The sequence below is a fragment of the Lethenteron reissneri genome, chromosome 44 (genome assembly GCF_015708825.2).
Source record: "Lethenteron reissneri isolate LAM-NWPU_2019-01 chromosome 44, ASM1570882v1, whole genome shotgun sequence".
Classification (NCBI taxonomy): domain Eukaryota; kingdom Metazoa; phylum Chordata; class Hyperoartia; order Petromyzontiformes; family Petromyzontidae; genus Lethenteron; species Lethenteron reissneri.
The window spans coordinates 13564232-13625179 of record NC_083822.1 but is presented as its reverse complement, the minus strand read 5'-3'; the positions used below and the strand labels follow the sequence as shown (position 1 = coordinate 13625179).

Sequence of the window (60948 nt, the reverse complement as noted above, 5' to 3'; positions counted from 1 at the left end):
ACATCAGTAAGTATTATTAATGTATTGTAACCTTGAGGTCACGTGGCCAGGACCCCCTTCCCACCGCTCGTCTAACCCCTCCCCCCCATCACCCCCCCCCCCCCCCTTGGATCCCATGCTACCATGACGTCACTTCCTAGTTACAATATATCTTCGGCCTCTCCGTGCCGTGCAGAAAGACCCATTGCCCGAAACGTCGACTACTAAACAGTTCCCTTCGCGATGCCGCGGTTATAAATATTTGTATTATTATCGCTTTAAAAAAAATAAATGCCGGTGACGCCACTTCCGATTGGGATACTGATGTGACGCCACTTCCGGCCGTGGCGCCGCTTCCGGTGTGCGCCCCGTGTGGGAAGGCCGCGGGCGGGAGACGCGGGGAGTCGCCTCGAACTCCTCTCATCCCTCCTCCTCGCCGCTCTCCTCCTCCTCGCCGCTCCCCTCCTCCTCGCACTTTGCGCTTCCTTCGCCTCGGAACCAGCGGTGCCCGTCGCGGGCAGCCTCACGGTGCGTGCCTGGGGAGCGGTGGCTCAGTGGTGAGCGCGCTACGCTACGAACCCGGCGTACCCGAGTTCGATTCCCGCTCGCGGTGACCGCCAGTGACGAGTAACTCAACCGGTCCTGGGCCTCGCCGAGCTCGACTCGGCCTCAGATGAGTACCTGGTGCGGCTGTGTTAACATCATCGGCACGGGGGAGACAAAGGCGGCCGGACGTGGTGCTGGCCACCTCCCGCCACTCGTGTGCCGTGTTGACCTTCACAAGTGCTCGCTAACAGCGCCGGCCCCAACAGTTTGTGAAGGCCCGACGGGGGGGATGTTTGACTTGGCCTCACCCCGCATCTCCCGCGGCACGCACACGAGGTTGACGCTGTGGTCTAAGGCGACGCCTCCTCCCGTCGCGTTCTCCCCGCCCCCCCTCTCGAGGGGCCGGGGACCAGAGAGATCGGGAGATGAGGGATCAGGGACATAGACCAAGGATCAGAAGACGAGTCCAGGAGATGGGACCAGAGATCAAGGGGCAGGAGATGGGAACCAGGGACACGAGCACAGAGATCATGGGCCACGAGACGTGACCCCACGCTAACGATGCTGACGAGACGCAATTCTCTTTGCTTCTGATAACTGAGATTTGTGAGAAACACTGCGGCCTTGTTTCTGTAAATGATTCGTAAGAGGGGGGGGGGAGGTGTTTGAAGTCTGTGCCTCCCTTGGCCGGGTTATTTTTAAACTCGTAATTCACTCGGACTGCGCCGAATTCATTCTCACCGCGCCGTGTTGTGGCGCTGTTCCGTGCATCTCAGCTGCGCGTCAATCTTGTCACATCGATCGACACGCAGCCTCCCTCTAACGAGACCGGCAGGCTCCTCCTCGTGTTACAACGTAAATACACCGCTGGGACAGTCGGGCTCAATCGCACATTCGTTGTGATTACATTTTCACAAGAAAAATGCACGACTCTGCAGTGCTGGACTTTTCAGTCGACTCATCTTTCTCCATCCCTCGTGTCTACAGCTGCTCTCAAATGGAGTATTTAAAACTTTTTCAGAATCGCAAAAAAGTCCTTTTTAATCGTGCTTAAACATCGCCGCGAGGGAGACGAAGGCGGCCTGGCGTGGTGTTGGCCCCCACCCCTCTCGTGTGCCGCGGTGCCGGCCTTCCGAGGTGCAACTCCTCACGGCTCTTGCCCCAACAGTCTGTGACAGGCGACCCATGTTTGTCTCGGGTGTTCTGCGTGCAGGGCAGTGCCATGGCGGGCTTTGGGGACGGCTCTCTGGGCCCAGCGGGAGCGGGCCGCGGGCCCCCCGGCAACAGGGGGGACCGCGGCATCGGCCACGCCATCGACTTCGTGCTCTCCAACGCGCGGCTCGTACTGGGCGTGGGCGGCGCCGCCATGCTGGGCATCGCCACTCTCGCCGTGAAGCGGGTCCGCACGCACACACGTGCACGTGCACACACGTGGACGTGCACACACGCACACACGTGGACGTGCACACACGCACACACGTGGACGTGCACACACGTGGACCGTGCACACACGTGGACGTGCACACACGTGGACGTGCACACACGCACACACGTGGACGTGCACACACGTGCACACACGTGGACGTGCACACACGCACACACGTGGACGTGCACACACGTGCACACACGTGGACGTGCACACACGTGGACGCGCACACACGTGGACGTGCACGCACAAAACAAAGACAAAAGATCACCGCCCCCCGTATAGCCTGAACAGACTGCTGTGGCAAGTGTGCCGTTAGCGAGTAGCAGCGCCGATGGAAGCCAGCACAGCGGCACACGAGGGGAAGGGTGGCCAGCTCCACTCCCGACTGGCCTTTGTCTCTCTCCCCAGTGTCGATGTTTACACGGCGCACCAGGTACCCATTTGAGGCCGAGTCGACTAGAGAAGGCCCAGGACCGGTTCAGGTAATCGTCACTGATGTTAGCTGTGAGCAGGAATCGAACTGGTGTCGCCGATTTCCCAGCGCAGCGCTAAATTGAGTTTTCAATTTAGATTTTAAAATGCATTGCTCCAGTGGCTTCCTAATATAGGAAGGAAGAGCATTCCAGACGACCACAGAGGCGCATCTGAAAGCACGCGATGCAGTGACCGTCTTTGTTAGATGGCCAGCCAAAAGCCGCTGCGAGGATGTCTGGAGTTTGCGTGACGGTTTACGCTTCTTGATGAGATCAATCGGGATAAAATAAGTGAGAAAGAAAACACGGCACTAACCTCGGCACGACTGGGCATGTGCGCAGGCGTACGACCGCGCCGTCAGCGCGCCTGTCAGCCCCACGCGCAAGCCCGAGGACGTGGGCATCGCTGGGCTGAGCAGCTGGGAGGAGCCGAGCTGGGTGGGGGCGTCACCACGCCTGCTGTCGCACGACATGCGCTCCACCGTGAGCCGCTCGCTGCAGAATCTGCCCCAGGGCCTGGCGGGTGACGCGGCCGTCCTCGACGACGAACAGCTCAAAAGTACGACACTCGGGCCGGGGGGGGGGGGTAGGTGACTGGCGTTCACGACTCGCCTCTCACTGTGATTTGTAATTCGGTTCTGGCCCCCGACTTATTGACATCTTAAATACAGCCAGTCCTCGAGACGTGCCGCATTAAGTGAAAAATCCGTTGGTTTAGCGAGATATGATGTACTCCGCACGCACAGTGCGATAGCGGGACAAATAACTTGAGTGTACGCCGCCACATTACTCTATCAATTCGCGTACTGTGTCCCTGTATCGCTCAGCTGCACAGCTTAAGAAGTAGTTGTCAAACATTCAGAAACCATACACTCAGAAACCGTGTTATAACGGTGAGTGTTCCGTGTTGTGTGAGAAATGTTCCCTTATGGAAGAACCGCGTTCTAGCGAAAGCACTGTGTGAACACCGTGCGTTAAGCGAGGGCTTGCCTTAATCTTCCCTGATTGCCCGTGTCCTCATGATGCACATCCCACGGGTGTCCAGCGTCTTCAGATGCGGTCACGTCGTTTGGGAGCTTCCTACACCCCAAATGGCGCTGCAATCCCCCCCCCTCCCATTGCCGCGCTCGCTCTGTCCGCCATCCTCGTGCTCACCGGCCCCGCGCTTGTGCCGCGTCCCCTCAGGCTCCTCGGCCAACAGCCTGGCCCCGGGCGCCGGGCTTCACGTGGGACGAGCCGTGCCGGCTCCGGACCCGCGCCGCGCCCCGCTGCAGCGGCATCTACTTTCCTTCTACCGGCGCCGCGTGCTGGTGGCGCCGTCCCAGGTGGCGGCGGCCAAGCACGTGGCGCTGGAGATCTGCTCGGAGCTGCGCGAGTTCCTGCGCGCGCGGCACTCGGAGCTGCCGCTGGACGACATGAGCCTGTGCGGGGGGCTGTGCGAGGACCTGGCGGTGGTGGCTCCCGACCGCGTCGCGCTCGCCCTGCCGCTGCTGCTGGAGGAGCGGCTGTGGACGGCGGTGCCGGGAGAGGAGACCATCATGGCGGCGCCGGGGTGCTGGCTGCTGCGGCGCGACAACGCCGAGTACTTCCCGCGCGGCTTGAGCGTCTGGGACCGCTGGCTCGTGGGCGCGTACCTCTCCCCGGTCGCCATCGCGGAGGCGCTGCGCCGCATCGTCGCCGACAGCGTCAACTGGCCGGCCATCGGCGCCGCGCTCGGGTACCGCGTGCGCCCGTGCGCGCCGGCCGACGGGCTGGCGCTGGAGGTGACGTACCGGGAAGGGGACGGGGAGGACGACGGCGAGGGCGACGGGGCACGGGACGGCGCGGGGGAGCGCCGCCTGCGCGTGGACGTGCTCCTGCGCGTCACCTTGGCGAGCTGCACGCTGGTGGCGCGGCCCGGGGACGCCGGCGGCGCCGGGGGGCGGCACGCGGAGACGCTCTGGCGCCAGAGCTTCCGCGCCGTCGAGACGGAGCGGCTGCGCGAGCTGGACGCCCGGGACTCGGGCTCCCGCCTGCTCTGCCTCAAGCTGCTCAAGGCCGTGTGCCGCACGCACCCGGGGCTGGAGCGGCTGCGCTCCGAGCACCTGCGCTCGTTGATCCTGCACGCGTGCGACGCCGGCGCCGTCGACTGGGCCGAGGACGCGCTGGCCGAGCGCTTTCTGGAGTTGCTGCGAGAGCTCGTGGAGCGGCTGGAGCGCGGCTCCCTCCCCGCCGCCTTCTGCCCCGCGCTCAACCTGCTGGCGCCGCTCTCGGAGGACGAGGTGGACGAGCTCGGCTACACGCTCTACAGCGCCATCTCCCAGCCCGAGAAGCTGCTGCAAGGCTGAGGCCGATCGACGCGCCTGGTGACTCGGCCAAGACGCGCGGTTGCGGCCGGAGGGGCCCCCGTACCCCCCTCCCCAACCGGTCACTCGGGCCGTGAGGCTCTCTTTGTTTTATTTTACCAGGTGATGCCCAGTGATCTATGTAGCTCTTTTTCAGAAGTGACCTGGCCACAAATGACAGCTGAACAAAGTGGCTTATCAACATGTGTACATTTATATCAGCCAAGTACTCTTAAATGCATGTTGATTCTAAACGTGGAGGGAAAAGCCGGAGGACCCGGAGTAAAATCCACCCGACCACGGGGAGAGCGACACGCAAACTCCAAATATACAGCAGGCGTCAGGGACGGGATCAAACCCACAACCTGCTGCATACCAGGCGCGAGGGAGTTATCATCTTGCCACCGGGGCACCCCTAGAAAGCTTTTGTACGGAACATGTGGATCGCAGCCCGTGCAGAGGTCACCTCACTCGCTCACGTTGACACGAGTCTGAATGGAATCCTCAATCATGCTTGTGATTGGCAAGGGATCTTGCCTGGGTGCAGCGAGTCGCCCGTCTAACTAGTCTGCACCCTTATTCCTCAATTCGGGCGTCCCGGTGACTTCCAGTTCACGCACAAACTGCATCTTCTGGCGGAGAAATGTACTTTCTGCTGCGAATGCAGAAGTTTGGCAGCAACCTGTAGCTTCTCACCAGGGGTGATCCACGCTCTGTACAGACCCACTCAGTGTTGCTGAACATAAGGAAAGGTCATCTGTGTTGCTGAAATGCTTTAAAAAATGTTTGCTACTCTTGCCAGTGCAATTGTTACAGATTGCTGAGAAATAGTTGGCAGTGCACAACACGCCTAATCATTAAATATTCAAGTGAGCAATCTTCTGAACCAGCTGCAGTGCTATGTGGGCGAGGGAAATGCTATTAAAGCTGGGAAATAATGGAAATGCTCTCTCCAGCCTAATCCGGTGGCTATGGGTTAGGTGCTTATGCATTCATCCTCTGTCATTCTGTCTACAAATTGCACAAAATATTCAGACATTGATAAATACAATCCACAGATTTATTCATTTACAATTTAATGTTATAAATTCAGAATATTACAATCTTCAACGGAACCCAAATGTGACTGTGGAACACAGGACACGGCATTGCGTGTGCAGTGCTCATGTACGGCTTGGTTTGTAATCACCAAACATCCGGACAGCCCAACCACCGTTGATTCTACAGCCCATCCTAGAATTCTCAGCTGGTTGCCTTATCCTCTACAATTTCATCTATTGACCGTTTACACTGAATTCGAAGTCCCCCCAGTCTGGACATTTTAAGAGAGGCAGCTTTTGCTGTTCTCTGAATCTTGAAGACCCAATTTTGTCAAGGTATCCATTGTGGTAAATATTGTCCATACGTGTTCTTTAGCACGTGCTCTCATCCAACGTGGTTGTTTTCGTCGGTCATGTGCTTCATTATAAAAGCGATTTGAAAGCAATATTTCTCAAACACTACGAGTGAACAAGCGATTACATTTTCCTGGGGGCACAGCGAGACATTATGAATGGCTGTGTGGAGCCACAGTTACCGTCGTAGACCTCTTGTACCCCGTTCCCACTGTGGCACTTCTTAGCCGAGCCAGAGCAGGACCCTCACTGTTTCCCATACAGAGCCAGAACTATCTCGCGATACGCTGGCCTCGTGTGATATCTCGTCGTGGCTCGGGGCCAAGCAGGGCCTGGTATGGGGTTAATGACGCGTTGATTGTGCGTGAAATCGGTTAATACAACGGCGAAACAGCATCACCCCGTTTAAATGGACGTGCATCTAAACTCTTTCAGTGCGTGCGACGTTTAACGGCACGACATGTCACGGCTTCACGCCATCTCCGGTCATCCTCGCAGCGGCGACTTTTGGCCGGCCATCGAACAAAGACAAGTCACCGCATCGCAAAGCTGCCAGATGAGCTTTTGCGGCTGTCTGGAACGCTCTTCCGATAATAGGAAGCCACTGGAGCTATGCACTTTTAAGTGATCTAGATTGAAAACTCATTTCTTTAGAACTGCTGTTCGTGTTAAGTTTATTGTCCCTCCCCTCACTTCTGATTAGCATGGTTGGCTACGTACGGTGCGAGCTAAGTTCACCATACAGTACATACTGTGGAAAAGTGACCAAGTGCCTCCCGTGCCCCTCGGATGTACTGTTGAAAAGAGATCTAATTAGTTAAGGAGCTTATGCATATCCGAGGTGCAATTGTAAATACCCCACTCACACAAGTGAAGCTTTCGTGACTGCAGGAATCCATACTCTTTGGTTCTTTCGGTAAAGTCACGTAGGTCGAAAAAATAATTTCATCGCAACGCAAGCAATCGTCATCAGGCGGAAGAAAGAGAATATTATTCAGTTCAATGCTTGCCCTGCCTACGTTCAAATGCCGCTGAAAGCTATAGCAGATGTCTCCCGTATCCGCAAGGGAGACACGGGTAGCCTTGGTGTAGAGCGGCCATTCCCAGTAGGGACTTGCAGGTGTTGTGGAGATTGTAATTGTCCGCTGCGCACCCTGAATTACGTTGCATTACTACAGTGACGTCCTTTACCTCTTGCTAGCGGCTTTGAGGAATCCTCCGTGCCAAGAGGTTTTCAACCACTCGTGGAGCTCTCCGAAAACACGTTCGGCTGTTGACTTTGGCGCATAACGGCTGACCGCGTGCGATGGTCGTCACAGGGTCTTCAGCAGTGACGGGCAACGTAGACGAGCCGGTGGGCCACGTGAGCGTCCCTCCTTCACCTCGGTGGGCTTCAAGCTTGACATTGTGCTCGTGCACTAATCATGACCCCATGCATCACCACAGACACTGAGACCAGGCCACCACCACACATCACCCGAGACACACTGAGACCAGACTACTACTACACATCACCATAGAGATACACTGAGACCAGGTAACCACCACCACACATCACCATAGAGACACTTGAGAACAGGCCACCACCAGGGGGTCCACAGCCCGCGGGCAGGATGTTACCCATCACTGGTCGGTCTAAAGACGACCCCCCCCCCCCCCCATAGCCTAAACAGACTGTTGGGGCAAGTGCTGTTAACGAGTAGCACCTATGAAGGCCGGCACGGCACACGAGGGGGTGGGTGGGCAGCATCGCGATCGGTCGCCTTTGTCTCCCGTGTGGCGATGTTTACACTGCACCAGGTACTCATTTTAGGCTGAGTCGACCTAGGGGAGGCTCAGGACCGGTTCAGATAATCGTCACTGGTGTTGGCCGTGAGCGGAAATCAAATTCGGGTCGCTGGGTTCGTAGTATGGCGTGGTAACCGTCTTCAGAGTCCCATATATGACGCATGAGCAGTCGGCAGCAGGAACCGGAGTGATGAAACCAAGCTGATGGATCCAGTGGCGAGGTTGACACCAACCGCAGCGCCGTGATTCATGTCGTGCGCAACCCAACGTCATGTTGTGACGCATGGTACATTCTACGGAGATGTCACGCGTTGCACTCAAGATGCTTTCGCTGATCGACAAAAACACCAATAACTAAGCATTTTATGAAAGCGTATATATATTTGCGATTGGAACATAAGCTTGGTTGGAAATGTGTAAAATCTTGACTTTTTTGCAGGTACAGATGGCTTCCATATTACAATTAAGCACTGCGATTATCATTCAATAATTTATCAATCAACAGCACTGCTGTGAGATGCATATTAGCGCAGCAGAGGCATAATTTGCCTGTGTTGAGACATTGTGCGGTAGATGCATTGGCCACAATCTGTGAGGATGAATTCACTTGCCACAAGATTACAAAAAAACCACGACGTCTTCCCATGCCATCCACCAAAAGCGGATGAAAACCCGAGCCTGGAATTTTGGCAGAGTTTTGCATGGTTAAAAATTACGTGGATGAAATGAGTGGGTAGTTACAATGCACCTCATGTCAACGTGTGCACAATGTCTTGCATGCAGAAGTGGTTTTGCCTCCCAAGCGGACTGCCACGTTCGCCTCTCGGGCCAGACCAAGATGAGAACCTCCAGGAGCCCTGCCTGTTATTGTGGCAACTTCCCATGAATTCATACCTATATTTTTACAGTGCAGTAATGTATCTATCTGTTCAGCTTGGTCACCTGCATACAGAGCATTATTAAATAACACGTCTCATTGTGAAACATACCAATTGTCCCTCTTAAGTGTTAATAAATCATGATACTGGTGCTCTCACATAATTTAATGTTCTAAACTTTACGTGTTGATGTGTGTGTCTGCCTCGGCCAATGAAGGTGCGTACAGCAAACGCCTGATGACCCACGCTAGCCTCATCCTCCAAACTCTTAACAATATGTTTATCGCAGCGTCTTCAGAAACAGAGTGAAGCGCGATGAGCTTGGTAGTTTCACCGTTTCCATCCGCTTCATATGCCAACGCCCAACAGCAAGTCTATCGGTTTAACACGTCGGCTTTCGCGACCAGTATCCATAATACAGGCTTTCTTGATGGGTTCGATAGCGGTTACCCCCTCGAGCGCCGTGCCGGCTTCCTACCTCTCGAGACAAAGCCATTCTGCGGGAGTGATGGAGGGGCTCCGTGACTCTCCGTCATCGTGCCCTCGTGTGAAACGTCATCCGTCGTGGAACCGGCAAGCAGCAGCGCTTCGAATCTCTGGACGAGCGCAGGAGACGCCGCGATGCTTCTCTGTGCACGGTTCGACAGGCACGCGGATGGGTTGCTCCTGGGGTGGTTCGAGTTCACCAAATGCCAATTGTCGCGAGACCCCGAGACGATGTCCCACTGTCGTGGTGTGCGGCCCCGGCACAAACTCGCTCGGCAAAACCCCAGGATAGCAGCGATCATTCAGCTGCTTACGTGCCACTTTCGTTGCCAGCCGGAGTAAAGCGGATTGGGTGTTTAAAACAAATCAACGCGCGTGTTCTGGTTGTCAATCTGACCGAGATCGAACTCGTGTGACGCAGGACACGTGACTGCGGCAAACCCGGCGACCAGAGTTCGATTCCCGCTCACGACCAATAACTGGCGAATATTTGAACCTCTCGTGGGCCCTCCCCTAGGTCGATTCGGCCTCATGAGTACCTGGTGCGGTGCGTAAACACCGTCACACGGGAAATAAAGGCGACCGGGCGTGGTGCTGGGGCCGCTCGTGTGCCATGCCGGCCTTCGTAGGTGCCGCTCGCTAACAGAACTTAAGCCCCAACAGTCTGTGAAGTCTGTGAAGGCAACGCGGGGGATCTTTGCTGGGGGTCGGAGTTGAGGCGTGGACATGTTGCGCCCTTGGTCTCCAAATCCCTCGCTGGCTTCACTGGCCACGTGTTCATGCATTCTTTGTCACGTGGGAGATTTGCATTGAACCGGCGGAGGCCTTTGGATGACAACCTTCCCCGCCACTGCCAGGCGGTGCTGGCTGTGCACGTGGCCTGTCATCCAGCACTGGAGGCAAGGGGCTTGGTGGATTGCGCAAATGGGCGTCAGGGAAGTGCAATACCCCCGGCTTGCCAGGAGAGGGCAGTACAGACACATGTGGAGCTCAGCTGTTCCGTCTCCTCCCCGAGCAAGTACCACGTGTCCCCATCTGTGCACGCGTGGGTCTTGTCCGGGTTACTCCCACGGGCACCACTCGGTGATTGGCAGGTAACACCTTTATACATAGAGGACCGCAGAGCTCGTGGCTGCTGCCTTCCAGTTCGTCTGGTTCCCTGCACCTCGGCGAGTTCTCCCGAACTTCGTTGAACTTCTTTCGCACCGTACCTAGCCAACCGCGTTAATCCACAAAAGTGAGTGGATACTGCTCGCGTTACAAGTTGGGCTTAGTACCGTAACCTGTGGGCTGCTTACATTGACTCTACTCTGCCTTCCTGCCCAGTCAGCCAATGCAGCTTTGAAATGTAACTGTTTTGTGATACTGCGTTGCCATTGGTGCACACACACACACGTTACATTGGTGCACACACACACGTTACATTGGTGCACACACACACGTTACATTGGTGCACACACACACGTTACATTGGTGCACACACACGCTACAAAACGCCGAGACACTTGGCACGAGCACTGCCGTTGGGAGGAAACTACAGATAATCGGTGGCATTTCATGCAACGGCTCTGCCACTCTAAAGAACGGCCTTTTTGTTCTGAAGACGCGCCATTGCCTGAAACGTTGCCTATTAAGTAACGGGTTAATGATGAATGTGATGAATTTGTGGTATTACAGCAATTCCCCGGTTTACGTGAGGGGAGGGCGGGATGCGTTCCTGAAAGGTGCGCCGACGAATATCGAAACGATGTCAATGGAAGCGATGTTACACGGTCGTAGTGAGTGGTGGTGGTGGGTGCGATGGCTGAGAGGCGACGGATAACAAGAAGGAACGGACAGTGCCGTCAGCGAGGTCCGCGTGGGTTCAGGCGACGATAATCATCGTCGGGTAGCGGTGTTGATAATAAGGTGACGACTATTTTGTGAAACGAGGAAAAATGGGGAGACGTGAATCGGGGTGTTCCTGTACAACTAAGACGGGGGCATATTGAGGACATGTTGTAAAGTGTATGTACGGTGAACGTATTCTTTGCGTCTTTCGGTAATGTCACGTAGATAGCTTAAAAGAAAATAACAAATAACTACGACGTTTCGATCACAACACAAGCGATCGTCATCTTCCCTCTTTCCTCCTGATGACGATCGTTTGTGTTGTGATCGAAACGTCGTAGTTTTTTGTTATTTTTTTGAACCTATCTACGTGACTTTACCGAAAGACCCAAATAATATGAATGCCTGCAGTCACGAAAGCTTTAAGTCAAGATTCATGGTGACCGCCGTTCGCGCCGCACGTTGCCAGCCGCGCCAATCGTGGGAGGCGGCGTCCTCTGGAGCGGCGTGGAGTCGTTCCGTGGCTGGGGGAGGAGGACGCCTCCTCCTCCTCGTGGCTCTGCTGCTGCTGCTGCCGCCGGCTGCTGGGCTCTCGAACGCGCGTCGTCCTCTCACTCGCCCCGACAATGCCGCTTCTTTGTGGCCTCTCGTTGATTGCCTGGCTGCTGGATTCGTCTCTGCGGATTCCTTTGCAGCAAATATATCCGTGGATGATCGTCAGTCACGAGTTTGTGTCGCTCTCCCCACACGAATCCCCGTGCCCGTGCCGCAGCCATTTGTAAGACGAGTCCACGTGGTGCTCTGCGAGGCGCTGCTCAACGACTTGGCGAATGTCAAGAGAAATGCTGCTGCAAGGGTTCGCGTTGTCTTCGCCACGGAGACTCTCCTGAATAAATAAAGGACGATACATAAACGAGTTGTTTACGGACTTGTGTGAATCCACTGCTGGATGAAGGCCTCCTGTTTCCGGATCCTTTATGGGGGGGGGGGGGGTGAAGCCCACAGTTGGCCACGATGTTCACTTGGCCCTCATCTTGGCCAGGAATCACATTTAGAAGGTAATCGATAAGTCAAGATCTAAGGTAAGTGATGTTCATCGTGCAGTGCGTTAACCACGGCGCCACCGCTCCTCTCTCAAGGACGATTCGAGCTGTCCTGCCCGCACTTGCCAATCGCTCGGATTTGTCCACAGAGAATGTTCTGAGTGAGAATTAGAGGCCATGTTGCATAATTGATAATAAATTAAATTGGCCTTTGTCATTCGTGTCACCAAATTATTATTTGAATATTGTCTAACAAACGCTTTTGAGTGCAGTGTGAGAAATTCAACCTTGCTACTCCTTGCCTTCCTATAGAATGTATCTATTGAAGTGGCATACGGAGGAATAGTATCTGCTGTCTTTGTCGTTCTGGTTATTACGAACTCTGCGAACCGAGTTTCGATTCCCACTCACGATCAATAACAGTTGCGAATGTATTTGAACCGGTCCTGGGCCTCCCCTCGATTGATTCGGCTTCAAATTAGTACCTGGTGTGTTGTGGAAACATCGCCACGAGGGAGACAAAGACGGCCGGGCTTGTTTCTGGCCACCCACCTTCTCGTGCGCCGTGCCGGCCTTCATAGGTGCTTCTTACTAACATTCAATTGCCCCATCAGTCTGTTACAGGCTCTGGCGGGGGTCGCGTTGTCTCTGAGTAACAGGAAGGAGCTGCGGAGATGAAGGCACGAGGCTGGTGGTGCGGGCGAGCTTGGCTCTCCCTGCGTGGCTGCGGCGTGCCTCTTGCTCTCGTGAAACTGCTCGTGGAAACTTTAGTGAAGTGCCAACGTTAAAGAGCGGCTTCCTGTTTCCACGGTTTTTTGCTGAAAGTGTCGGCAAATTTTGGAGCCCAAGAGGTGGCCGATGCCTCGTGGAGAAACGAGTGTAATGATGCCCCTTTTGCAATCAGGAACACTGAACAATCGTTTAGGAACTGCGAAAAGAAGGCATGTATTTCTAAATATCTTTTATTATATGTATGTGTTTCATTAGATTATTCACAAGTTATTTTAATAGTTTACATGAGAACCACCTAGAGACGAAACTAGGTGGTTCTAAACACTTTGGGCAGCAGCTACGTTTAATCATTTTTATCCAAATTGCGTGCGAAATCTTAAGAGAGACGTAGACAATCTGTAGGGCGTCTATACGTGGATTCTGAATCACCTTTAGAGGCAATGGGCTGCATTCCCATCGTGTAAGAGAGGAGCGAGACTTGAGAATAGTTGTGGATGAGTGATCTTGAGTTCACCTGGTCTCACGAGCTGTGCCCACCTGCAATACTCGCAGAGCTAAAACAAATATATCACGAGATAAGGCCCACTGAGCTATGGAGTTCTTTTTCAGAAGCGACCTGGCCACATGATAGCTCAAGGAAGTGGCTCACCATATAGAAATGTATAGCAGCCAAATACTCTAACGGATGTTGATTCTAAACGTGGAGGGAAAAACAGGAGGATCCCGAGAAAAATCCATGCAGCCACGGAGAGAGAGACGCAAACTCTAAAATATACAACAGGCGTTGTATATTTAACAGTTTTGTAACTGAACATTTATTTGCTGAGCTGGGAGAATCTCCCATTTTCCGTGGGTAGAGACTGGCTTGAGAAGTGCGGTGCATTTGTGTCGTGCATACATTTGTGCGGTTTACACTTCGTGTGTGTGCATGAATACACACGTAGGGTATACGCTACATGGCTACTGCGCGCGTGTGTGTGTGGTGGGGAGGTAGTGGCGATTATCTGAACCGGTCCTGGGCCTCCACTAGGTCTACTCAGCCTGAAATGAATACTTGGTGCGGTGTGTAAACATCGCCACTCGGGATACAGAAAAGGCGGCCGGGCGTGATGCTGGTTATCCCCCCCCGTGTGCCGTGCCGGCCTCCATAGGCGCCACTCGCGAACAGCACTTGCCGTAAAAGTTTGCTAAGGCTACACGGGGGACCTTTGTCTTTGGGGGGCAGATATAGCGTTGGTGGTAGGTGACGGCCATGTGTCTTTGTTACGGTATGGGGGGCGTATGGGAGGGCGCAAGAATTGAATGTTCGAGGCTCCCCTGGGAATGTCCCATTCGTCAAGTCGTTGTGGAGCGGCGACGTGGCGGGTCTGTAACGACGCTGTAAAGTTGTCACCCCGAGTTGTATTCCTGTAACGACGCTGTGAAGTTGTCACCCCGAGTTGTATTCCTGGCTGCTAATGAGAAACCCCGTCGGCAATTGCATCGTATAACCTGACCTAGCCTCGCGTGGGCCCGTACAGTGATCGCTGGCTTCGTCACGTGTCTTGGAGGAATCCGATGAGCTATGAAGCTCTTTTTCACAGCTGCCCCCCTCGTGCGTTGCGCCGGACTTGGCGCGATGCTCCCGGTCGAAACGAGGGCTGTGTCTGGTGCCTTAGTCTCGTTGGTTGTCCTTCCCCCGCATCTCCGATTAGCACGGTTGGCCACGTACGGTGCGAAAGACGTTTTACATACATACACACGTACGTCTGTGTGAATGTGCATGACATGTGGACACGTAAGGAAATTATTTTCAATGAATGAGGAACTGAAAAAGTCAAGAAGTTCCGTTTTTAAATGACTCGTCTGAGAGTTTAAATTCCTCATTCACCACCCGACTTCCCCTTTGACTTCTCTACAGTGGAGGCCCCTTCCACCAACACTGACTTGAGCGAGTAATTGCAGGGCTGAACCTTTGCCGACGACCTTTCTTAGATGGGGAAATAACATTCCCTTTATAAAGTGCATGGTGGACAAATGATCTGATCTCCCACGTCACGTGGCAATGATCCCCGCAATACAACCTCGCTGGCCCTTTCTCCTCTTACAGTTGCAGAAGGGAGACCACTGGTTTTAAATCGAGATTGAAAACTAATTTCTTTAAAACGGCTTTTTGTGTTTAGTTTGTTGTCCTTCTTCCGCACCTCCGATTGGCACGGTTGACTACGTCCGATGCCAAAGGAGTTCAACATACATACATGCTTACCCCGTGTTCAGTGTTGTGTTTGGACAGCCTAACCGAAAGCAATCTTTGTGTGGGATACAATGTAGATAACTATATTGTTGATTCTTCAATACACCTGAGTATCTGAACAAATGTCTATCGGTGTCTTGGCGTGCAAGGCGACACGCAGACCTCTCTGCAGACAAGCCCCGGGCTTGAATTAATTGGCGCATTTATAACATTTTCCAACATCTGTTTGTTATCGCGTGGGAAACAACGAAGTCTTATCATTGGAATGTTCTTTATTGGGGTGGATGAGTGGGTTATTGGGAAGACCATTTAAGGAAATGACTGTAAACTAAGCTGTTTTTATTTTACCAGGTAAGACACACTGAGTCGTTTAGCTTTTTTGTCGGAAGCTACCTGGTCACAAATTGTAGCCCAACGAAGTGGCTCATCATGACGTGGACATTTATATAAGTCAAATAATCTAAACGCGTGTTTCTAAATGTGGAGAAAAATCCACGTGACCACGGGGAGAACGTGTAAACTTCAAAAATACAGCAGGCTTCACGGTCGGGATCGAACCCACGACCTCCTGTACACCAGGCGAGGGAGTTAACATCTCCCTAACCACCATGGTGTCAGGGTCTGGGATCGAACCCACGACCTCCTGTACACCAGGCGAGGGAGTTGACATCTCCCTAACCACCATGGTGTCAGGGTCTGGGATCGAACCCACGACCCCCTGTACACCAGGCGAGGGAGTTGACATCTCGAAGCGACCACGACGACGATGAAGCAAATGTAAATCAGGGCAACAGTGGTCACGTGACAGGAGAAACATTAAATAATGAACAAACATGAGGCGATATGAAAGCAAATGCCTTTCCTGTGATATAAGTTGGCTTGGACAAATTACTTTGTGAAAAAAAAATCGATCGTCCTTTCAAAGTCGTGAAGAATACACCTCGGTGCTGAGAAACAATGGGACGAGCGGACACGGCCAGTGACACGGGTACAGTACTCGCGACAACAACCCAGGGTGGGCTACGCGGCTTCTTTATTTAACGAAGAGACATTTCCGCGACGCCAAGGCGACCGTAGCCGCGATCCGCCTGGAAACCCCCCGTGACGATTGGGCGTGAGTCGACCCAACACCCTCCCCGAGCGAGTGAGCGCCTTGACAGGCTGACAGCGGTGCAACAACAGCCGTCGCCGTTCACCGCTAAGTGGCGGAGACGTCACCACGGCGCTTGTGCCAGGCCAGGTGCACTTTGAGGCCGTCACGTGAAGTGTCGAAGGCCCGCTGGCAGGAGGTCACGGGACAGATCCTGCAGGTGTCATGGGTTGACTGGCAGATGCACCCAACTGTGTTCCCCTGCTGTGCTTTAGCCGCCCAGCGCTACGCTCGTTGTTGTGAGCGTCGTTCCTTTGCCCTCCGTTGTTGCTGTAGGGCGACTGCTTCCAACTGCCCAGTAGTAGCGTCCTTCACGAGCCTCCTCCACTGAGGCCGATCTTGACACCGCTGGTACCAGTCGTCAGCAAGTCCACTCAGCTCCACATCCTTCTGTACCACATCACTCCATCTCTTCTCCAGCCCGTGCCTCCTGTACCACATCACTCCATCTCTCCTCCAGCCCGTGCCGTGCCCGTCTCGCCCCCTCACCTCGATCCGGCCAACCCGAAGATGCGCTGTCATGCGGTGGCCGAGCATGACAGTGGAGCCCAGGCCACGTCGCACACAATATTAACCTACTCAGGAATCTGAAACTCATTCACAAAGTTACCCGCATCCGACCAGGGATCGTTTAACATTGCACAAGAACGTTTAGCGAGCAGGAAATGTTGGTGGATGTTTTTTTATTTTTGTAAAAATAGCTTTTCAAGGCATGCAAGGGTTAAATATATCTTCTTAACGTTGGAGGTAAAAGTTCAGCATGTTGGTTTCCTGGAATCGTGGGAGGAAAATCCGCAGTGAATCGCAAATAACCCCACCGACCATATCGCCAGCCGTTGGATTAGAATACAAATCAGCACACGGCCGTGTTCTTGGGTTTTCCTGCAGTGATGCAACACGTGAGCCACTTCACCTTTTAACCACGAGCACCAATAACTCAAGCCGCAGAAAAATGCGGGGCGTTTTTGGATTGTCGCAAATCGCCTCTGATAAAAACCAGCGTTTTAGAATAAAAGCGATATATGTATTTGTTAGAGCCTGACAGTCAGGCTCAAGGTATTCGCTGAGGTGTCCTTGAGGCTGCCGCTAACTCCATCGCTTGGTGTGCAGGAGGCCGTGGGTTCGATCCCGACCCTGGCGCCTGTATATTTGGAGTTTGCGTGTCTCTCTCCTCGTGGTCGCGTGGGATTTTCTCCTGGTCCTCCACATTTAGAATCACGCTTTTAGAGTATTTGACCGCTATAAATTTCCACGTGCTAAGCCACTTCGTTGCGCTATCATTGTGTGGCCAGGTCACTTCGAAAAAAGCTGCATAGCTCAGTGGGACCTTACCTGGTAAAATAAAATAAAAGTTTAAATACCAAATGTTGTAGAGCGCATGGCTTGCATCACTCACCTCTAAGGGCTATTTCAGAACAATGCGAAGATTCTAGTTGTTCAGACGCGACCTCGCCATCACGAATGATAATAGCTCAACAAAGTGGCTTATCGTGTGGAAATCAATAGCAGCCAAATATTCCAAATAATCGAAGTGCATGTTTCTAAATGTGGGGGAAGAACACTTCCCCGCGTGGCACTCTCACAGCACGGGCAGATTGATTCATCTCATTGGCCCAGTATCGCTTACTGATGATGATGCTGTGGGAAGTGAACTCCGTCTGGAAGGCTGGGTCTGGTTGCCAAAATCCAAAACGCGCTCTTGGGAATTCATCTTCAAGACATTTTTCATGGAAACCAGGCAACGAGGGATCCCAGGCAGATGGAGCTGTGCAACCGAGCGCACCAGCTCGGCTTGAAACGCCACACTGGAGCACACTGGAGTACACTGGAGCACACTGGAGCATTTATCTTACTAAATGCTGCAACGCCCGCGGCCCGCGGCATTCCCAGAAACGCGCGGCGGCTGCAGTGAAGAGGCGGCGCTCTGTGATAGAGGCCGAGCGCCACGACCGGGGGCCGCTTGCTGAATGCGGGCGGGCGGCCTGACAAATGACCCGAGCCCTGCAGGAATGCGTCGTGAAGAGGTGGGGGCTGAAGAGGGGGGGGGGGCTAGGGGGACTCCCTCCCTCCCTCGCTACGTGGGGAATGTTCGCGCGATGTCCATTACAGCTTCGAGCGGCGTAGAGGCACAACCAGTGCATGCAGCTGAGCTTTGATCCCAGGATCACACTCCTCCTGTCAGAGATCAAGTCCCTTTCGTATGTTCCTAAAGATCTATTGCGTATGTACGCGATCTCGGGCTTACGACGGTCCGCATTTACGACGATCCTAATTAACGCCGTTTAGATAATGCGACGGTGGATCGATTTACGATGCATCTTGCGACACGACTTCAAAAAGTTTGAACAGAGTGAGTCTGGTTTCCGACGGGATTTGGCGTGGAGATTTTGTTATTCTCCAGCGTTTTTGTAGATTGTTTTTCAACCTATTAAATCCTCTTAAATATGACCGATAAAAGGAAAAACATCGGAAAGTGATATTTCTACTGTCTATTTCCGACGATCTGATTTAGAATGATCCAATCTACAGCGACGGAATGTCCAGGACCGCGTTGTGTCGTGAAAGCGGACACTGCCTGCAATGTCAATGTTTGTGTGTTGAACTTCTTTCGCACCGTACGTAGCCAGCCGCGCTAATCGATTGCAAGCAACAGCATAAACTCGACACAAAAGAATCACAATTGAAGTAAACTTAACACATTCATTCGTCAATAACACTGTGCCCTTAAAGGGCAACGTATATAGTAGTCGACGTTACGGGCAATGGGCCTTCTGAATGCCACAGGCTTTGAAGAAGGGCCATTGCCCAAAACGTCGGCTATGAGAATAAAACCCGATCTATGTCTCCCCCCTTCTACGTCGTTTCGCAAAAGTGTCCTCACTTGATTATAAACGCCTCAACACTCACTCACTCCCGTCCGCTGAACCCCCCCACTCACTCCCGTCGCCTGAACCCCCCCCCCCACTCACTCCCGTCGCCTGAACCCCCCCACACTGACGACGCCTGAACCCCCCCCCACTCACTCGCGTCGCCTGAACCCCTACACACTCACGTTGCCTGAACAGGGGTGTTTCTGTATAAAATCCCGGGGTATTTTCCTTCCCCCGCGCCTCCGACTGGCGCGGGTGGCTACGTACGGTGCGAAAGAAGTCCAACACACGCGCGTGCGCTTTGCCTTTTAAGGCCACGCTGCTGCTGCTGCTGCCGCCGAATGCGCCGAGTTTGCTGCCAGCACAGCAGCAGCAGCAGCCACCCAACAGCGCGCCACGTGCACAGACGCCACAGTTCGCGTGCTGGGGGGCCGCAGTCAACGCGAGCGCTGATGGGGGGGGGGCGCTGATGGGGGGGCGCTGATGGGGGGGGGGAGCGCTGATGGGGGGGGGGCGCTGATGGGGGGGCGCTGATGGGGGGGGGGAGCGCTGATGGGGGGGGGCGCTGATGGGGGGGCGCTGATGGGGGGGGGAGCGCTGATGGGGGGGGGCGCTGATGGGGGGGGGGGCGCTGATGGGGGGGGGGGCGCTGATGGGGGGGGGCGCTGATGGGGGGGGGCGCTGATGGGGGGGGGGGGCGCTGATGGGGGGGGGAGCGCTGATGGGGGGGGGGCGCTGATGGGGGGGGGCGCTGATGGGGGGGGGGGGCGCTGATGGGGGGGGGGGCGGGCGATGGCTTCCCAGCACTGAGGACGTGGATCGAGACTGCCGGGGAGATGCGAGGCGACGCAGAGCGGATGGCCGACGCTGTCTGCTGCACTATAATCACACTAAACACACACACAGATAGACAAAGGTCTACCCCCGTGTAACGTGGGCAGACGTTTGGGGCAAGTGATGTTTAGCGAGTCGCACCTATGAAGGCGGGAGCGGCACACGATGGGGTGGGTGACCAACGCCACGCCCGGCGATGTTTACACACGGCACCAGGTACTCCTCAGTTGAGGCTGAGTCGACCTAGGGGAGGCCCAGGACCGGCTCAGATAATCGTCAACTCGTGTTGACCGTGAGCGGGGATCGAACCCGGCGTGAGCTGGGTTCGCAGCGCAGCGCGCTAACCGCTGCACCACCGCTCCCCACACGCACCACCCACAGCGGCGTGCCGAGTCTGCTGCCCGTGCGGTCTTTAAATGTTGCGTCATCAGCACAATCGACAATTATGTCGCCTGGCTTGAAGACAGCAACACGCGGACTCCACACACACAAAAACTGACGTGTCTTTATTGTCCAAACCTCCAGTGGGATTCTGTTCACCACGCGTGCACAGACGCGGCACTCCGCGGGTGAAGGTGGGTGGGGTGGTGGCACAGGAGAAAGTGCCCCGGGCCCCTAATCATGGGGGGGGGGGGGGGGGGGGCTGATCCACGTGGATTGAGAGTGAATTGATGCGAGGAATCTGCTTCGAAACCATCAGTCGAAACTTTGTCCATGCTAAAATACGAAAACCTGACGCTTGTTAGATATCTACATCGTAGACTACATTTTTTAATATTTCATGCATCGAGATGTAACATAACCTCTCTTGAAAACTAGAGTGAAAGATACGTTTATGTACTTTTGTAGTTTATTAAAAACGGATGACAGTTCATGTTCAGAGATTCTAGAGTAATTTACACAATATATATAATCAATACATCCTATTACACATTTTCATTGTTTTAAAGGTATGTCTACAGGTGTCACGCCGTATGGTGGCTGTAAGGAAATAGTGCAAATGTTTAATGGGGGGAAATGTGTTGCTATTTGTTTATAATTTGAATTATTACAGTAGATATAGATTTAGTCAGGCTGTCTTTTTTATATTATTTACCACTTACAAGATTTACACTCACAAAATAAATACACGTTCCTGAAAGTTGCAGCAACAAATATAAGCGCGACCTAAATCAAAGCCAGCGTCGTGCTGGGCTCGACACACGGGGCACGGTGGGTGGTGGGGTCTACGGACGGAATTCTCCAATTCACAAAAGTGAATCCTGATTATCATTATTGTACCAAGGCCTTGTCATTGTTGTAGCAAGGCCTTGGCCCCCAAGCTTGCGTAGGGGGATCTTTGTCTTGGCTGCGCGTGAAACATGTCTCGTCTGTCCGATCTGCTGCTTGTTGCTGGAGTCGGCAGTGGACCAAGTGGAATGCGCCCGGACGTGCTGCTGCTGCATGCGGCCAGCTGCTGCAGCAGCTACATGCGGCGAGCTGCTGCATGCGGCGAGCTGCTGCTGCTGCTACATGCGGCGAGCTGCTGCAGCTGCTGATGCTGCAGCTGCTGCAGCTACTGCTGCTGCTGCAGCTGCTACTGCTGCTACATGCGGCGAGCTGACAGAGCGCACACTCAGAGCCAAGCACCCTGCGGTGCCTGACTCACAATCTGTCTTGAGGCTGCACCAGCAGGAGGAATCCGATGAGCTATGAAGCTCTTTTCCAGTAGGAGCGGCGGGTAAGAAAGCCACAACAGCAACAAACAATACAACACCGAGAGGAGTGCAAAGTATATGAAAGCAAAACAAGTCAGTAAATGTATTTGTTTTGTACGAGTCCACAAATGCAAACGTCCATCAGTGCAGCTCGTCGGGCTTGTGGCTGCACTGCCGTTGGGAGGGAGGAGCAAGACCAGGCAGCACGTGGGGGCCCAGGGAGGCTGCAGAGTCGTCCCTCGTGGAACTCAACCGACACGTGTTTCATTTTACCCGGTAAGGCCCACTGAGCTGTACAGCTCTTTTTCACAAGACACCTGGCTACCACAAATGATGATAGCTCAACGAAGTGGCAGATAGCATCTTGTGGGAATTTAGATCAGCCAAACACTCTGAACGCGTGACATTGTTTCTAAATGTGGACATGAAAACCGGAGGACCTGGGGAAAAATCCACGCGACTACGGAGAGAGAGATGCGCCAACTCCAAATATACAACAGGCGTCAGGGTCGGGATCGAAACCACGACCGACCTCAAATAAACCAGCCGAGGGAATTAACATCACGCCACCTTGGCACCATTTGCGAAAAAGATCTCATAGCTCAGTGGGGGTTGCCTGGTAAAATAAAATCGCGGTTGAGTGTCCCCCACTGCGTCTGTCTGCTGCCGCACAGAAGACCGCCGACGTCACATTTCGGTTACGAGAGCATCCGTGAAATAACACTTTCATCCGCAGCTTAAAATGCTGACAGCAGTTTTTGATATCCATAGCTGCTATTACTCAGTACAATCATCGTTTTACATGACTCTTCAAAACAGTGTTCGAGGCATGCAGAGGAGTTGAAAATAATACAGCGATTGGCAAAGATTCTGCATTCTTGTTATATGGTTCATATTTAATATGGTTTAAATAGAGTGGGTGGGTGGAATGAGTTGGGGTCAGAGTTGACCTGTAACAAAACACCCCCTTTAAGGCCAAGGGAGACTGGCGATAATAAATTCGACGTACAGTACAACTCAACAGTGGCCACGGGATTCCAGAATCCAACTCACACCCTCGGGGGAGCTCCACACGAACTCCACGACGAGTCGGACTGCTGCCACGGATCTCAACCCGTGGGCCGCACGGGAAGGTCACTCGACGTGCCCCCTTCACCCACTGGACGTGCCCCCTTCACCCACTCGGCGGCATCGGCCGCTTGGGACATGCGCCAGGCGGAGCCCTGCGTACCACTGGCTCACCACTCGGCAACCTGGACGTGAACGTATGAAGGTTACTGATCATAACCACCTGAAATGAGTGGAGTTATCAAGCATGTATGGTGGAGTTATCAAGTAGGTATGATGGAGTTATCAAGTATGTATGGTGGAGTTATCAAGTATGTATGGTGCAGTTATCAAGTATGTATGGTGGAGTTATCAAGTATGTATGGTGCAGTTATCAAGTATCTATGGTGGAGTTATCAAGTATGTATGGTGGAGTTATGAAGTAGGTATGGTGGAGTTGTCAAGTAGGTATGGTGGAGTTATCAAGTATCTATGGTGCAGTTATCAAGTATGTATGGTGGAGTTATCAAGTAGGTATGGTGCAGTTATCAAGTATGTATGGTGGAGTTATCAAGTAGGTATGGTGCAGTTATCAAGTAGGTATGGTGGGGTTATCAAGTATGTATGGTGGAGTTATCAAGTAGGTATGGTGCAGTTATCAAGTATGTATGGTGGAGTTATCAAGTAGGTATGGTGGAGTTATCAAGTATGTATGGTGGAGTTATCAAGTATCTATGGTGGAGTTATCAAGTATGTATGGTGGAGTTATCAAGTATGTATGGTGGAGTTATCAAGTATGTATGGTGCAGTTATCAAGTATCTATGGTGGAGTTATCAAGTATGTATGGTGGAGTTATGAAGTAGGTATGGTGGAGTTATCAAGTATGTATGGTGGAGTTATCAAGTATCTATGGTGGAGTTATCAAGTATGTATGGTGGAGTTATCAAGTATGTATGGTGGAGTTATCAAGTATGTATGGTGGAGTTATCAAGTATCTATGGTGGAGTTATCAAGTATGTATGGTGCAGTTATCAAGTATGTATGGTGCAGTTATCAAGTATCTATGGTGGAGTTATCAAGTATGTATGGTGCAGTTATCAAGTATGTATGGTGGAGTTATCAAGTATGTATGGTGGAGTTATCAAGTATCTATGGTGGAGTTATCAAGTATGTATGGTGGAGTTATTTCGCGCCGTACGTAGCCGACCATCATAATCGGAGGTGTGAAAAAAAATCGTAACTTGTAACGTTTTTCATCTTAGATGGGTGCCGATATCTGCTCTGGCCCATGGATTAAATGTGCATCACTGCAACCTGGGGTGGCTCAAGGTACAAGCAAGCTCTCTATCAGCACATGGGGCCATACATTCATGAGCACACGTGGATGCAAATTAACACAAAATACGAATTACATCACAAATCTCCATCTTGTCCACAGCTCGTGTCTGATCTCACGACACGTGTCTGCATCTCTGTTTTGTCTCTTTCTTTCTTCGCCCATCTCAATACTCATCTCTCTGCCCATATCCCCTTTGTCATCTCACGAGGAGTTTATAACTCAACATTTTCGGAGCTCAGTCCCGGAGAGTTCCGGATAAAATGAAGCCGGGCGCGAGCAACAGCAGCAGCAGCTGCTGCGTGCATGCTGCCAGCACACCACCACACGGTGCATGCTGCCAGCACACCACCACACGGTGCATGCTGCCAGCACACCACCACACGGTGCGTGCTGCCAGCACACCACCACACGGTGTCTGCTGCTGCTGCGTGCGTGCTGCCAGCACACCACCACACGGTGCATGCTGCCAGCACGCCACCACACGGTGCATGCTGCCAGCACGCCACCACACGGTGCATGCTGCCAGCACGCCACCACACGGTGCATGCTGCCAGCACGCCACCACACGGTGTCTGCTGCCAGCACGCCACCACACGGTGCGTGCTGCCAGCACGCCACCACACGGTGCGTGCTGCCAGCACGCCACCACACGGTGCGTGCTGCCAGCACGCCACCACACGGTGCATGCTGCCAGCACGCCACCACACGGTGCGTGCTGCCAGCACGCCACCACACGGTGCGTGCTGCCAGCACGCCACCACACGGTGCGTGCTGCCAGCACGCCACCACACGGTGCGTGCTGCCAGCACGCCACCACACGGTGCGTGCTGCCAGCACGCCACCACACGGTGCATGCTGCCAGCACACCACCACACGGTGTCTGCTGCTGCTGCGTGCGTGCTGCCAGCACGCCACCACACGGCGGCTGCTGCCGAGGCTGCTGTGACGTGCGGCTTGTTTTGATCGACACTCGAGACTAGAAAACACTCCGCCCTCTCACATTGACACACTCACACACATTGATATACTTACACAGATTGACACACTCACACAGATTAATATACTTACACACATTGACACACTCACACACATTGATATACTTACACAGATTGACACACTCACACAGATTAATATACTTACACACATTGACACACTCACACTCATTGATATACTTACACAGATTGACACACTCACACACATTGATATACTTACACACACATTCACACACTGACACATTTATACATACATACTGATACAGTTACACACACTTATACGCACACCCCTACACACACACCGCTACACACACACACTGACACACACACCCCTACACACACACCCCTACACACACACCCATTCACACACACACTGACACACACAGCCCTACTCACACACCCCTACACACACACACACTGACACACACACTGACACACACACCCCTACACACACTGCCACACACACACCCCTGCACACACACAGCCCTACACACACACAGCCCTACACACACACACCCCTACACACACACACTGACACACACACTGACACACACACAGCCCTACACACACACACACACAGCCCTACACACACACACTGACACACATACTGACACACACGCGCTGACACACACACTGACACACACGCGCTGACACACACACTGACACACACACTGACACACACACTGACACACACGCGCTGACACACACACTGACACACACACCCCTGCACACACACAGCCCTACACACACACACCCCTACACACACACACTGACACACACACTGACACACACACAGCCCTACACACACACAGCCCTACACACACACACTGACACACATACTGACACACACGCGCTGACACACACACTGACACACACACACCCCTGCACACACACAGCCCTACACACACACACTGACACACATACTGACACACACACTGACACACACACTGACACACACGCGCTGACACACACACTGACACACACACTGACACACGCGCTGACACACACACTGACACACACACTGACACACGCGCTGACACACACACTGACACACACACTGACACACACGCGCTGACACACACACTGACACACACGCGCGTCCCCTCGGGCTCACTTCCGCGTGCCTCTCCACTGCGCCACGCGAGACGAGGAGGAGGAGGAGGAAGAAGCTCCTGGCGGTCTACAGCGGGGTGGACTCCATCAGGGTGGACTACACAGACTCACAGACTCCATCAGGGTGGACTCCATCAGGGTGGACTCCAGCACGGCAGCAGTCTCGCCGTGAGGCTCTAGCGGTGTCGACTTGAGCTGCGACTGCGCAAGCTGCAGCCCACACGAGGCGCGTGCACAGCAGCAGCGTCAGCAGCAGCAGGAGCAGCAGCAGGAGCAGCAGCAGCAGTAGAAGCAGCAGCAGCAGTAGAGGCAGTAGAAGCAGCAGCAGTAGAAGCAGCAGCAGCAGCAGTAGAAGCAGCAGCAGCAGTAGAAGCAGCAGCAGCAGCAGTAGAAGCAGCAGCAGCAGTAGAAGCAGCAGCAGCAGCAGTAGAAGCAGCAGCAGCAGCAGTAGAAGCAGCAGCAGCGTCAGCAGCAGCAGTCATCATCATCGTCACCACCATCACCGCAGCAGCCTGTGTACACGCACAGCCCTGCAGGCAGCAGCAGCAGCAGCACAGGATGTCGGCTTCACGTAGCCGAGCTGTCACCGACTGCAGCCTACAGGCAGCTGCACCCTGGCATGGCGCACTGGGCTCGCATTGCTGACGACTCGGACTGTGTGTAGAGCAGCGTGTTCCACCGTCGCCTCGCAGTGTGGTCTGTAGCTCGCACAGCAGCCGACAAGCCCCCCCCCCCCCACACACAGCTGGGCTGCTCCAGCTGAGTGGAGCCAGCCGCGAGTCGTCGTCCACAGCCGCCTCGTCCTCCTCCTCGTCCTCCTCGTCCATTGCTGCTGCTGCTGCTGAACTTCCCTTGGTCAAGTGAGTCGCGCCCGAGGCGTCACACACACAGTCTCACACACACAGTCTCACACACTCACACACACAGTCTCACACACACACTCACACACAGTCTCACACACACACAGTCTCACACACACACTCACACACAGACTCCCACACACACAGTCTCACACACACTCACACACTCACACACACAGTCTCACACACACACTCACACACACACAGTCTCACACACACTCACACACTCGCACACAGACTCACACACACACACTCACACACAGACTCCCACACACACACACAGTCTCACACACACTCACACACTCACTCACACACTCACACGCTCACACACAGACTCACAGTCTCACACACACTCACACACACTCACACACAGACTCACACACAGTGACTCACACTCACACACAGACTCACAGTCTCACAGACTCACACACACACACTCACACACTCACCCACACAGTCTCACAGTCTCACAGACTCACACACACTCACTCACACTCACTCACACACAGACTCACAGACTCACAGTCTTACACACAGACTCACAGTCTCCCACACACTCAGACACACTCACACACAGACTCACAGTCTCACAGACTCACAGACACACAGACTCACACACACAGACACACACCGACTCACAGTCTCACACACACCGACTCACAGCCTCACACACACTCACACACAGACTCACAGTCTCACACACACTCACACATCTCACAGTCTCACAGACTCACAGACACACAGACTCACACACACAGACACACACCGACTCACAGTCTCACACACACTCACACACACTCACACACAGACTCACAGTCTCACACACTCACACACAGCTCACAGTCTCACACACACACACATTCTCACACACAGACTCACACACTCACACACAGACTCACACACAGACTCACAGTCTCACACAGACTCACACACACATTCACACACTCACACACACAGTCTCACACACACTCACACACACTCACACACACAGACTCACACACACTCACTCACACACAGACTCACAGACTCACACACAGACACACACTCACACACAGTATCACACACTCACACACACTCACACACAGACTCACAGCCTCACACACAGTCTCACAGTGTCACACACACACAGTGTCACACACTCACACACAGACTCACACACAGACACACACTCACACACAGACTCACAGTCTCACACACAGACTCACAGTGTCAAACACAGACTCACACACACACACACACTTAGATAGTCACACACAGTCTCACACACAGTCTCACACAGACTCACACACAGACTCACACACAGACTCGCACACAGAGACACACACAAACACACACAAACACACACACAGACACACACACAGACACACACACAGTCTCACACACAGAGACACACAAACACACACACAGACACACACATAGACACACACACAGACTCACACACAGTCTCACACACAGACTCACACACAGTTTCACACACAGAGACACACAGAGACACGCACAGAGACACACACAGACACACACACAGAGACACACACAACACAGTCGCAAACACACACCCATCATGCACAGGCTCACACGCGCAGTCACGCACACAGCACGGGGTTGTTTTGAAGTGTGCGGGTTAAGAGGAGATGATGATGATGATAATGATGATGATGAAGTCGGCGAGCTTCGTTCCTATATGGAAACTTCGTCGAGTGAATAACCGATCACATTAGTACGATGAGGATGCGTTGACAGCCTTTGTAACTCACCGTTTGACACGATAAACACTTCATAACTCACCATTCAATTTATATTGAAAATAATATTTTATTTTATACTGTACACTATTCAAATAAACCGACATTAAGAAACAAAGTTAACAAACGTTATTTTATTCTTACTTATAGTCTGGCAGATCGATACATTGATCGTTTATAAATGTCAGCGCATTTATTATTTAGCTTTCTGTGCAAAACAATGTTCTACAAAATACAAACGAATGTATATCGAATGTTCGTACGTGGAGCTACCGCTGTGACCCTGCCCCCTGCGTCAAGTGGCCGCCAGCCCCTCGTGCTGCTCCCCCTGCTGCTGCCCCCTCCTGCTGCCCCTCCTGCTGCCTCCCCTGCTGCCCCCCCTGCTGCTGTTTGTCTGCCGCTCCCCACATCAGGGTGGTGGTGGCCACGCTGGTTGGTGTGGGGGGGGGGGTCTACGGATGACTCGCGCCGCTTTACAAATGTAAACAATCACCGCCATCGGTCGACGTGCAACCCCGGGGGTCTCATATCGTTTGGAGCTGTCTGGGACTGTGCTCCGGAAAACATCCTCGAGAAATGAACTTCCGATGTGTGTGGCCGTGCCCGCCGTTGCCTGCGTGGGGAGGAGCGGTGGGGCAGCGGTCAGCGCTACGGAACCCGGTGACCAGATTTCGATTTCCGCTCACGGTCACCAACACCGGTGACGATTATCTGAACCGGTCATGGGGCCTCCCCTAGGTAGACTCAGCCTCAAACGAGTACCTGGCGCGGTGTGTAGTAAACATCGCCATTGGGGAGACAAAGGCGGCCGGGCGTGATGCTGGCCACCCACCCCTCGTGTGCCACCGTGCCGGCCTTCGTAGGGGCTACTCGCTAACAGCACTTGCCCCAACAGCCTGCCAAGGCTATACCGGGGTGGGTAATCTTTGTCTTTGTCCGCGCGCCTCCAGGGCCAGCAGCTCGCGGCCCGGCTGGGCGGATGACGTCGGCGAGCCACCGACCCCGGCCAGCGGGGAGGAGGAGGAGGCGGCCCGGCGCGGCCACAGCGAGCGGCCCCGTGAGTCGCCTGTGACGTCACCTGTGACGTCGCCTGTGACGTCGGCGATGCCGTCCGCGTGCAGCGACGCGCCCGCGGTCGCCAGCGCCGAGAAGCCGCACCACTACACGTGCGTTACCGCCACGCCACGCGTCTGTGTGTGTGTCTGTGTGTGTGTGTCTGTGTGTGTATGTGTATGTCTGTGTGTGTGTGTCTGTGTGTGTATGTGTGTCTGTGTGTGTCTGTGTGTCTGTCTGTATGTGTGTGTGTCTGTGTGTGTCTGTGTGTCTGTGTGTCTGTGTGTGTGTATGTCTGTGTGTGTCTGTGTGTATCTGTGTGTGTGTCTGTGTGTGTGTCTGTGTGTGTCTGTGTGTGTGTTTGTCTGTGTGTGTCTGTGTGTGTGTCTGTTTGTGTCTGTGTGCGTCTGTGTGTGTGTCTGTGTGTGTGTGTCTGTGTGTGTGTGTCTGTGTGTGTCTGTGTGTCTGTGTGTGTCTGTGTGTGTGTCTGTGTGTGTCTGTGTGTGTGTCTGTGTGTGTGTGTCTGTGTGTGTCTGTGTGTCTGTGTGTCTGTGTGTGTGTATGTCTGTGTGTGTCTGTGTGTATCTGTGTGTGTGTCTGTGTGTGTGTCTGTGTGTGTCTGTGTGTGTGTTTGTCTGTGTGTCTGTGTGTGTGTCTGTTTGTGTCTGTGTGCGTCTGTGTGTGTGTCTGTGTGTGTGTGTCTGTGTGTGTGTGTCTGTGTGTGTCTGTGTGTCTGTGTGTGTCTGTGTGTGTGTCTGTGTGTGTCTGTGTGTGTGTCTGTGTGTGTGTGTCTGTGTGTGTCTGTGTGCGTCTGTGTGTGTGTGTGTATGTCTGTGTGTGTGTCTGAGTGTGTGTGTGTCTGGGTGTGTCTGGGTGCTGCTCACCACGCTGTGTGTGTCTGTGTGTGTGTCTGTGTGTGTCTGTGTGTGTCTGTGTGCTGCTCACCACGCTGTGTGTGTCTGTGTGTGTGTCTGTGTGTGTGTCTGTGTGTGTCTGTGTGCTGCTCACCACGCTGTGTGTGTGCGCTTCTTGCCATGTTTCTGTCTTGACTGAGCCGCATACCCCCAGGCATGCTGTACTAATTTGGAGTTATTTACAAGTCAATGAGGTCGTAAACCAGTCTCCCACGCTCTGTTGCACAAGACAAGCTGCTATTTTATGTTTAAACCGAAATCTGAATTATTTTTAGACCTTTGCGATCTTTGTTGAACTCGTTTCGCACCGTACGTGGCCAACCGCGCTAATCGGAGGTGCGGAAATCCCGTAATGCGCCACGTATCGACGCCGCTTCTGCAATACGGACGACGTTTTCAGCGCGCTATTGGATTTGTCCGTCTGTCTGTAACGGCGGGCTCACGGTAAAGTTGTGCCGCTCGCCAGAGCGAGCAGACAGTTGCCCAATGAAACCTGGAGATGAGAGCCACGCAAAACGAGAAATCTTTCCAAACATGCAAACCAATTCTTACCCCGACAGCGACTGCGGTCGATTTAATGTGCTGCCCAGGACAAAACTTGTCAGGATCTATGCGCGTGGCGAGAACATTTTTATTTTTCGCAATTTTAATCCGTAAAAGGTGTCATGCTTCAATGTGCGATGTCGCGCCGCTGCGGCAGCAGCTGCCGCGTGCTCCGTGTGCGGCGCGTGGCCCCAGGCACAGTGGGGCCCCTACAGCTCTCGCACTCTCGTTTATCCCTCTTAATGGGGTAAGGGGGGGTACGGATTAAATCTCATCACGCACGATGCAGCACGCGTGTAAATCAGGCTCCACAAGGGCGCCGCGTCGCTGTGCTGTGCCCGCGTGGAATGCGGTTGAGGGCCTATCACACCAGCCGCCCGTCTTCATCTTAACTTTCTCGACGTAATCGACCCACTCGGGGTGGCAGTGCGGGTCCCAGGTGGGGTCCCACACGGGGTTGTTTTACTGCCTTGCCCTAAGCTTGCACTTAGTGTTTAAACATCGGCAGAACTTTATGCGCTTTCGCTCACACACTTGATTCGTGTTTATTTATTTGAAGCGACTTGCTCAACTTTCCTCCACGTTGGACTCTGTTGGAGTTGTAACTTTCTGACTACACACGATGAAGAGCTTCATAGCTCATCGGATTCTTCCTCCTGCTGCTGCTGCAGTCTAAATACCGATTGTGACTGTGACCGGGCCGTGCTCCTGCCACCCTCTCTCACCTCCACCCTGGTTGCTCGTTGGAGCCACCTCCAGTCTAGTTCCAGCTCCACCTCCAGCTCGAGCTCCAGCCCGGCTCATTAGCTCCGCACCGGTACTCCGCTCGACCAGGCCGCTGAGAGCGCCGTTTCAAGCTTCCTCGTGCTTCGTGTGTTTGTGGAAGCGCTCTGCGGAGCCCACGGTGGCGGTGTGGTTCCTTCCCTCGACTTCCGAACAACGCGGCTCACCCACTGCACGTGAATTTCGTGAAATGAAATATCAGTGGAAACTTACAGATATTAAGATTGGCAGTTTTTTTTTACATATTCACAAAAGGAAACGACAAAGCACACTCCGTCACAGTCATTTATTAGTACAGCTATGTTCACTCAAAACATGTAAATATTTACTGTAGTGTGGTAAATGGACGTTCATGATGGTGTCTTGCGACTGACTGTGCAATCTCTGAAGGGTTATTTAGACAACATGCCGGTCGACTTGGTCTCTGTTGGGCTCTCGTCTACTTAGTGTACTTAGACGGGACCATTCTGTGCTGGCACCACGTGACGCCTGTGCCTCTATTTCCCCAATCCAACTGCGAGGAAGTGTCTTGCGATGTTGCCCTGACAGCCGCTCCACTTCTCGTCAGTGTGAATCACAGTGCTTCGTCTCTCTGGACACGTGCTGTGGCTGCTATCAAGAGGGCAGGGCGGCAAATTCACCGTGGTAGCATCCTCTGTGCTCTCCTGTCGTCTCTCCCCGCTTTCGCCTTCCCGCGTCTGCAGCAAACCCCTCGCGGCCTTCGCCAGAAGCCTTCGCTGCATGGCCCTGCTGCTGTCTAAGCAAAAACTAACAGAAATGCAAAGGTGAAGCCAAGTAAAAAACAGCAATCATTGGCAGGCTCCGTGTGATCTTGTGAGCCTGCGGACTGGTTCCATTGATCCTGTGTGCCAGTGATCCTGTGGGCCTGTGAGTTGTGTGCAGGGTCGAATTAGGTTTGATGGAGGCCCAGGGCTGTTCGCAGTTTTGCTGTATATTCAGTTCCTTCCCTTCACCGTTTCACCGCCACCCGTAGCACGGTCGGCTACGTGCGGTGCGAACCAAGTTCCACCTACGCGCACACGCACGCACGCAGGTAACGCGGCTCTGCGTGCTGCGTGTAGGTACCTGCGCGACTTCCGCACGGAGCAGTGCGCGCTCTTCACGCAGCACAAGTGCACGCAGCACCGGCCCTACACCTGCTTCCACTGGCACTTCGCCAACCAGCGCAGGCGCCGGCCCCTGCGCCGCCGCGACGGCACCTTCAGCTACAGCCCCGACGAGTACTGCACCGAGTACGACGAGACGGCCGGGGCCTGCCCCAACGGGGACGGGTGAGCCAGTTGCGTGTGTACGTGTGCGTGTACGTGCGTGTGTGCGTGCGTGCGTGTGTACGTGCGTGTGTGCATGTGTACGTGTGTGTGTACGTGTGTATATGTGTACGAGCGTGTACGTGCGTGTACGTGCGTGTACGTGCGTATGTACGTGCGTGTACGTACGTGCGTGTGTGTGTGTTTATGTGCGTACGTGTGTACGTGGGTGCGTACGTGTGCAACTTATCTCGCACTGTTCGTAACCAACCGTGCCCACGGGAGGCGCCGGGGGATGGACGATGAAAGGAAGCACTAAGCACCGCTCAGCACGCAGTGGCCGGGTGGGAGTGCGAGTCGCCAGCTCGTGACTCCCGTGCTCGCCGCGTGACCGGGCTCAGATTTTGCCGATCGCGGTGATACTCGCCGGCCGTAAAGCGTCAGCGGCATCTCGTTACTCATTGCCGAGGGGCCTCGAGTGCCGCCAGGCCCCCGGCGGAGGCAGACGAGCCGCGTCCCGGCGCTCGTGAGCAGCGGCACGCTTGGACTTTGACTCTTCACGGGGAGCGTCCATAAGTCTTCTTTACCGAGTGACGTTCGCCATCTCACCATGGTGGCTCGGAGATGTTAACTACCTCGTCGTGGGCTCGATCCCGACCCCGACACCCGCTGTATATTTGGAGTTTGCGTGCCTCCCTGTCTCCTCGTGGCGGTCGCGTGGAATTTTCTCCGAGTCCTCCGGTTTTTCCCTCCACACTTAGAAACATCGTGTGTCTTGAGTATTTGGCTGCTATAAATTTCCACAAGATGCCATTAGCCACTTCGTCTTTGAGCTATCATTTGTGATAGCCAGGTGGCTTCTGAAAAATAAAACACATTTTAGTTTAGTTACATATCCTGGCCTTGCTCCTCCCTCCCAACGGCAGTGCAGCCCCTGGCCCGCCGAGCTGCACTGATGGACGTTTGCATATGTGGACTCGTACAAAACAAATACATTTAGTGACTTGTTTTGCTTTCATATACTTTGCACTCCTCTCGGTGTTGTATTGTTTGTTGCTGTTGTGACTTTCTTACCCGCCACTCCTACTGGCCATCTGTGAAAAGAGCTTCATCGCTCATCGGATTCCTCCTCCTCCTGCTGCTGCTGCAGTCTCAAGACAGATTGTGAGTCAGGCACCGCGGGGTCCTTGGCTCTGAGTGTGCGCTGTCAGCTCGCCGCATGCAGCTGCAGCAGCTGCAGAAGCAGCAGCAGCAGCGAAACAAAATGGTTTGAAGCGACGAGTCGCGCCCGCGATGCGCGACGGTCGGGTGAGCGCTAATACCGAGGCCCACGGCGCGTCATCAGAAGCGTCACCATCGCATCTGCGGCCGCTCTCCGAGCGTTCGAGGGCTCGGTTCGAGGGAGACGGCCGTCACTCTGTGGACACGTCATCATCCCGTCTCGATGCGCAAACTCCGTCAGCACTCGCGCCAGGTGGCGGTCGACGTTCGAAGTGGACTGCGCCCCTCCCCCCCCTCAACGGAACGGCGCGGCTCTCCCCGTGCCCCCCCCCCCACTCGACATCGGTGAATGGCAGCAAGAGCAGTTCACGCGAATGCCCGTCGCAAGAGGTCACACCGCTTGGCGCAACGCTCCTTCGCTGACTGTGCGTGATGAATGAAGAAAACAAAAACCTCTTTCCGTCAACGGTTTGTTCAGGGAGACCGTTTGGGTCTTTCCGCCGGACGAAGGCAGGCGCTGGGCTCTGCTACGAGGAAGTGGTTTCAGCTCGACTGCAGAACGCGGTGGGGAGGGTGGCGCTCTTTTCCCCTCGTCGTGGTGGTCGTGGTGGTGATAGAGAAACGCGAACTCGCTTACGAGGAACGAAACTTGCCCAGCCAGCTTCCTCGTCCTCCGAAGCGGTCTGGAAGTGAGAGAGTGGCACCGCCCGACTCCCCGCGCGGTACCTCGCCGGACCTTCGTTTTGGCCTTTGGGCCGTGATCGGCCCCGGAGACCGTCTGCCGATGTTAGCGCTGCGGGGATTACACTTATTGTGCGGATGCTTTAACACTCGTACACAGTTAGAGCACCTGATACACAAGAAAAACAAATATAAAAAATAAATAACCGTGCATGTTGATGTCGCGTGAGTTGACATCAGCCACACGTCGCCACGGAGCCATGCGACAGCCTCCTCCAGCACTTACAGGGCAACAACAACGGCAACGGCGGCGGCGGCCAGTCGGCCAGTCGGCCCGCCGTGATGGAGGCGATGTCTGAGCCATGGTCTCCTGCTCCCCCCCCCCCCCCATTCACGCAGCGGGGAGTTTGATGCTCCTTTGATGAAACATTGATTTACGTTTGTCCAGTATCTTCGATTCCGCAGTTGTTTAGGTCCTGATTTTTATTTGGTTCATTGGTGCACGCTATTTTTTAAATTTCTTTTTGCTTTTATCACTTTGGAGACCCGGTCGGCTCTTTGACACGAGACTCTCCCTGAACCTAACTTTGAACTACATTCCCAAGGCTGTATTGTACGTTGTTAAATGAATATCTTTGCTGATGAGATACTGTACACAAGATGCTCAGAAGGTTGAACAGTAAACATAATTACCCATAATGCTCCATGGCAACGCACGGCGTGCTCGTGTACGATCATGTTCGTGGCTCTTGCTAACAGCATCTGGCGACCCGGCAGGATAGTCTCACAAACCCGGCTGCTGATGTGGACCCGAAAGGGTGAAGCTGATCTCGGCTTTGCTTGCATCAACAAATGCGAGTGGATGCTGTTGATCTGGAGAGCCGGCGGGCTGACGAGGGCTCGACCGCCCTCCGCGTGGAGAGCGTTTGGCTGCTGCTTTACATTTCCTACACGATAAGCCACTACGTTGAGCTGTTATTTGTGATAGCCAGTCGATTCTGAAAAAATAGCTACACGGCTCAGTGGGCTTACCTCGTAAAAAAACAACATAGTCAAACAAAATAGTTGTGCAATCAAGGAAGGAGATTTGTGATAAACGATTCAAGTCACGCACGTCAGACTTACTATTTGAAAGTGCGTTTTTGTGAGGCATGGCACGAAATGAGGAAATGTAAAAAAACTAAAACTAAAGAAATAATAAAACTGTGTAAAGGCGTTGGAAACTCGTTGGTAGCTAAGGGTTCACACGACACATAATTCCTAATTTATCTCGCGTCTCACAAAAAAAATGTTCTGCCTCGATAGTTAGTCGCTCTCTGTTGCAACGAAGCAAGGTATCTTGATTGTGAGCGCGTTCCCCCTACTGAGTGGTCGCGAGTTTGGTGGCTCAGAGGGATCGTCACAGGGTCGCTCTCTCCTGGGCCCAGGGGAACCGAGGGGGAACCGAGTGGGAACCGAGTGGGAACCGAGCGGGAACCGAGGGGGAACCGCCCCCGAGACCTGGAGCCGCTATCGCAATGGGGTCACCTGAGTCGGTGTCGCGTACACGGACTCGGGGAAGCTTTTGGCTCCCTCCCAAAAAAGCTAAAGTGATTTGTGGCTAAAATTAACATTCGGGCGTCGGTGATGCCGTCGGTTCTGCCTTGCAGAGCCAGAAGTGGAAATTCCACATTGCTATGGCGGGGGTGAGACTATTCATAGGACGACCGCCGTTGAAGTCTCCGGAGGGCGGGAATCACGACTGGCTGAGTGAAACCCGCAACCAGGATTTGAACTTGCGGCGTTTTGTCTGTGATCTGTTTGGCCGACAGCTGCGCCACGCGGCCGATTCTCATCCTTTTCTTACGAGCGCCGCTGCCTCTGGCTCCGAGGGAGTGATTTGTGGCCGAGGGAGTGATTTGTGGCCGAGGGAGTGATTTGTGGCCACGTGCCCGCGGCCCTCGGCATGAATGTGCTGCCTCTTAAGTTTTAGGCAGAACCTGCAGAGCGCTGCGCTGGGTATTTCCTTAATTTGCCAAAAAGTGCCAACAGACTTTATTTTCAGCATTTCATAAAACCGGTATGAAGTTGCATTGTTCGTCTAAACATTCGGGGCACGATTTCCTTCACCGGTTCAACAGAACCAAAAGTTTGCCGCATCTCAGGACACGGCAAACCCTCTGCGACGATCGGCGAATGCACCGCCGCTCAGCCACGTCACCGCCACGATCCTCAGCTAGACGCCCCGTGGCTCCGCTTGGTTTGTGAGTTTTCCTCTCTGTTATAGACGCGACGGCCTCCTGTCGGGAGCGCCGGTCGCTGCGTTTCCACGTCGTTCACTCTCTTAGGACGCGATCGGGGGGGACCGGAGCGGGTCGCTGCCGCTGTGTCCAACGCAACACTTGAATTTCCAGTTTTGGCTGCCACTTTGAAAACATCCGAGGAATTCAGGCCTGCGGGATGTTCAAACTACGGAGAGCAGCGTGACACAAACGGAAAACAATCGTGGTACAAACTGTGGGTGCGAGTGCGTCCAACGTGCCCCGACACCTGGCCCCACAGGCATCCAGGGTTGGGGGGTGCTTTGAGGATAAGAACGTGGGGGTGCTGTGTTTTCTTCTCCGTGTCGTGTGGGTGTGAATGATTAAGAGTATCGAGTTTTCAGTGTGGAGACCGCCCCACTCCGGTGAGCCCACGAGTCCAACTCGCACGTTAGTGCATCCCATGTCGTATTCGCAGGGAAACTCCTCTTATCCCCGACTGACTTAACCACGGTCCATATTGACCGCAGCTCCAAGTTGATCCGTGACAACTGCGGGAGAATTGATCTTGCTGCTCGTGATTCCTTGAGGATAAGAGGAGTCGCTGGTTCTGGTCGAAGTGGACCTAAATTCATCCTGTTCTCCAGACCTGAACCTGCCTTCCCGAGCCTGCTGAAAGGGGGCGACCTTACTCGAGATGTTTTTCCGGTCGAGTGCCGAGCGAGTGACCCGGGTTCCCTTGCCGCCGCAGGTGCCCCCTGCTTCACCGCACGTCGGGCGACACGGAGCGCAAGTACCACCTGCGCTACTACAAGACCAACATGTGCGTGCACGCGTCGGACTCGCGCGGCCTCTGCACAAAGAACGGGCCCCACTGCGCCTTCGCTCACAGCACGGCCGACCTGAGGCCGCCCGTCTACGACATCCGGTGAGGGCCCGCGACCGCCACGAGCAGGCCGCCCGCCGTTGCCCGCTATGCGGCGGTGACGTCACCACGGCGCTTGTGCCGGGCCAGGCGCACTTTGAGGCCACGTGAAGTGCCGAAGGCCCGCCGGCAGGTCACGGGACAGAACCAGGCGCCATGGGGTTGACTGACTGATAACGGATTCCTCCTCCAGTCTAAATAAATATTCTGAATCTGTGGCGCCGCCGGCCCCCCCCCACCGCCCCCACTTGCAGGGAGCTGCAGGCACTGGAGGTGCTGGGGAGCGGCCTCGCCAGCCCCAGCGACTTCCCGCAGCAGATGACCGCGACGCAGAGCGCCATGGAGCGCGTGCTGGCTGAGGAGCCGCGCTGGCATGGTGAGCGGCAGGTTCCATTGCCGTCGTCGTCGCCGCCGTCCTCCCGTGCACACCTCCCGTGCGCTACGCCCCGAGGAGGCGCCCCGTGGCCAGGGGGCACCCACCACCGGTGGCGGCTGTTTCTGCGGCCGTGGTCAACGCGGCGCCGGCAGCCTGCGGGCGGGCGGTAGTCTGCCGCTAGAGGGCGACGTCGCGCTGCGGGTTTCTTGTTTTATAGTTCCATAAAGCGCCTGAGCAAGCTCCATGCGTTCTACAACAAAGTTTAAAGAGCGGTAACAACGCGAGAGGGTGATTAAATGGCAGGGGGCAGTGTGCAAGGGTCGAGGAGCGAGTGACCATAACAGAGGAGCACGTGGGGTTCACGAAAGGGCTACAGGGGAGGGACGGGACGGAGTTGGTCAACTGCGGACTGTGGCGTTTGCACGTCGTGCCCTGCTACGGACAACGTCGCGGGATCTCAACTCCACTTGGCGCGCACAGCGCGTGGTTGCGTGTGTGTGTGCGTGTATTTGCGTGTGTTTGTTTGCGCGTGTGTGTTTGTGCGTGTGTGTGTGTGTTAACGTGCGTGCGTTTGTGTCTTTGCGCGTGCGTACAGACACGAACTTCGTGCTGGGAGGGTACAAGACGGAGCCGTGCCGCCGCGCTCCGCGCCTCTGCCGCCAGGGCTACGCCTGCCCCTACTTCCACAACGAGCGCGACCGCAGACGCGGCCCCCGGCAGCACAAGTACCGGTGAGACGGGCCCCGCGGCGTTCCCCTCCCGGCACCGCGGCCCCCTCCTGTGCCGCGCGCTTGCCCTGACGGCCCGTTAAAGGCCGCGCGGGGGATCTTTGTCTGTGCGTGCGTGCAGGTCTACCCCGTGTCCACAGGTGAAGCACGGGGACGAGTGGGGGGAGCCGAGTCTGTGTGAGAGCAAGGACGCCTGCCTCTACTGCCACACGCGCACGGAGCAGCAGTTCCACCCCGAGGTCGCGCACGTGCACGCACACGCACGCGTACACACGTATATATGCACACACACACACACGCACGCACACACGCACGCACACACGCGTACACAGACACACACACACGTACACACACACGTACACACGCACGTACACAAGACGACGACGTAAAAACGCGCGCGCGCACCTACAAAGCACGCGTGTACACGTACGTACGCACACAAATAGGCATGCACACGCACGCAAGTGTTCATTTAGTGTTGAAAGATCATAAGAAATGAATGTACTTGTGCAATTTGTACTCATAGGCTAATTAATTAATTATTTTTTCGGGACTAGCTTACCTATTCTCTACTTTGCACTCCTATCGTTTTGTGAGTCGTTTGTTGTTGTTGTTGTAACTTTCTGACCCGCCGCCCCTACTGGAGGACATCTGCGATGAAGAGCTTCGTAGCTACAGCGCGTTAACCTCCGCTCTCCGCCCTCCGTGCGTGTGCGCAGATCTACAAGTCCACCAAGTGCAACGACATGCAGCAGATGGGGCTGTGCCCACGCGGTCCATTCTGCGCCTTCGCCCACGTTGAGAGTGAGTGTCCCCGTCGATCTTACAAAGGGAGGGAGCGACGTGGGTGGACGGTTGTGAGAGGGAGCCCGCCGATGAGACGGAGTGACGAGTCTGTATTGAGACTGGAGGAGGAGATGTCCGGCAGGGGCGAGTGCGCTGCTTGTAATCTGGAGGTGATTGTCGGCGCTCAAGGGGTGCCAAACCTCGACATGACACTGCCAGTTTGATGCTTCTGTAGCAGCATGGTTGGGCGTTGTCTATATTCCCATTCGTCCTTACCTGCGGTAGCGGACATGTGTCAACAGGGGGTGGTGGACAGGCTGCGTAGGATGAGCCGGGCCGTTGGGCCACTAGGGTCCCCAGACCCCAAGAGGGGGGCTGGGGGATATTCCAGGGTCCCCTAGAGAGTTCTAGAAGGGAGGCGTGGCAAGGCGCGGAGAGACCCTGGAACGGGTAGAAAAGCCGGACCCCTCAACGGGTCCGGCAGTCCTCGTCCACCCGAAGAGCTGAAGCGAAGAGTCGAGTGGGCAGACCCCGGACCCCTGGCTAGGGTCGGGTTCAGACATAGCCAGTGTAGGGTGAGCGCTGTAACCAGAGTCAGGGGCCCCGTTACCCCTCGGTCTCATGTCCCCTCCAGCGAACCGTCTCCCTCGTCTTGGTCCCACTACACTTGTGCCTGGAATATTGGCCTTGTCATTGGCACACTCGAGGACGATTGTGGCTGCAGCCAGCGGTGTAGTCCGTGCCGTGGCATCGTCTGCCTTGCTGCGTTGTCCGCGTTCAATTCCCTCTCAGGGCCAACATCGGTGACGATTCTCTGAATGAGTCTTGGACCTCCTCAAGGCCACCTCAGCCTTAAATGAGTAACTCGGTGCGGTGTGTAGTAAACATGGCCACTTGGGAGACAAAGGCGGCCGGGCGTGATGCTGGCCGACCACCCCATCGTGTGCCGTGCCGGCCTTCACAGGTGCTACTCGCTAACAGCACTTGCCCCGACAGTCTGTTAAGGCTACACGGGGGGGGATCTTTGTCTTTGTCTGGAACAGAGAGGCTGAGCGGAGGAGGGGAGGAGGACGCCTTCCCCGTGGGCTGGCCAGGAAAGTCGCCGCCCTGCGAGATGCCAGGCAGCCCCCCGCCCTGCGAGATGCCCACGCACGCAGGCAACGTGAGAGCCCCCCCCCACCCCCGTGACAGTATTTCTCGTCTCGCACAATATATATATATTTTTAAAATATCGAATCGTATTTGAAAGCGATTACATTTTGCGCACAATGACACGTCATTTACACTCGTTGCTGTAACGCGAGAGGCCAGCTCCAATATCTGTCGGCGGCCAACTCGGCCTCTCGTGACCCCCCTCGTTGGGAGTGCAAAGCGGTCGACTCTTCGGCGACACCGGTTCCCCACCATAGAAACGTGGAATTTCCATCGACGTACCGGAGGTGAACGCCGGCCGGCCGCTGCGTTTGCAGGTGACGGCGTTTGGGCGCTCGCGCTCGGCCGACTGGGGCAGCCCGCTGTGGCCTCGCGAGGCTGCACGCAGAGCCAGCTTGGGCTCCCCCAGGGCCTCCTCCGCGTGGCGCGCCGACGAGCGGGTACATCACGCAGGCCCGGCCACAACACCCACGCGGTGTCACCACAACACCCACGCAGGGTCCGATTTACAACGACACGTTGTTTCCAGGAATGCGCTGTAACATCACGTAATCGGGGACCCCCTGTGGTGTACAGCGAACTACGACGATGGTGGCGGTGGCGAGATCAGAGCATGACGAGGCGGTTAGCGCGCTGCGCTACGAACCTGGCGACCCGGATTCGATTCTCGCTCACGGCCAACACCACTTATGATTATCTGAATCTGTCCTGGGCCTCCACTAGGTCGACAAATGAGTACCTGGTGCGGTGTGTAAACGTCGCTACTGGGGAGACAAAGGCGGCCAGGCGTGGTGCTAGCCACCCACCCCCTTGTGTGCCGTGCCAGCCTTCATAGGTGCCGCTCGGTAGCAGCACTTGCCCCTACAGTCTGTTAGAGGCTAATTGGGGGATCTTTGTCTTTGTATTTTGCGTGTGGCTGCAGGCGTTGTTTGCGGAGGCCGGTGTGGTTGGACTCCACTCCCCGGGGCGTTCCTCTATCCCGCGGGTCACCCTCCCATCCTGCTACCAGGTCCCGTCCATGCCGTCCCTGCATGAGCTCTTGGGTAGGCCAATCACATCGTCCACGTCTTTGGTAGGCCAATCACGTCGTCCACGTCGTGCGGTGTCCAAGTGGAGTGTGGGAGGGGCCTCGTGTCGACCTCACGTGGGGGTCGGTGCAAAGTGAAGTTCCGAATGGAATTCAAAAGAACTCGCAAACAAACACTGGTTGTGAAAGATCCAACGCAGAAGATCCCTGGGATTAATCTATCACGAAGCTCGAGGTCCACCCTGAGCCGCAGCCACTGCACAAATCATCAGTAGGCCTTACCTGATAAAATAAACAATTATTTAGTTTTAGTTTACTAGCCGGCGCAGGGCCCAGCCCAGCGCCGGCCTAGCACCGAACCCCTCGCGTGATCATGACCCCGACCCGGACCCCGACCATGACCCTGTCGTGTGACCCCAAACCCGACCCTGCCACCACCAGGTTCAGCGCTGGGGTCTCTGGAGCTCGGTGATTATGGGGGGGGCGCGGCCGCGACGGTGGAGGAGGAGGAGGAGAAGGGGGAGACGGAGCGAGAGCTGCACGCGGCCCGCGAGGCCGGGGAGGGCGAGGGCATCGGCGGCTGGAGAGGTGAGCGGCGGCGCTGGTCGCGTGATCTGCACCGGTCCCGACCGAACGCGAAGACGTCCGATCCCAACGTTCAGCGTGTTGGACGCGTCGTCTGAAGCAGCGTTCGGCCAATCAGAATGCTCGGGCAGCACGAAGGGCTCACCCTATCCCTCACCCTCTTCATGCCCCCCACATGCAAGAGGAAATGCTCTGTGATCGTTTCACAAGACGCAATAATTTCATGGACCATGGAAAGGAAGGGAATTCCACAATCGTGAAGCCTGGCTGCCAAAAACTCCGTTTCCCATAGAACAACAAAGAGTTATCTTTGTGGAATCTGTTCAAATAAAAATAGTTTAATAATTAAATAGGGGAGACCCAGGACAGGTTCAGAATAATCGTCACCGGTGTGGGCGGCCGTGAGCGGGAATCGAACTTGGTTTCCGTAGCGAGGCGTGCTAACCGCTACCACGTCACGTGTCCCCCTCCCCGCCCCCTACGTGCGTGCAGGAGATAGCGCGAGCGTGGCCGGGTCACACTCCACGTCTCCCTCCCCTGTCACCGACTCTCCGCTCAGCCCCGCGTCCTCCCGCTCGCTCTCCCACTCCATCTCGTCCGCCGGCGCCTCCAGCCTCTCGGCGCACTCCGAGCCACCCGGCCTCCTCCTCGGCCACCGCAAGAACTCCGAGCCTGCGAGCGCCAACCACGCCAGGCCCCGCGCCAGGCCCACGGTGCGGGAACCCAACAACTTCCAAACACTTTTCCAAGCCGACTCGGAGTTGCAGATTCCCATCCCGTTGAAATCGTCGAGCTTCGGCCACCTGCTCCAAAGTGGGCCCAGCGTCGATTACGGCGGTCGATCGGAGCCGCGGTTCCACGGCACCGGCCCACCGCGCGAGGGTTCGGAGCCGGCGTTCCGCGACCCCCAGCGACCGGGGTCAGGGCTGCTCGATCGGTTGGAATTTTCGGAGCGGGAATTTCGGCCCATCGGCCAGTGCGAGGACGTCTTCCCGATGTTCGGCCCGCCGGACACGTCGTTCGACGCGTTTGGCCAGCCGGAGCTCCCGTGGTGCTCGTACTCGCCGCTCGATAGCTGCGGCACGGCCGGCGGGGAGGGGCCGTACTTCCCGGCTCACCACGGCGGAGACGGCGGATACCCCGGTGTTGGCATCGCCGACCACGGAAACTTTGGTGAGAGGAGACGCCGTGGCGAGAGAACGAAACCGTGTGATTAATATTACAATCGTGACCCCGAGTTCTACAGCTTCATAGAAACAATAAAAATTGGCAATTCATAACGATAATTTACATTTTTAAAGTGGCACGTTTCATTCGGTAGATCCCCACCAATGCGTCACTGCTTATGGAAAGCCAGGAGATAGATAGAACCAGCAGGGTACACGGCCGTGACTAGGCAGGGAAGTGAAGGCCAGTTTACAGAGGTGAGTTTTGTGGACAGACTTAAATGTAGTCAACCATTCTGATTATCTTAACAGTGAATCCTGGTCTCATCACCACTGACAAGTTGTCCCATTCGGCCGTCAATAGGTCCAGGTTGACGACACAGGTTATTGGACGCTCCCTCGTAAGTCGATCCAAGGTGGCGTTATATAAACGTCGCGAATAGTGAATCGTCGTAAATTGGACCGTTGTGAACCGGAGACCACCTGCACCGGCGCCCGTGAAGCGCAGCGCCTGGCTTGGCGCGATAGCCTCGTGTCGCGGGGATGGCGGGAACACCGAGCGTACCGGCGACGCTACGTACGGGCCGGCATCGACGGCAGCGCCATCGTCTCTCTCCTCTCCGCACGCCCCCCGTGCCCTCCCCCAGGGCTCAACGGGAGGCCCGAGGGACTGTGGGCCGGGCGGGACCGGGAGCCGCGCGGGGAGCTGAAGGTCGCGACGCTGGCGCATGCTCACAAGGAGCTGGAGAGCGCCAATCGCAAGATCGGATTCCTGCACGACGCGTGGCAGCAGACGCGAGAGGTGCTGAGATGTCCTTGGACAAAGGCGTCCGGGCGTGGTGCCGGCCACCCGCCCCCTCGTGTGCCGCCGTGCCGGCCTTCATAGGAGCCGCTCGCTACTAACGGCACTCGCCCCAACGGCCTGTTAATGTGTGGATGTAGAACTTCTTTTTAACGTATAAAGTCAGCCGTACTACACGGGGGGGGGGGGCATCGTTGCGTGCGCGTGTGTGTTTGCGTGCGTGTTTGCGTGCGTGCGTGCGTGTTTGCGTGCGTGTTTGCGTGCGTGTTTGCGTGCGTGTTTGCGTGCGTGTTTGCGTGCGGTAGTGTAGCGGTTAGCGCACTGCGCTATGAACCTGGCGACCCGGGTTCGATTCCCGCTCACGGCCAACACCCAGTGACGATTATCTGAACCGGTCCTGGGTCTCCCCTAGGTCGACTCAGCCTCAAATGAGTACCTGGTGCGGTGTGTAAACATCGCCACTGGGGAGACAAAGGCGGTCGGGCGTGGTGCTGGCCACCCACCCCCTCGTGTACCGTTCCGGCCTTCATAGGTGCTCACTAACAGTACTTGCCCCTACAGTCTGTTAAGGCTATATGGGGGATCTTTGTCTTTATTTTTGTCTTTGTTTGCGTGCCCCAGGTGTGCAAGTGGTGGCAAATGGAGGCGCAGCGCTCGGCCGAGGAGCTGCGCGGGGCGGAGCGGGCGTGCCACGCCGCGCGGCGCCGCTGCGACGAGCTGGAGCGCGAGACGGCGGCGCTGCGGGCGCGGGGGACGGCGCCCCCCCACCCCCCCGCCGCCGCCGCTCCGGGAGCCCGCCGAGCCGGACCGGGCGGCTCCGGCGGCGCCCCCGCGGCGGTCCCGGGGAGCCGGGCGCGTCCCGGGGACCCGAGCCGCGTGTCGCCGTCCCGACCGCGCGCCGCCCAGCGCCGGCTACGGGAGGAGCCGAGCGCCGTCGGGACGGTACGACGGCGACGGGGGGCGCGGGCGCTGAGCGGGCCGGGACCCGGCTCGGGTTTCGCTTGCCGCCCGCGGCTCCGCGTGGCGTCTGGGCCACGCTGAACCTTCCTCTCTCGATCGAGGGCAGGGGCCGGGTCAGGGTTACCATGAACTGAACGCTTCGCGGATCACTTCGGTGACCTCTACGAAAAGTGAATTGCAGTCGCCCTAATATATCACCAATAATGTTCATCCACCTCCTGGTTGATGCAATTTCTGCTTGATCCATCTGCTGGTTGATCCATCTGCTGGTTGATCCACCTGCTGGTTGATCCACCTCCTGGTTGATCCACCGCATTGGTTGATGCACATCTCCCTGCTGCCGCGTGTTTCCGGTCTCCCAGGCGCTGGAGTTGGCCACGAGCAGTGCGGCGCAGGAGGAGTGCGGCGCAGGGGGAGCGTGCCGGGGAGCCGAGGGGGCTGAGACGTTGGCCTCGGGCGAGCACCGCTCCCCGGCCCACTCCCCAGGCAGGGCGGCCGCCACCCCCAGCCAAACGTCTCCACAGCGCAACCCCAAGTAGCCCAGCCGGGACACACCACACACACATACATGCCAGCGTGACACACCAGCGTGACACACCACACACACACACATCTGTGACACCACACACACACACCTCTGTGACACACCACACACACCACACATACACAAACACAACTGTGACACACCACACACACACACCAGCGTGACACACCACAAATACACACGCACACCTGTGACACACCACACACACACCTCTATGACACACCACACACACACACCTCTGTGACACACCACACACACACACACCTCTGTGACACACCACACACACACACCTCTGTGACACACCACACACACCTCTGTGACACACCATCCTGACACACCAACAACACCAATAGCCATCATTCGCCACTAGGTGGCGGTGACATCACCATGGTGCACTCTGAGGCCACGTGAAATGTTGAAGGCTCGCTGACAGGAGGTCACGGGACAGACCCAGGTGCCATGGGTTGACTGACTGAGACGACTGGCTGATGCACCACCTGTGCCCCCTACTGTGCCAACTTGCTGTGCTTTAGCCGCCCGGTGCTCCGCTCGTTGTTGTGAGCGTTGCTCCTCCGCCCTCCGTTGTTGTTGGAGGGCGACTGCCTCCAACTGCCCATTAGCGTCCTTCACGAGGCCGATCTTGACACCGCTGGTACCGGTCATCGGCAAGTCCACTCAGCTCCACATCCTTCCGTATCGCATCAGTCCATCTTTCTAGCCTGTGCAGCGTCCGTTTAGCCCCCCCTCTATCCGGCCAAACAGAAACTGCTTGGGCATGCGGTGGCTGGGCATGTGGTGGCTGGGCATGCGGCTGTTGGGCATGCGGCGGCTGGGCATGCGGCGGCTGGGCATGTGGCGGCTGGGCATGCGGTGGCTGGGCATGCGGTGGCTGGGCATGCGGTGACTGGGCATGCGGTGGCTGGGCATGCGGTGGCTGGGCATGCGGTGACTGGGCATGCGGTGGCTGGGCATGCGGTGGCTGGGCATGCGGTGGCTGGGCATGCGGTGACTGGGCATGCGGTGGCTGGGCATGCGGTGGCTGGGCATGCGGTGACTGGGCATGCGGTGGCTGGGCATGCGGTGACTGGGCATGCGGTGGCTGGGCATGCGGTGACTGGGCATGCGGTGGCTGGGCATGCGGTGGCTGGGCATGCGGTGACTGGGCATGCGGTGGCTGGGCATGCGGTGGCTGGGCATGCGGTGACTGGGCATGCGGTGGCTGGGCATGCGGCGGCTGGGCATGCGGCGGCTGGGGGTGGGCATGCGGCGGCTGGGGGTGGGCATGTGGCGGCTGGGCATGCGGTGGCTGGGGCTGGGCATGCGGCGGCTGGGCATGCGGCGGCTGGGCATGCGACGGCTGGGGCTGGGCATGCGGCGGCTGGGCATGCGGCGGCTGGGCATGCGACGGCTGGGGCTGGGCATGCGGCGGCTGGGCATGCGGCGGCTGGGCATGCGGTGGCTGGGGCTGGGCATGCGGTGGCTGGGCATGCGGTGACTGGGCATGCGGTGGCTGGGGCTGGGCATGCAGTGGCTGGGCATGCGGTGACTGGGCATGTGCTCCGCGAGACCGACGTGCGACTCCGGCGCTGTTGGCCTGTGGACGGCGACGCTCGCCGGTTGGGAGCGTGAGACTCGCGCCTGGGGGAACGTCGCTTCCCTCCGTGACGTTTGTCAAGCGTCCCCTCGGTAGAAACTTACACGTAGTACTTTAATTGTTACCATTAAATATTATTATTCTGCTTTATCGAATTACGTTATTATAAATATATATAATTCTGCTTTTACAAATTACGCGATGTGAAACTGATGACTGTAAGGTTCACTGTGCCGAGCTGTATTTTTTCAATCCGCACCCCCCATGAGTGCGGCTGGCTACGTACGGTGCACAAGAAGTGCAACCGTACATCGATCGAGCCGTCATGGTTTTTGTAAGTCACTGGATGATCCACATACCACACGTGGCAGCACGCTCTGTCGCTCCAGCAAACTGGCTCGTGAGCGTTCCTCAGCTTCGTGTTTGACAGCCAATAGCCAGACCGCAATAGTATACACGTAACTTTGTTTTAGCTTAAGCTGGGAAATGGAATTCAGTTTTTACGTGTGCGAAAATATGTCCACGTACCTGTGTGTGTGTGTTCGTTTGGGTGGGGAGCGATGGCTACGAACCCTACGGCCTGAGTTCGATTCCTGCTCGCAGCCACTAACCCCAGCGATGATTATCTGAACCGGTTCTCGGCCTCCCCTAGGTCGACTCAGCCTCAAACGAGTACCTGGTGCGGTGTGTAAACATCGCCACTAGGGAGACAAAGACGGACCGGGCGTGGTGCTGGCCACCTACCCACCCCCCTCGTGTGGCACTGCGCCGGCCTTCACAGGTGCTGCTCACTAGCATCACTTGCCCAAACAGTCTGTTAAGGCTATACGGGGGATCTTTGTTCTTTGTTGTGTGCAAATACTGGTGTGTGTGTGTGTGTGTATACTGGCGTACGTAGTGGGGAACAGCCACAAACTCTGCAATCCGAGTTCAATTCCCGGCCGCCGCTAACATCGGTGGGCGGTTAACGGAACTGGTCCTGGGCCTCCCCTAGCTTCACTCAGCCAAAATGAGTATGGCGGGTAAGGTATGAAAACAAAACCACTTAGGAAGACAAAGACGGTCTGGCGTGGTGCTGGCAACACCAGCCCCCTGTTTTACCATCCTGGCCTTCATCGGTGCTCGCGGACAGCGTTTTCCCCAACATGCTGTGTCGGCTGTACGGGGATGGTCTTTGTGCGTTTACTGGTTTCTTTGTGCGCCTGTGCTCGAGTTTGTGCCGTCAGGTCTAGCACGGTGCATCCCCACACCGGCGGTTATGTGAGCCGTGGCAGACACGGCGACGCGGCGTTTTCTTCTTAACTGTGAGCAACATGGGCATCCAACCCTAGCACCGCCCGCCCTCTGTTAGCATAGAAACTGGGTAGCTTTACAAATACTCTACGGGGTAGCTTTGCTAATACTATACTGGAGACCATCATCCTGAGTGTTTTTTTACACAGGTGGTGTGATCAGGGTTTGCTATGTCGAGCCAGACAACGCCGTTGTTTTGTTTCATATTACACTGTGCTTTCAACACTGTAGTGCGGTCGAGGGTTTAGGAGCTTCTAAGAGAGCGGGCGAGATGGGTGAGGAGAGGAGTTAGCGGAGACGTCGCCACAGCCAGGCCTCAGGTCTTGGTCCCTGCGCGCCCATGCGCCAGCTTCCTCGGCGCGACAGCTCAGGCGGTCTGCATGACGCGCACGCAGAGACCGTGAACACGGTCGGCACTGCCCGTAGGTACAAAGGTGCAAGGATTCATGGGGCGCTACGGTGGCTAGGAGATGTTTACCACCTCGCCTGCTACACAGGAGGTCATGGGTTCGATCCCGACCCTGACGCCTGCTGTGTATTTGGAGTTTGCGTCTCTCTCCCCGTGGTCGCGTGGATTTTTCTCCGGGTCCAACGGGTTTTCCCTCCACATTTAGAATCAAGGTCACGCGTTTCGAGTATTTGGCGGCTATAAATTTCCACGTGATAAGCTACTTTGTTGAGCTATCACTTGTGATAGCCAGGTCACTTCTGAAAAAGAGCTAAATAGCTCAGTGGGCCTTACCAGGTAAAATACAAAATTGTTAAATAGTTAGTTTATAAATGCAGTCTAAATCGTGACTGCCACGTTGGGCGCGGAACGCAGCGGCTCCTCGCGGATCTTCAGGGTGAAGATTTAAATTTCCTTTGGGATTCCGATCGCTGACCAGAGCATTCCAGTTGTGTGGATCATGTTTCCCGAGATGTTGCTTCCATTTTTTTACCTTTTTATAAAGTAAGTTCAGACAACTGCTGCACAGGCGGTGTTCGGTTTACGACGGTCCAATTCACGACGATGGGGTTCCTAGGAACACGTCGTGACGTCGTAAAAGCGGGGGCCGACTGTAATCTGGTACCTGCAGCTCAACTACTCCCATGTGGGGGGCGTGGAGGGCGTGCATACCACACATGGGGGATGGGGGCTCTGGCGGTGAATCGCACCCCGCTGCTCAACGCTCACCCAACGTCCGCTACAAGCCGCGCGCTCTCTCTAGAGAGTCACGCGAACTTCTCGCCTGGACATTTGTTTTTAAGTAACGTCCGCTCGACGGAGATCTGAACACGTGAGCTGTCGCTGATGGCATCTATTGTTACGCGCTCTGACCCAAAAACGTTTATTATGAATAATATTGGTCGCGAAAGCCTACGTGTTAAACTGCTGGCATCGCCTCTTCTCCTAAAGAATGTTGTTTTAGGCAATATTGAATCAAATACGTAGTTGTTCAAATATGTCACGTTTTGGTATTTGTTAGTATTTGTAGGATTATTGACATTGATCAAAATCTGGCGATGCTGTGCAGCAGCGGTTAGATTTTGTGATTATAAATCGCTGTCGGCGGTCCGCCGGGCCCAGAGAAAATCTGCACCAAGCTCTGTGATTCTCAGAAGCAAGTTCTGTCTGGCGGTTTTTGAAACCGAGATATAATGTGAATGTCAGTCTCTCTGAGTCTCTCGACCCAGAGTCCCTTTCTACCCACATCTCTAGACCCCGTGTCTCTATGCTCCACAAATACAGGCCATTTGATCGACTGTGGGTTCCACAGAGCCAGGAGCTCGAATCGTTGAGAGACTGACTCCACCTCCAAACTATTTTTAAACTAGTTTCGATATAAATGCACCGTTTGTATCAATGAGTGAGTGATTCCCTGATTTTGAACAAAGCCATAACTGTTGCTGACGGTTACTAGGACGGCCATATTTATCTTCAGAAATGCTCGATTTTGTATTGTTTTAAAGATTGCAGTATGCATAGGTTTAATTAGTTTATCGTATTCGTGTTGGTTTTTTTTAGCTACGGGAATACATTATGAGGGTGTTTTTATTATTATTAAGAGACTGTTATTAATATATATATGTCGCGTTATTAAAGTCGTTGCGGGGTGGCCGCGGGGCGCTGCACGGACCAGTCAAGCGGCGTCCCACTCCCCGGGACCCGAGCGGCGCCGCCGCCGTCGGCCCACGGAGATCACCTCTCCCAGACCACCACGCAGACAAACCGGCGGCGTCTCTTGCGTCAAGTAAAATCCTCTCCGCGACGGTTCCTCGGAGGAGTTCCGCACGGCCTCGTGGGAGCGCCGCGGGCGCCCGGACCGCAGGTTGGGGACGGCGGCTCTCCGGGCTCTTCGGAGACGGCGGCGCCATCGCACAGCCGTGCGCTGGAAGAGCGGCGGTCTGGCGGTCGCCCTTCGCTCCCCTCGGGGGGCGTGAAGGGCGAGCGACGTCGATTGCGGCTGCGATGCGGCGATGCGCCGCGTGGATCGCGGCGACGGTTACGCATGGCCGGAGCTGGCCGTGATTCGGAACGCGAACGTTCGTGCGGTTCGACTCCTGGCGACGCTCACGTTGAGAGGCTGATTTTGAGTGACCGGGAGGCGAGAACGCATTTGTTCTCGTTGGGCAGGTGTGGGAATCGTTGAACAATCTGTGACAACCAGAACATCTTGAGCAGCGTGTGCACACGTGGTGAGATGTTAACTCCCTTGCCTGGTATACAGGAGGTCGTGGATTCGATCTCGACCCTGACGCCTGCTATACATTTGAAGTTTGCGTGTCTCTCTCTCCCCGTGGTCACGTGGATATTTCTCCTGGTCCTCTGGTTTTTCCGTCCATAGTCAGAAGCGGCATCACGCATTTAGAGTATTTGGCTGCTGCTGCTATAAATGTCCACGTGATGATGAGCCACATCGTTGAGCTCTCGTTCGTGATAGCCAGGTCGCTTCTGCAAAAAGAGCCATACAGTGGGTGCCTTACCCGGTAAATGAAAAATAGATCGTGGTTTTTAGTTCAGAGGGGCCATAAGGAAGTGGGTTCCACGTTGGCCGTGACGTGTCACCCAGCCTCTGCCGCGTGAAGGCCGTGCATCTCTCCATCTCGGCGCGGCTGCTTCTCGGCTCTCTCCCCGTTATTAGCTGGGGCCGCCACCCTCGCTCACGTGAGGTGCTCCACCTCACGTGAGGTGGAGCTCCACCCCACGTGAGGTGGAGCTCCACCCCACGTGAGACGCTCCACCCCACGTGAGACGCTCCACCTCACGTGAGGTGGAGCTCCACCCCACGTGAGGTGGAGCTCCACCCCACGTGAGACGCTCCACATCACGTGATGTGGAGCTCCACCCCACGTGATGTGGAGCGTCTCACGTGAGGTGGAGCTCCACCCCACGTGAGACGCTCCACATCACGTTCGACATCGAGCGGCAGCGTCCAGAGGGAAGAGAATTGGAATCGCGAATGTGGCGGCCGTGCCCCAACCGCGGTGCGGTGTTTACTGCGCGCTGACGACGACGACGACCGCAGAATTACTCAAAGCCAACGGTTTTTCCTATATTTTAAAGACGCGCTCCTATTTAGAATTTCTAACACGTTAAAGCACTTTTAGAATGTTTCTTTTTCTAAATATATATTTAGGTTATGTAATTTAGAATGGTTTTTATTTTTATGTAATTTGTGGACCTCTTGAATTGCGGTGGTTGTTAGTATTAATATATTTTGATGTTCGGCCAGTGACTGACTCTCAGTCGGATGTTGGTCGCGTAGTACGCTGGGTGCAAAGGTCTAGGGGCACTCTGTGTCCGTACGTGGTTATTCAAATATACTGCACTTTCAATAAACCAAAGACAATACTTAAATCACACACTTAGTTCGTTGTAAATTTCTAGTAACCTACTTTAATTATATTCGAAATTGTTTAAAAAATATATATAACTTTTAAGCTTTGAAAATGCAGAGGTGAAATTAAATAGCACGCCGCGGAATTAATATTGGGGTCTGTATTATTTATGTATCGCATCCAGAGGTGTCGGAGATTCCTACTTAGATATATTTAAAATGATGCGGTGTATAGTGACGACCGACGTTGAGGCTGGGCTGCAGTATTTCTCTGTCGCGGTCGTCACAGCTCGAGGGAGCGGTGGCCACCCCACGCCTCCCACCCCACGCTCGCCACCCCACGCCTGCCACCCCACGCCTGCCACCCCACGCCTGCCACCCCACGCCTGCCACCCCACGCCTGCCACCCCACGCCTGCCACCCCACGCCTGCCACCCCACGCCTGCCACCCCACGCCTGCCACCCCACACTCGCCACCGAGCCGGCTGTGGTGGCCACGGCCCCGTACGCGACGGTGCCACGGGGCGCCGACGCCACGTGTGCGCGTGTGTGTGGCCACGGAGAGAAAGAAACGGGAAATTAAAAATTCGTCTGTAACAATGATTGTGATTAAACAATAAAAATGGAATTCAGGCAGAGGGAGACCGCCGCGTGCGCGGATCCTGAGGTTGTCCCAAAGATCGTGGCACCAGAAGGGGCGACGCGGTGGCTAGGAGATGTTCACTCCCTCGCCCGCTATACGGGAGGTCGTTCGGTTCGATCCAGACTCTAACACCTCCTGTATATCTTGAGTTTGCGTGTCTCTCTCTCCCCGTGGTCATGTGGATTTTCTCCGGGTCCTCCGGGTTTTCCCTACACAATTGGAATCAACATCATGCGTTTAGAGTATTTGGCTGTTATACATTTCCACACGACAAGCCACTTCGTTGAACTATCATCTGTGATAGCCAGGTCGCTGCTGAAAACGAGCCATACAGCTCAGTGGGCCTTACCTGGTAAAACGTAAAATAGTAAATAGTGGGAAGAAATTAACACGATGGTGAGCCTGGTTAAACCAACCCTCCCTAGAATGCGTGGGACAATCAAACGCCGTAATTATTAAACTATTAACCAGCTATATTGGTCTACATTCCAAAGGAAGATACTAAACACAGATGTATTAAATTGTATATTTGGGGGAGAGTATAACAGTATCCCTCGTGAGATGTGTTGTGGCGATGGCGTGCGTTGGTCTGCATCCAGCAGTGGATATATCCTGGCTGATGATGGTGATCAGGTATTCTGTTGCAAAATCGACATGCCAAAGATGATGGAAACAAATTTTAACCAGTGACCAAACGTATGTTATTACAGAGTTCGCAGTCCAAAGTCCTATGCAATCAATTATTAAAACGCCAATATCATGGGGGAATTAGATGTATTGGGCATAGTTTTGATTTGATCATATTGGCTTCATATCCAGACCAGCCAGACTTTGGTAGAGCATCCAAAAGGGTAGGGATATACATCTGTTACAATTAGGAATATTTACAGTGGCATGTACTTTGTATTATTAAAGGGCGCCACGGTGGGTAGGAGATGTTAACTTCATCGCCTGGTATACAGGAGGTCGTGGGTTCGATCCCAACCCAGACGCCTGCTGCTGTATATTTGGAGTTTGCATCTTCTCCCCGTGGTCGCGTGGATTTTTCTCCGGGTCCTTTAGTTTTCCCTCGACATTTAGAATCGTGAGTATTTGGCTGCTATCAATTTACACACAATCAGCCACTTGAGCTATCATTTGTGGCCAGGTCGCTTCTGACAAAGTGCCACATGAGCTGAAGTAAACGTAAATCATTGTTGAGGAGTAGAATGTTGGGAGCGCCACGGCAGTGAGAAGTCGGAGCCTCGCTCAGTCGCGAGTCTGCGGCGAGGCGCTGGAGCAGCAGAGGGCGCACACGTGACACCCGGAGCCCGCGTTGCCAACTGAGACGACGTGACCCCGGGACTCCGTGGGCGACAGCGGCAGCAGTGGTGGTGGTGCCAACGCGGCGATGTTCACCGCAGACACCAAGTCGCGCAGATCCTAGGAGCGCTCCCTGCCTCTCGTCACTTGAGCGTGTTCAGTAACTTAGCAAATCATCGCGTGACAATAATTGACCATTTAAGTCACTTTGAGGACACGTGGAGACTTCCCGCTTTCAGGAGTTGGCAACTCACGTGGACGAGACGCCAGCTCGGCGCCCGGTTAGAGTCGGGGGTAAACGTTTTGACACTTTTATTTTTAAACTAATACTCACCACAATAAATATATACCATTCATTTAGCATTTTAAGTTTGTTTTTAACCATTAAAGCCCGGTGGAATATTCACATTGCTGTTGTTGTTGTTGTAACTTGCTGGCCCGCCCCCCTTACCGGACATCTGTGAAAAGAGCTTCATAGCTCATCGGATTCCTCCTGCTGCTGCTGCTGCCGCAGTCTCAATGCAGTTGCTGGTTGTGACGTTGCGCATGAGCTGAACACGGATCTCTCAGTCTGCTGCTCGCCACGACGCGAGGGCTTCAGCAGAGGCGGAGGTTCCGTGTCGTCTTGATGCGACTCCTCTGTGGAATGAGCGCAGACCACAGCAGCAATAGTCCCCAAGGCGAATATCAGAGTAACAGCAATGTGTCATCGCTGTGCTACAAGTACAATGGCCACTTCTCGACACGTTTCAAGCAAGCTGTGTGGACTTTCTTTGAACTGTTTCCGTTTAATTAATCTCGCTGTCTGCAGACTTGTGGCACACACACCACGTGACACGCGCGTGCACACAACATGCCACGCGTCCACGTTTAACAAGAGCAATGTGAACCCTCCATGCAAGTTGCTGTGATGACTTCCTTGATTCTCACGTGGCCTTTATATTTTTAGGAAGATAATTATATTTAATAATACATTTTAATAAGAAAGTATTTTTTTTTACTATGAAATGTTTAATCGCTATGAAAGAGTCTGCCGTTTTAATCGTTGGTACAATCTGTTTGAGTTCGTTGTTGTGGTTGTATCACACTCTGTACTAGACGGTAGAATGTATTACGAATAAATTGGGTATGGATGAGGAGTGTCGAGTGTGCGTGTGTCTCATTCTCTGACAATCGTTCACTGCTGTTGAACATCTTAACGCTGCCTCTATGATTCTGGTCATTGTTATTATTGCCGGAGAGGGTAAAGGCGTCTTGCTTTTAAAACATCGTCTTGATATCGGCAAAAGAGAGTCCCAGAGAGAACGAGAAAGAAGACAACATCGCTCAGCTGCTCCAGGCAAACCTGCACAGGAACCCCATCGCCACATCCATCGACTGAAGTGCAGGGTACTTTGAACGTATCTTGTTGTTAGGTCAAGGCGCTCTATAGAATAGACACGGAGTATATCCGCAGTAACAGAAACAGTGCTTCAGATGGGGAGGGCAGTGGAGTGAGTGGGTGACTGTGACAGAGGGCACGTGGGGGTCACGGAAGGGCTACACGGGAGGGGCGGGAGAGGAAGGGAACAAGCGATAGAGAAGAGGCGAGGAGGCCTTGAGAGAGGAGTGGAAGGAGGTTCAGGAGGGTGAGCCGCTTCATGTGCTGGGGCAGTGCTGAGTCTATGGGCAGTGCTGAGATGTTGAGATGAGAGCGGAGTGATGTTTTAGTGCTGAGATGTTGAGATGAGAGCGGGGTGATGTTTTAGTGCTGAGATGTTGAGATAGGAGCGGAGTGATGTTTTAGTGCTGAGATATTGAGATAGGAGCGGAGTGATGTTTTAGTGCTGAGATGTTGAGATAGGAGCGGAGTGATGCTTTAGTGCTGAGATGTTGAGATAGGAGCGGAGTGATGTTTTGGTGCTGAGATGTTGAGATGGGAGTGGAGTGATGTTTTAGTGCTGATATGTTGAGATGAGAGCGGAGTGATGTTTTGGTGCTGAGATGTTGAGATGGGAGTGGAGTGATGTTTTGGTGCTGAGATGTTGAGATAGGAGCGGAGTGATGCTTTAGTGCTGAGATGTTGAGATGAGAGCGGAGTGATGTTTTAGTGCTGATATGTTGAGATGAGAGCGGAGTGATGTTTTGGTGCTGAGATGTTGAGATGGGAGTGGAGTGATGTTTTAATGCTGAGATGTTGAGATGAGAGCGGAGTGATGTTTTAGTGCTGAGATGTTGAGATGAGAGCGGAGTGATGTTTTAGTGCTGAGATGTTGAGATGGGAGCCGAGTGATGTTTTAGTCTGTGTGTGTAAGTGTGTGTGTGCCTCAAATATTGGAAGAGGTCACCCCCTGTGAGTGGCTGGGTGAGGTGCCATCTGTTGAGGAAGTACTGAAGGCGATCCGGAGTCTGAGACTGGGAAAGGCACCGGGCAGAGATGATCTCCCAAGCGAAATGCAGAGGGAGGGTGGCGTTTGTGCACAGACTGCCCTATATGACATCATAACAAGAGTCTGGACCGCTGGACGGGTTCCGCAGGATTGGACGGATGCCCTGGTGGTCCCCCTCTTTAAGAAGGGGGACCGCCACAGACTGTAACAACTCCAGGGGCATCTCACTCCTCAGTGTGCCGGGAAAGGTCCTGGCAAGGATTATTCAACATCGCCTTGCTAGGCACGCTGAGGAGAGGCTTGCGGAGCCCCAATGCGGTTTCAGGAAAGGGCGGTCCTGCACAGATGCCATATTTTCTGTCCGTCTGCTACAGCAGAGGTGTAGGGAATTCCAACAAGACCTACATCTCTGCTTTATTGACCTGGTCAAGGCCTATGATACCATCAGTAGGCCTGGGCTCTGGGTTGTTCTTCGTGCTTTCGGAGTCCCTGACCCTCTGCTCACGATCATTAAGGACCTTCATGATGGTGAGCGGGCCCGGGTAAAACTACGTGGCCGGGAGTCAGAGCCTTTCCCTGTACACCTTGGGGTGCGACAGGGATGTCCTCTGGCTCCCACATTATTTAACATCTATTTTGACCGCGTAGTTCGTGAAGCCTTCAATAGCTGTACCGGGGGAATTTCCATTTGGTACAGATACAATGGGAGGCTGATCGACGCCCGGGTGCGATCAAGGGATGGCTCCCTATTGGTCAACCACGTTATGTATGCCGATGATTTGGTAATAGCTGCTCATTCAGAAGAGGAGTTGGAGACGCTGCTGCTGAGACTGGAGCGTGCCACTAAGAGTTGGGGCCTTACCATCAGCCCCACCAAAACTAAGCACCTGCCTGGGTATTTTGTACCATCGGACACTCCACCCCCACAACTCCCAATCGGTGATGGGGCAGTGGTGGAGTTTCCCATACCTGGGCAGTGTGCTTATGACCGGCTCCAGTTTAACAGCAGAGGTCTCACTCCGAATCAGTCGAGCGGCAATATATTTTCATCGGTTGCGTAACGCTGTGTGGAAGCTACCTGGTCTGTCGCTCCGCACGAAGCTTCAGGTCTTCTCGCCCAGTCATTCCCTCCCTTCTCTACGCTTGCGAAACGTAGACCCCCCTAATAGAGCATCTTCGCCGGTTGGAAACACTTAGGCTGGCTTGCCTACGATCCGTCCTGGGTTTAACCAGGCTGGATTGTGTGAGGAGCTCACAAATCCTTGAAACATCTGGGCAAAGTCCCATCGGTGAGCTCCTCCGGCAGGCAAGGCTGCGTTGGCTGGGTCATGTAGCCCGCATGCCCAGCCACCGCATGCCTAAACAGCTTTTGTTCGGCCGGATCGAGGGGGCTAAACGGGCGCGGCACGGGCTAGAGAAGAGATGGAGTGATGTGGTACAGGAGGACGTGGAGCTGAGTGGACTTGCCGATGACTGGTACCAGCGGTGTCAAGATCGGCCTCGTGAAGGACGCTAATGGGCAGTTGGAGGCAGTCGCCCTCCAACAACAACGGAGGGCGGAGGAGCGACGCTCACAACAACGAGCGGAGCGCCGGGTGGCTAAAGTACAGCAAGTTGGCACAGTAGGGGGCACAGGTGGTGCATCAGCCAGTCATCTCGGTCATCTCGGTCAGTCGACCCGTGGCACCTGGGTCTGCCCCGTGACCTGCCAGCGGGCGTTCGACACTTCACGTGGCCTCAAGGTGCACATGGCCTGGCACAAGCGTCGTCGTGGTGACGTCACCGCCACTTAGTGACAACACACACACGCACACACGTGACTGCATGTCGATAATTTTATTGAAGACCTCACGGTCAACAGTACACACTCGAAAGTTATCTGCCTTTCCTGGCAGTTTATGAATGCAAAATTAAATAAAACAAATTCCCCTGCGCCACCAAACACCCTCCGAGCCAGCGTCCCACCCTTCGACGTGACGTGCCGCGTGTGTGCGTGGTATGCAATTGACATGAACATGCGTAGATAGCGCTGGGAAGCTGGGGAAGCTGGGCTGTGGAAAGTTGAGAGTCGGACAAGGTGCGAAGCAGGCACTGCAGGGCCGCGATGTGAAGTTGCTGGGCAGAATGTCGCCGTGGAAGGAGACGGACCAACTACAACTCCACTGGGAGCCACACCCCGGCTCAGGTCTTCCAGAATGCCCGCGTCTACCCCGAGAGTGCAATTCGTGTCTACACGTTCGTGTATTTCAAAACACTGCATTTTACATGCTCTTTGAAGTCAATGAGAGTAGACTTTTAAGGTGGAAGTTGCTTGCGATTTATAAACGCGCTGTCGAATTGTTAAAGAGTCGTTGGAGGCCCGATGTCTGCCCAATACTTAGAACTGTGTACTGCCACGGTTAGGTATGATATATAAACATTTAAGCCTTTGAAGGTATTGAAAGATTCGGCATTGGTTGAGTATAGTGCCAGAGTTATAAGAACACTCTCATTACACACAAAGTGCTTGCCAGAAATGAACCACGAGACCTCGCTGATCTCGTCAAGAAGACTAAATCATCACGCAAACTCCGGTCATCCTTGCAGTGGCTTTTGGATAACCATCGAACAAAGACGGTCACTGAACCGCACGCTTTCAGATGCGCTTCTGCGGCCGTCTGGAACGCTCTTACTTCCGATATTAAGCCACTGGAGCTATGCACTTTTAAATCCACATTGAAAACGAATTTCTTTAGAACCGCTTTTTCTGTTTCGTTTATTGTCCTCTCCCCCCCCCACACCTCCAATCAGCAGTTGGCTACACACGGTGCAAACAAGTGCAACATACATAGAGTTGTAACAAGTACACAGTCTATGGTTTCCACGTATAGACACACACACACACACGAGTGCCTGTAGAAGATGAGTGGACACAGAGGGTAAGTTACCAAAGCATCAATCAAGCTGATCGACCTGTGCCGTTCGGCAGCCTGCAACACCACGCAATGCATCAACAGCGGTCAAGTCACGAGTCACCGTCCTTGAACAACAACATTCGGAGATGCTCACGTCCCGACAGGCAACATACAGAGGTCCTGTGTTGCGGGAAACAAAGATGGCTTAAAGCATCTCTTATTCTGGCCTTCTCATTTTTCCACTGGTGGTGACGATGCTTTCTCTCCCAACTCAACTTAAAATCACTTCTCCAGTCAATAGGGGGCGCAAGACGATGGCTGTTGTGTATTTTTGAGTGGATCCACAGCAGATCACTGGGATCCCACGAGGTTTTTGGCCAGCACTGGTACAGAGTTCATATCGTGCGAGGAGGTTTGAATGATGTTGCCACATCAGACACAAAACGTTGAAGGCGCCAGGACATTAGGAACAACGCAGTCGCAGTATTGTGGCAATAT

General features: G+C 54.7%; 3 protein-coding genes and 1 long non-coding RNA gene across 6 annotated transcripts in view; 3 read left to right on the top strand and 1 right to left on the bottom strand.

Annotated features, from left to right (window-relative positions):
• The first annotated feature begins 334 nt into the window (after positions 1 to 334).
• Positions 335 to 11404, top strand: LOC133353644 (mitochondrial dynamics protein MID51-like). 2 transcript variants are annotated; one of them, XM_061570045.1, is made up of 4 exons: positions 335 to 507; positions 1739 to 1924; positions 2770 to 2986; positions 3613 to 11404. In XM_061570045.1, exons 2-4 carry the CDS (start codon positions 1748 to 1750, stop codon positions 4752 to 4754), a joined length of 1536 nt encoding a protein of 511 aa, XP_061426029.1. In that variant the 5' UTR covers positions 335 to 507; positions 1739 to 1747; the 3' UTR covers positions 4755 to 11404. The 2 variants fall into 2 exon arrangements, with proteins under 2 accessions (XP_061426029.1, XP_061426030.1); XM_061570046.1 differs by having other exon boundaries at positions 335 to 536.
• A 14757-nt stretch (positions 11405 to 26161) lies between these two features.
• LOC133353574 (putative E3 ubiquitin-protein ligase UNKL) lies at positions 26162 to 47782 on the top strand. Of its 2 annotated transcripts, none has more exons than XM_061569920.1 (16): positions 26162 to 27038; positions 29731 to 29946; positions 33156 to 33365; positions 38235 to 38411; positions 38663 to 38784; positions 39380 to 39515; positions 39634 to 39751; positions 40232 to 40316; positions 41342 to 41460; positions 41768 to 41890; positions 42373 to 42493; positions 42919 to 43065; positions 43555 to 44235; positions 44876 to 45030; positions 45652 to 45972; positions 46353 to 47779. In XM_061569920.1, exons 2-16 carry the CDS (start codon positions 29885 to 29887, stop codon positions 46527 to 46529), a joined length of 2754 nt encoding a protein of 917 aa, XP_061425904.1. In that variant the 5' UTR covers positions 26162 to 27038; positions 29731 to 29884; the 3' UTR covers positions 46530 to 47779. The 2 variants fall into 2 exon arrangements, with proteins under 2 accessions (XP_061425904.1, XP_061425905.1); XM_061569921.1 differs by having other exon boundaries at positions 26832 to 27038; positions 41708 to 41890; positions 46353 to 47782.
• A 135-nt stretch (positions 47783 to 47917) lies between these two features.
• Positions 47918 to 56337, top strand: LOC133353492 (uncharacterized). The gene is made up of 3 exons (XR_009756391.1): positions 47918 to 52593; positions 52638 to 52697; positions 52780 to 56337. It is a non-coding gene; the product is annotated as an uncharacterized LOC133353492 (long non-coding RNA).
• A 3040-nt stretch (positions 56338 to 59377) lies between these two features.
• Positions 59378 to 60948, bottom strand: part of COPS3 (COP9 signalosome subunit 3) — a 20913-nt gene continuing 19342 nt past the window's right edge. Inside the window, exon 12 of the mRNA XM_061569694.1 lies at positions 59378 to 60948. This exon is cut by the window's right edge and continues 2314 nt beyond it. The gene's annotated coding sequence lies outside the window, so the exon portion shown is untranslated.

Bases quoted from the DNA above. Each gene is read 5' to 3' on its own strand.
- LOC133353644 (XM_061570045.1), top strand. From the start codon at position 1,748: ATGGCGGGCTTTGGGGACGGCTCTCTGGGCCCAGCGGGAGCGGGCCGC. The intron at 1,925-2,769 runs GTCCGCACGCAC...GCATGTGCGCAG, and splicing joins CCACTCTCGCCGTGAAGCGG to GCGTACGACCGCGCCGTCAG. The intron at 2,987-3,612 runs GTACGACACTCG...GCGTCCCCTCAG, and splicing joins CGACGACGAACAGCTCAAAA to GCTCCTCGGCCAACAGCCTG.
- LOC133353574 (XM_061569921.1), top strand. From the start codon at position 29,885: ATGCCGTCCGCGTGCAGCGACGCGCCCGCGGTCGCCAGCGCCGAGAAG. The intron at 41,891-42,372 runs GTACATCACGCA...GTGTGGCTGCAG, and splicing joins CGTGGCGCGCCGACGAGCGG to GCGTTGTTTGCGGAGGCCGG. The intron at 42,494-42,918 runs GTAGGCCAATCA...TGCCACCACCAG, and splicing joins GTCCCTGCATGAGCTCTTGG to GTTCAGCGCTGGGGTCTCTG.